The 72,089-nt window shown below is 43.7% G+C and overlaps 2 protein-coding genes across 2 annotated transcripts; both read left to right on the top strand.

The window, feature by feature from the left end:
- Positions 1-17,042: 17,042 nt before the first annotated feature.
- On the top strand, positions 17,043-40,741 carry LOC100384406 (uncharacterized). Its single transcript, NM_001362358.1, has 23 exons — positions 17,043-17,570; positions 18,315-18,438; positions 18,897-18,983; positions 19,087-19,257; positions 19,421-19,527; positions 20,236-20,367; positions 20,498-20,676; positions 21,336-21,497; positions 21,667-21,758; positions 22,056-22,207; positions 22,852-23,025; positions 25,142-25,288; positions 27,265-27,450; positions 28,177-28,248; positions 29,335-29,390; positions 29,482-29,698; positions 35,524-35,715; positions 35,832-36,050; positions 36,289-36,639; positions 36,716-36,814; positions 36,971-37,111; positions 37,200-37,358; positions 40,168-40,741. Exons 1-23 carry the CDS (start codon positions 17,361-17,363, stop codon positions 40,591-40,593), a joined length of 3,855 nt encoding a protein of 1,284 aa, NP_001349287.1. The 5' UTR covers positions 17,043-17,360; the 3' UTR covers positions 40,594-40,741.
- A 4,905-nt stretch (positions 40,742-45,646) lies between these two features.
- LOC100279775 (uncharacterized) lies at positions 45,647-50,429 on the top strand. The gene is made up of 5 exons (NM_001152733.1): positions 45,647-46,213; positions 46,305-46,479; positions 47,485-47,554; positions 49,451-49,560; positions 49,858-50,429. The coding sequence occupies exons 1-5, from the start codon at positions 45,978-45,980 to the stop codon at positions 50,014-50,016; spliced, it is 750 nt and encodes a 249-aa protein (NP_001146205.1). The 5' UTR covers positions 45,647-45,977; the 3' UTR covers positions 50,017-50,429.
- Positions 50,430-72,089: the final 21,660 nt, after the last annotated feature.

The following is a 72,089-nucleotide window of genomic DNA, read 5'->3' as shown; positions in this document are numbered from 1 at the left end:
TCAAGACCTCTGGAGTTACTTCATATGGACCTCTTCGGACCCGTCGCCTATCTAAGTATAGGAGGAAGTAAGTATGGTCTTGTTATAGTTGATGACTTTTCCCGCTTCACTTGGGTATTCTTTTTACAGGATAAATCTGAAACCCAAGGGACCCTCAAGCGCTTCCTAAGGAGAGCTCAAAATGAGTTTGAGCTCAAGGTGAAGAAGATAAGAAGCGACAATGGGTCCGAGTTGAAGAACCTTCAAGTGGAGGAGTATCTTGAGGAGGAAGGAATCAAGCACGAGTTCTCCGCTCCCTACACACCACAGCAAAATGGTGTGGTAGAGAGGAAGAATAGGACGCTACTAGACATGGCAAGAACGATGCTTGGCGAATTCAAGACGCCCGAACAGTTTTGGACGGAAGCCGTGAGCACGGCTTGTCACGCCATAAATCGGGTCTATCTTCATCGCCTCCTCAAGAAGACTTCATACGAGCTTCTAACCGGTAACAAACCCAATGTGTCTTACTTTCGTGTATTTGGGAGCAAATGTTATATTCTAGTGAAGAAAGGTAGAAATTCTAAGTTTGCTCCCAAGGCTGTAGAAGGGTTTTTGTTAGGTTATGACTCAAATACAAAGGCGTATAGGGTCTTCAACAAATCATCGGGTTTGGTTGAAGTCTCTAGCGACGTTGTATTTGATGAGACTAATGGCTCTCCAAGAGAGCAAGTTGTTGATCTGGATGATGTAGATGAAGAAGATGTTCTGACGACCGCAATGCGCACTATGGCGATTGGAGATGTGAGGCCACTGGAACAAAAGGAGCAAGATCAACCTTCTTCCTCAACGATGGTGCATCCCCCAACTCAAGACGATGAACAGGTTCATCAAAAGGAGGCATGTAATCAAGGGGGAGCACAAGATGATCATTTAATGGAGGAAGAAGCACAACCGACACCTCCAACCCAAGTTCGAGCGATAATTCAAAGGAATCATCCCGTCGACCAAATTTTGGGTGACATAAGCAAGGGAGTAACTACTCGTTCTAAATTAGCTAATTTTTGTGAGCATTACTCCTTTGTCTCTTCTATTGAGCCTTTCAGGGTAGAAGAGGCCTTGCTAGATCCGGACTAGGTGTTGGCCATGCAAGAGGAGCTCAACAACTTCAAGAGGAATGAAGTTTGGACACTGGTGTCTCGTCCCAAGCAAAACATTGTGGGAACCAAGTGGGTGTTCCGCAACAAACAAGACGAGCACGGGGTGGTGACAAGGAACAAGGCACGACTTGTGGCAAAAGGTTATGCCTAAGTCGCAGGTTTGGACTTTGAGGAGACTTTTGCTCCTGTGGCTAGGCTAGAGTCAATTTGCATATTGTTAGCCTATGCTACTCACCATTCTTTCAGGTTGTTCCAAATGGATGTGAAGAGCGCTTTCCTCAACGGGCCAATCAAGGAGGAGGTGTACGTGGAGCAACCCCCTAGCTTTGAGGATGAACGGTACCCCGACTACGTGTGTAAGCTCTCTAAGGCGCTCTATGGACTTAAGCAAGCCCCAAGAGCATGGTATGAATGCCTTAGAGACTTTTTAATTGCTAATGCTTTCAAGGTTGGGAAAGCCAATCCAACTCTTTTTACTAAGACTTGTGATGGTGATATTTTTGTGTGCCAAATTTATGTCGATGACATAATATTTGGTTCTACTAACCAAAAGTCTTGTGAAGAGTTTAGCAGGGTGATGACTCAAAAGTTTGAGATGTCGATGATGGGCGAGTTAAGCTATTTCCTTTGGTTCCAAGTGAAGCAACTCAAGGATGGGACCTTCATCTCCCAAACGAAGTACACGCAAGATTTGATTAAGCGGTTTGGGATGAAGGACGCCAAGCCCGCAAAGACTCCAATGGGAACCGATGGACACACCGACCTCAACAAAGGAGGTAAGTCCGTTGATCAAAAGGCATACCGGTCTATGATAGGATCTTTACTTTATTTATGTGCTAGTAGACCGGATATTATGCTTAGCGTATGCATGTGTGCTAGATTTCAATTCGATCCAAGGGAGTGTCACTTAGTGGCTGTGAAGCGAATACTTAGATATTTAGTCGCTACGCCCTGCTTCAGGATCTGGTATCCAAAGGGGTCTACCTTTGACTTGATTGGATATTCAGACTCCGACTATGCTGGATGTAAGGTCGATAGGAAGAGTACATCGGGGACGTGCCAATTCTTAGGAAGGTCCCTAGTGTCGTGGAGTTCTAAGAAACAAACTTTCGTTGCCCTATCCACCGCTGAGGCCGAGTATGTTGCCGCAGGACAGTGTTGCGCGCAACTACTTTGGATGAGGCAAACCCTCAGGGACTTTGGCTACAATCTGAGCAAAGTCCCACTCCTATGTGATAATGAGAGTGCTATCCGCATGGCGGATAATCCTGTTGAGCACAGCCGCACAAAGCACATTGACATCCGGCATCACTTTCTGAGAGACCACCAGCAAAAGTGGATACCGAAGTGTTTTATGTTAGCACCGAGAACCAGCTAGCCGATATCTTTACCAAGCCTCTAGATGAGTCGACCTTTTGCAGGCTGCGTAGTGAGCTAAATGTCTTAGATTCGCGGAACTTGGATTGATTTATAGCATACATGTGTTTTTATGCCTTGATCATGTTCCTTAAGCATTTTTGTTGTTTATTTATGGTGCTCGAGTTGTACAAGCACTCCCCGGACCTCACAAGTCCATTTGCAAGTGATGCACATATTTAGGGGGAGATGTGCTACAACTTGACCCTTTGAGACTAACTGTGTACTTGAGTTTGCTTAATTTAGTCTCAAAGGAGGTTGGTGGTGGACTTGGACCATGCAAGACTTCCACTGCACTCCGATGAATGAGTAACTAATTCCAAGTTCATCTTTGTACTCTTATTGCCTTTTTACTCTTAGTTGAAGATTTTGGTGAGGCAATGGGGTTAAAAGGCCAAGATTGATCCCGTTTTGGTGCTTGATGCCAAAGGGGGAGAAAATAAGGCCAAAGCAACAAATGGATCAGCTACCACTTGAGAATTTTGAAAAAGTAGAGTTAGAGTTTTTGTTTGTCAAAATACTCTTGTTTGTCTCTTATTGTCAAAACATTGATCTCTTGTGGGGAGAAAGCTTGATTATGGGAAAAAGGGGGAGTTTTTGAATCTTTGATCAATTTCTCTTGGAATATCTCTCTTTATGTTTCAACAAGTGTGTTTGACCTAGAGATAGGAAATTGAGATTGATTTGCAAAAACAAACCAAGTGGTGGCAAAGAATGATCCATATATGCCAAATTTGAGTCAAAACAATTTTGAGTTCTCATTTGTATTGATGTTGCACTTCCTTTAGTTGCTTTTTGTTGTGTTGGCATAAATCACCAAAAAGGGGGAGATTGAAAGGGAAATGTGCCCTTGGGCCATTTCTAAGTATTTTGATGAATGAGTGCCAACACAAGTGGACTTATGTTAATCTAGGCAAAGTGGTGGACAAAGTGCAAATCAAGTAAAAAGGTATGTTTCTAAGACTTAGTACATTATTTTGGAGACTAATGTATTGTGTCTAAGTGCTGGAAACAGGAGAAATCAAGTTGGAAAAGAGATGGCTTTGTTCAGTCAAAGTCTGCTCAGTCTGGGTGCGCCAAGCTGGCATCTGCAAACTAGCTGTTCTCAGGACTTCGACGGCGGTGTACGGTTATAAATCACCGGACTGTCCGGTGGTACACCGAACTGTCCGGTGAGCCAACAGCCAGTCGGGCCAACGGTCGGCCGCACAATCCGCGCGCGACGCGTGGCAAGAGCCAACGGTCAAAAGGGGCACCGGACTGTCCGGTGTGCACCGGACAGTGTCCGGTGCGCCAACGGCTCAGAATCTGCAACGGTCGGCTTCGCCAAATAAGGAAAGAGATCCGCACCGGACAGTGTCCGATGGTGCACCGGACTGTCCGGTGCGCCAGGCGACAGAAGTCAAGAATTGCCTTCTTGAAATGCTCTCAACGGCTCCTAGCTGCCTTGGGACTATAAAAGGGACCTCTAGGCGCATGGAGGATGACACCAAGCATTCCTTGAGCATTGTTGATCACTCACACTTCATTCTTGCGCACTTGTTCGACATTCTTAGTGATTTGAGCTCCGTTCTAGTGAGAACCTCGAGATATTGTCTTGAGCTCAAGTCTTGGTCTTGTGTGTGCGTATTTGCTGTGGATTTGAGTGTGTTGCTTCCCTCCCTTACTTTTTGTGCTTCATATTGTTTCTTATTGTAAGGGCGAGAGACTCCAAGTTTTGGAGATTCCTCGCAAACGGGAAAAGAGAAAAGTAAAGAAGAACACCGTGGTATTCAAGTTGATCATTGGATCACTTGAGAGGAGTTGAGTGCAACTCTCGTCCGTTGGGACGCCACAACGTGGAGTAGGCAAGTTTTGTACTTGGCCGAACCACGGGATAAATCCTCATGTCTCTTGTGCTTGTCCTTATTGTGTCTATTGTGCTTCACAAGAGCTCTCCTCTCTAGCCACTTGGCTTTACTGTGCTAACTCCTAACCAAGTTTTGTGGCATTAAAGTTCAAGTTTTACAGGATCACCTATTCACCCCCCCTCTAGGTGCTTTCAGTTACCTCTTGCCCGACAGGATCGCATGGCAAAGGAACATCATCCGGGACCTCTGAACGGACGATGGAACTATCAACCTCAGGGGGCTCTGATAGAAGGTTCTCAGGGATAATCTCTTCTAATGCATGGTCAAAAGCAGACATTGACAACCCCTGGAGGCTGACAAGTTCTGATAAGGCCTGCATTGGGATGCCATTGCTTCTGCTATGGTGGCTGTTTTTGCGAATCAAGGGAATTTCTTCCTCTTCCTCCTCTTCATCTTCATCAAGCACACAACTGCCAACCCTAGCATCATCACAAGCCCTGACATCATCCTCGTGGGTGGTGCTCGTCGGACCATCACTGAGGAGTGATGTTGAGGGACCAACATCTTATTCTAAGCATGATAACCGCCAGAGTCGTTTCTTTCTCATTTTCTCCTCATAGGGCGCGGCTAAATAGCTCGTCCGAAGCGATCGCTTGCGACAAACACCTTCAGGATTCTGAACTTCTTTGTCTTCACCAAGGTTCTGCCCAATCACAACAGCCATCGACTCAGTACGGTCAAAGTCAGACAATTCTCCAGCCAACATGCTGAGAACAACGTCCATCTCAGCCTCATCAGTGTTGGTTGGCATCTGGAAGTGGGTCTGCATCTCTGCCTCAGGAAGACTCCGAAATAAAGCGATGAAAGCCTCAATGTCATCCAATGAGGGTCGCACTCTATGACCCGGACTGCCATCTTGAACAGGAGGGTTGGAAATGAATTCAGAGAAGGGACTCTGCAGAGGTAGATTCCAGGCAAAATAAGATAGGGAGGCACCAGCATTCGAAACCTTGCCCCTCAGCATCAAGTTAATCCAGCTCAACAAGTCCTCGTCAAGAATCCGTATGCTGGTAATTTTGGTAGGATCATTGACCCTAGTATATAGATAAGCTGGGTAAACTATATCCTTCAGGGGCTTGATGTTCTTGAAAACAAAGTCAGCGACCATAGTTTCAGTAGTCAGGCCCTTGTCTTTCATCGTGCATATCTCGGCAAGCAGCACCCTGGACTTGGCTAGCTCTGAACTTGTGGGGGACTCTGTCCAGCTGGGCGTGCGGACGTCGGGCTACCTCCCTGGTCGAGGAGGGAGGGACTTGTTGTGGTTCTCCAAGGTAAACCACTCAAGGCGCCATCCTTTAATGTTGTCCTTCAGGAGGATATCAAGATCCTCTATTTTCCTGCCCCGACGAAGCTACAGGCTGGCACCACCAACAAGTTGATGCTGTCCTCCGGCCATCCCAGGCCGACAATGGTAAAGGTATTTCCAAAGCCCGAAATGAGGAAGAATTCCAAGCAAAGCTTCAAAGAGGTGGACAAAAACAACAATTTAAAGAATAGAATTGGGTTTTAAGTGTGTAAGCTTTAGATCGTAAAAATTGAGGAGGCCACGGAAAAAGGGAGAAGCTGGCAGGGCCAGTCCTCGGGTGAGAAAAGGCATGAAGACGAAAACTTCGTGGGTGTCCTCTGTTGGAACAGTAACCCCGCGCCAGATTCACCAGGAACACAACTCCTTCGGTGGCATAACACCGGTTTCTACGAGGTGCAAGAGGTCAGACTCGGAGACGACGGACATGTGGTTCCAGCAAACAGAAGTTGGCTATTAGGATCGATTGGCGGGATAATTGCAACATCACTCTGTCTCTTCCTCTTGGAAGCCATCACAATCTCTCAAGCAAAGCGGGCGGACTCAAGAACTCAGGAAACAGAGAAGCGGCGGAGGAAAAAGCAAGAATTAGGGTTCGAAACTCAAGGAGATACATCAGCATAAATATGAGTTGGCTCGATAAGTCGGGCGCAAAAGTGCCAGATCATAACTCGGAAAAGCGGAGATCACAAGCATCACTCGGGCATTACCTATAAATTGCCAGCGAGTCGTCAATTGCGCAAACAAAAGCATGCAACTATGAACCAGCAAAGAATTGCATTTTATTTGTAGGGGATATCATCACAAACTTGAGACCGACTCATTATGAGTCGGCCTCCTTCACCCCTTGGTCATTACATTACATACACTACTCTACTATTTACACTACTACCTAATACTACCTTAATCTACTATTATTTACTACTACTTACTACCACTACTACTGCTATCTATACTAATAACTAAACTAGCAGCATTATGCCACCGGCCTTGCCGTCACCGCCGTCGCCTTTGCCGTCGCCGTCGCCCTCGTCGTCGATGTCGCCCTTGCCGCTGTCGATGTCGCCCTCGCCGCCCTCGCCCTCACCATCGCCATCGCCCTTGCCATCACCACTGTCACCTTTGCCCTCGCCGTCACCGTCACCATCGCCCTCGTCGTCGCCACCTTCGCCATTGCTGTCGTCGCCGCCACCGCCCTTGCCGTCGTCGTCGTCGCTGCTGCCGTCGTCCTCGCTGTCATCACCCTCGCCACCGCTCCACTCCTCGGAGGAGTTGGAGGAGTCCACCTCTTCCGAGGAGACCTCCTCCGAGTCATCCGACCCACCGAGCCCCGCACGCTCGATGGAGCGTCAGTATGCTCGGGCCGCAGTGGACAGCCCCATAGAGTCATCCGAGTCCTCGGACGACGCCATGGGGAAGCATGAGCGGGCGATCGATCATACTCGGAAGAAGCTTCCTCCGAGTACTCTGAGTCACCAAAATCCTCCGAGGGAGGACTTGGGGGACACTTGCGCTTGCCGTTGGCACGGCGAGGCCAGCCCTTGCCCCTCTTACCCCTACCCATGGTCATGTGGAAAGTGGAGATGTGAAGAAAAAGAAGAAAGTAAATGATCAAGAACGAGCGAAGAAAACAACTAGGGCAAGCGGGCTATTTAAAGGGGCTGAAGGGTGACCGTCTACTTCATACCCCGCTCGCCGAACAGTCGCGAGAATTCAATAAGCAATTCAAGACGCCTAAAAGTGAGTCAGGCAACTGGCACCGTTTCGCGTAACATGGCACCGGTTGGACCCAAGTCAACTGCTCACGCAAATGATTACACCTCTCCGTCACATCAAGTTACTACTCCAGGACAACGCGATAAACACTCTGCGTACCAAGACACCCCTTGGGCACACCCATTGGGTGTATTGCCTAGAATTTTCAAGATTTTCTGAGGAAGCAATATCCACAAAATATACACAATAAATGTATCACGACAAAAGGAGGAGATCGGCTGAAATGGGAAGAAGCACAATTGTGGTTACTGAAGCGCAAGTGCAATCAACAGAAGCATTGAATCACAGAGCACGGTGTTGTCCGGCTGAAGGCCATCTGTCTCAACCAGCCAGATGTCCAACTGTCACCGATCAAATTGATTTCAGACCTAACAAGGCATGGGCAGATGGTGTTGCCTAGTTACTTTAAAAATGCTGATTTCAAAAGCATAAAATGAAGACCTTTGAATGGATTAATTCTAAAATCCACTCAAAGCTCGGGGGCTACACACATTGGGTGCACCTTCGGTGCACCCAATAGATTCACAATACCTTTAAGCCAAAATGCTGATTTCAAAAGCATAAAATGAAGACCTTTGAATTGATTATTTCTAAAATCCACTTAAAGCTCTGGGGCTACACCCATTAGGTGCACCTTCGGTGCACCCAATAGATTCACAATGCCTTGAAGCCAAAATGCTGATTTCAAAAGCATAAAATGAAGACCTTTGAATGGATTATTTCTAAAATCCACTCAAAGCTCGGGGGCTACACCCATTGGGTGTGCACCCAATAGATTCACAATGCCCTGAAGCCAAAATGTTGATTTCAAAAGCATAAAATGAAGACCTTTGAATAGATTATTTCTAAAATCCACTCAAAGCTCGGGGGCTACACCCAACAACAGTACAAAAATCAGGCCATGCAACAAACCCACAGGCAGGACCAAGAACCTTTGAGTCAATTATTTCAAAATCAACTCAAAGTTTGGGGGCTTGTGGGGGGTAGATATCCTCTGGGACCACTAGGAGGCGAAAGACCCTTGCATGGGGCCACAGTCCAGTTACCCCGCATGGTCGTCTCGTCGTGGGCCGGGCAAAGACCGCAAGTGAAATGGGCTGACCCAAGAAGGCAATGGGCCCGTACTCGAATCGTTCGAGGATTACGCGCAATCTCAATGAACCATTCGACTTTCCCGCGCCCAGCGCCCTCGAACGTCGGGGTAGATCAGGATGGAGTCGGCGGGTTTTCCTTAAGATAAGCTAAGTCGGTTCGCTATTAGTTAGGAGATATACTGGAAGAATGTGATCATCATGTACATAGGGAGTGTCCCACGGTCGTGTATATAAGGCCCAGGGGGAAACCCATCATTTTCATCTCATCAGCCCCTCTCCATTCAGGAGACGCCACTTGTAACACACCACACAGATAGAGCCACCCAGGAAGTAGGGTATTACGCCTCTCAAAGCGGCCTGAACCTGCAGAAAATCGTCTGTCTCTCTCTTACTCTTTCATGCTCCTAGCACGAACCATCGAGCTACGACCAGCAACACCGTCCTACCCAAAAGCACCACAAGGGTATCTCCGGGTGTGCGGTCGGACACTAAACACCGACACATCTGTCAAATTGCAAACTAATTACATTCCTACACTTTACATTTGCTTTGGTTTGTGTTGGCATCAATCACCAAAAAGGGGGAGATTGAAAGGGAAATGGGCTTAATCATTTCCTATAATCGATTTTGGTGTTTGCCGCTCATCACAAACCATATGGACTAACTAGTTTGCCTAGTTGCTATTTTCTCAGGTGCATAAAGTTCACATAAACAAACAAAGAAAGTGATTTGGGAAATTCAACAAAGTTTGGAGCATACAAGACTTGGCATAGTCTGTAACGCACCGGACACTGTCCGGTGCTCCAGGCTGCGGCCCGCGCAAACTGGCCGCTCTCAAGTTTTCTCAGAGGCACTCCACTATAATTCATTGGACTGTTCGGTGAGCCATCAGACTGTCCAGTGAGCCATCAGATTGTCCGGTGCGCCAACGGAGCAGCGGTCAACTTCGCCCAACGGTCGACTGTGCTGACGCAGGAACAGTGAACATGCAGAAGTCAGAACTACAAAGTCAGGATGCATCGGACTGTCTGGTGTGCCACCAGACTGTCCGGTGCTGCAAGAGGACAAAGGACTTCAACGGTCAACAGCTCTAAACCCCAATGGTTGGCTGACATGGCACCCACCGGATAGTGAACAGTGTCATGTCCGATGCACCACCAAACTGTCTGGTGTGCCCATTGACAGCAAAGTCAGCCAACAACTAGGAAGTGGTTGGAGGCTATAAATACCCCCAACCACCACCATTCAAGCCATCCAAGCCTCTTACACTTCTCATTTAATACAAGGGCAAAGAATACACTCTAAAGACAAAATCAAAACATTCAATCCTCTCCAAGTTCCAAAATCAAGCCAAGTGATCAAAAGAGTTTAGTGACTTGAGAGAGGGTGTTTTGTGTTTCATTTGTTGCTCTTGTTGCTTGGATTGGTTTCTTCTTCTCACTCTAATTCTTTCTAAGTGTTTTGTAAAGCTAGCAAGAGACACCTAATTGTGTGGTGATCCTTGCAGGGTCTTAGTGACCCGTGTGATTAAGAACAAGCACTCGACTGGTCTAAGTGACCGATTGAGAGAGGGAAAGGGTTGGAATAGACTCGACCTTTGTGGCCTCCTCAACGGGGACTAGGTTCTTTGGAACCAAACCTCGGGAAACAAATCACCGTGTTTACTTGTGTTGATCTTCACTTGATTTGTTTCTTCCCTCTCTCTAAAGTTCTCTTGCTCATATTGTCTTGAGTCTGCTCTCAAGGATATCCGCATTGATTGAGCAACTCATAGCAAGAGGAACTATCTCCCGCACTCCGAATTATTTCTAACACTAACCCCGGGTATAGTGCGAGTTCAAAGTCTATTTTTTCAGGTTTCGCCTATTTACCCCCTCTAGGCGACTTTCAGACATCGTCCGGTGGCTTATGTTAGGGTTGTCTGGCCATGTGTTATCACCGGACCCCTGCCTAGATAAGGGGCAGGCCTGGGAATAAGCGATGTTGTAGGTTCCCTAGGCTTTCTCTTGACTGTGAGTCCTGACCGCTCTCGAGGGGGCTCGGGCTTTGGTCACTCTTGTTTGGACACGAGGCGACATTGAACCTCACCTGGACTGAGGTCCGGATGGCACTCCACACGCCCCAATTCATTCTGAAGGCTTGGTGTTGTATCTAGAGAGTGGCTTCTTCTCTGAGGCTTTGTGTTCCTTTAGACCCTCTTTGTCCAGGGTTTGACGGCGAGGATTATAAGTTACGTACCCTTTCGCATTAATTAAATCTCAGTCATGAAACTCGGATTGAGCGGTGTGGAGCGTCGGTGGGTTCTTGACCCTAGGATCATGATATGATGGCTTGGCTTACATACTGTTTCAAGCAAGTCTAAATCTAATCTAGACCACGCGTTTTAGATCTAGCGGTCCATATGGGCCGATACCTCTTTGCCTGGTTAGCTTTGCAAAGAGACCCTGAAAGTCGCCTAGAGGGGGGGGGTGAATAGGCGGAATCTGAAAATTATAAACTTAAGCAAATACTACAAGCCGATGTTAGGTTATAGGTGTACATTTGGGCCGGGCCTGATGGGCCGGTCCGACGCACGAAAAAAAGTACAGTCCAGGCACGACACGACATGAAATATTTTAGTGCCGGGCCGGCACTGCTCAATATATCGGGTCGGGTTTGGGCCGAGGTCGCGGCCCATGGGCGGGCACGAGCACGTCCTATTTAAGGCAGGCACGAAATGGCCCATATAGAGGCACGAAAAGACCCATATATTTATTAAAATCACACTTCATTCCACACTTTCATGTACTTGATAAAGAACACAAAGCTAGAGATAATGTTAGTTAGATGTTTTTTGTAGCTTTGAATTAGAGTATGTGATGTAATTTTATTTTTGTTATGAACATTAGATAATGAACTGAACTTACGAACTTTATATAGAGCTGATTATACTCTTTTTCTTCCTAACAAAATGATCTGTAAACGAGATAGTCATTGCAGAGCTCTAGTAACTTAATACAAATATTAAGTTTGCTTTTGGTCAAATTTATTTGTCTTATCTTTTATTTGTTTTATTAAATTTGTTTTGAATTTCGGGCTCTGATGTGAATTTTGGGCCAAAAACTGAATTTCGGGCCTTAATGTGAATTTCGGGCTTTTTATAATTTCGGACCGCCCGAAATGAGCCCGACACGTTTAAGCAATTACGGGCCGGGCCGTGGCCCGGCCCGGCCCGGCCCGAAATTCAAACGGACCGGGCCGGCCCGAAATTCAAATAATACGAGCCTTTTTGGGCTTGGGCCGGGCGGCCCGAATGTACACCTATAGTTAGCGTTAGAAATGAATCCGAGTCCGAAAGAGAGGAAAAACAAATCAACCAAGAAATAAAGCGGATGAACACGGTGATTTGTTTTACCGAGGTTCGGTTCTAAAGAACCTAGTCCCCGTTGAGCTGGTCACAAAGACTGAGTCTCTTTCAACCTTTTCCCTCTCTCTCAAACTATCACCTAGACCGAGTGAGCTTTCTCCTTAATCAAACGGGTCACTTAGACCCCGCAAGGACCAACACACACTTGGTGTCTCTTGCTTTGATTACAATTCACTTGGGAACAAGAATGAGGAAGGAAGAAAGCGATCCAAGCAACAAGAGCATGAAGAACACGAACAAACTCTCTCTCTCAAGTCACTAAGTGGTTGTAGTGGATTTGTCACTTGGAGAGGCTTTGATTCTTTTGATTTGTGTCTAGGAGTGAATGCACTAGCTCTTGTATTGAATGAGAACCTTGGAAAACTTGGATCCTTGGAGTGGTGGTGGTTGGGGGGGTATTTATAGCCCTCAACCACCAAACAACCGTTGGAGCAGGCTGCTGTCGATGGGCGCACCAGACACTGTCCGGTGCGCTAGCCACGTCACCCAACCGTTAGGGTTTGGAGAAGTTGACCGTTGGCGCATTTGTCTTCTTGTGGCACCGGACATGCACTGTTCAATGTTCGGTGCGCTCTGACTCTACCGCGCACTGTTGCGCACTGTAGCATTGCGGTGAGCTGCTGCAGTCGACCGTTGCGCTGGATAGCCGTTACTCCGCTGGTGCACCGGACAGTCCGATGGCACACCGGACAGTCCGGTGAATTATAGTGGAGAGCGCCTGAAGAAACCCGAGAGTGGCCAGTTTAGCCCTGTACGGTCCTGGTGCACCGGACACTGTCCGGTGGCACACCGGACAGTCCGTGCGCCAGACCAGGGCACACTCGGTTTCTTTGCTCCTTTGTATTTGAACCATATCTTCAATCTTTTATTGTTTTGTGTTGAACCTTTATGCACCTGTAGATCATATACTATAGAACAAACTAGTTAGTCCAATGTTATAATCACAACAGGTCAAGAACAGGTACCGCCGGAGGAAGATTGCTACGAAGATGAGTTCAGAGAGGACTAGGTCGTTGTCTCCTAGTCAACTTTGGTTGTGTAGGATCATTGTTGTCACATGATGTATTTTATTTAGCTATTTTGTACGAAACTTTTCTTATATATTAAAGATGTGACATCAATTTCTGTGTACCCGAGTTATCATATGTGTGAGACTTGATCAAGTTACACATGTGAGTTGCATCTGAATTTGCCTTTAAATTCGGGTGTAGATAAGTTTTATCTTTATAAAATTTATTTTACTTTATAATTTTACTTATTTCTCTTTATTAATATTATACTATATAGGTTTATTTAATATTTATAAAACTTTTATAACTTTTTTATTGAGTCTTGCCTAAATAACGTCATGTTTATATTTATTAGTGAAACGGACCGGGCCGACCCGAAATTCAAATAATACGAGCCTTTTTGGGCTTGGGCCGGGACGGGCCGGGCGGCCCGAATGTACACCTATAGTTAGCGTTAGAAATGAATCCGAGTTCGAAAGAGAGGGAAAACAAATCAACCAAGAAATAAAGCGGATGAACACGGTGATTTGTTTTACCGAGGTTCGGTTCTAAAGAACCTATTCCCCGTTGAGCTGGTCACAAAGACTGGGTCTCTTTCAACCTTTTCCCTCTCTCAAACTATCACCTAGACCGAGTGAGCTTTCTCCTTAATCAAACGGGTCACTTAGACCCCGCAAGGACCAACACACACTTGGTGTCTCTTGCTTTGATTACAATTCACTTGGGAACAAGAATGAGGAAGGAAGAAAGCGATCCAAGCAACAAGAGCATGAAGAACACGAACAAACTCTCTCTCAAGTCACTAAGTGGTTGTAGTGGATTTGTCACTTGGAGAGGCTTTGATTCTTTTGATTTATGTCTAGGAGTGAATGCACTAGCTCTTGTATTGAATGAGAACCTTGGAAAACTTGGATCCTTGGAGTGGTGGTGGTTGGGGGGTATTTATAGCCCTCAACCACCAAACAACCGTTGGAGCTAGGGGTGGGCGTTCGGGTTACCCGAAATTTTCGGGTCGGGTAATTCGGGTTTTTAAAATTTCGGGTTTTTAGAATCGATACCCGAAATTACAACGGATTTTTCAATACCCGAAAATTCGGGTACCCGGAATTTCGGGTTCGGGTTCGGGTATTCCCAAACTACCCGAACTATTGTGTTGGCTTCATAAAAACGCATACACCCTATTAAATTAGTATAAAAATATAGTTTGAATAATGATATACATGGACATATAAAACACAAGCAATCTACAATCACAAGTTATGCACACTTACACATAATTATAGATGTACAAATTAATAATTAAGCATGACATGAGTACATGACACATGAAAGTTCGGGTAATTCGGGTATTTCGGGTACCCGATTGTGATACCCGAATTACCCGAAATAATTTCGGGTTTTGCAAGTTGCTACCCGAAATTCCCGAACAAAATTCGGGTTTCGGGTATTTCGGGTTCGGGTTCGGGTATTCCGGGTTCGGGTTTCGGGTTTTTTGCCCAGCCCTAGTTGGAGCAGGCTGCTGTCGATGGGCGCACCAGACACTGTCCGGTGCGCTAGCCACGTCACCCAACCGTTAGGGTTTGGAGAAGTTGACCGTTGGCGCGTTTGTCTTCTTGTGGCACCGGACAGGCACTGTTCAATGTTCGGTGCGCTCTGACTCTACCGCGCACTGTAGCGTTGCAGTGAGCTGCTGCAGTCGACCGTTGCGCTGGATAGCCGTTACTCCGCTGGTGCACCGGACAGTCCGATGGCACACCGGACAGTCCGGTGAATTATAGTGGAGAGCGCCTGAAGAAACCCGAGAGTGGCCAGTTTAGCCCTGTACGGTCCTGGTGCACCGGACACTGTCCGGTGGCACACCGGACAGTCCGTGCGCCAGACCAGGGCACACTCGGTTTCTTTGCTCCTTTGTATTTGAACCATATCTTCAATCTTTTATTGTTTTGTGTTGAACCTTTATGCACCTGTAGATCATATACTATAGAACAAACTAGTTAGTCCAATGTTTGTGTTGGGTATTCAACCACCAAAATTAATACTGAGAAAAGGTTAACCCTATTTACTTTTTGAGACCCTAGGTTTGATTGAATTAAACCTGGGTCCACCACTGTGTAAAGAACATTGCCGAACAATCCTAAATTTTGCAAATTAAACCTTAGGCTTTTGATAAATAGAACCCGACGTCCAATGTTAGATGGTATATATATATATATATATATATATATATATATATATATATATATATATATATATATATATATATATATATATATATATATATATATATATATATATATATATATAACTCCAATAAATATTTGAAGTGTATAATTAGTTCAATAAATCTTAGAAAATTCATATCTTCTTTGTTTTAACTCTGAATTTAGTGGTTCTAGAATCTACGATTTCGTCTTGACGCGTAAAATATTATTATTTAGTTTGTTTTTATGTTTAGTGTAATGTTATTTGTATCCATTGTTTGCTTATTTGTGTACATTACTACAAGTAGAAGCGAGGTTACGAGGAACCCGAAGCCCAACTTTGAGAAGCACTTGAATTCACAAGTAAAAGATAATATTTATGGTTCTGTTAATCACCATGGCACAGTCAGATTAAATTGATGGAACCTGATAGGTTACCTGGTTTTATTTACTCTGCATATTGCATACAAATGAACTATTGGATAGTATTGCTATTGCTCTACCTAGTTTTTGGGTTAATAATACTTATGAATTATGGTCACGTTTCATTATGATATATTGTTGGATTATTTATTATTGTGCATATTAAGATCACAATGGTTAATTGGAACATGGAGCAACCACTCGAGACTACAGTGCTACCACAAGGGGTGGAACATGATGCTCTTGGCCAATCAATTAGGAAAGTTGGTGATAGATTACCTTACCTGAAAGGGGCAAGCGGAGAGTGAATCGCTATAGGGCATAATGCTGGCTGTAATTACTGCGATGGGGTTAAGCCCGTGAAAAAAGGCCTATGGTCCATTTTGCCTGAAACCGTAGCATGTTTTCTCAAGCTAGTGGAACTTTGTAAAGACATTACAGTGGATCTCTAGCTATTCACATTGGAAGTGTCTAAGGGTCCAGCTAACCTAGTCTAAAAGAGAAACATGTCTTGCGGGTAAAGATGTGCAACCTCTGCAGAGTGTAAAACTGATACATTAGTGGTGCTCACGGTTAAGAGCGGCTCGGACCGTCACATGAGTAAATTATGGAATTAAACTTAATCCGTCATGCATTGCATTGTGGGATTTATTATTCATTATGATCCATTATTTAATTTGGTTGGTATACATTTATACTTAGTAAACTGCTAATAACATTTTGACCAACAAAGTTAAAAGAAAATGCCTAACATTAACTATTCTCCTTGGTAAGCCTTACACCACACTTTTCCCACACTTATTGAGCGATGAACGTATGAGAGCTTTGTTATAATCACAACAGGTCAAGAACAGGTACCGCCGGAGGAAGATTGCTACGAAGATGAGTTCAGAGAGGACTAGGTCGTTGTCTCCTAGTCAACTTTGGTTGTGTAGGATCATTGTTGTCACATGATGTATTTTATTTAGCTATTTTGTACGAAACTTTTATTATATATTAAAGATGTGACATCAATTTCTGTGTACCCGAGTTATCATATGTGTGAGACTTGATCAAGTTACACATATGAGTTGCATCTGAATTTGCCTTTAAATTCGGGTGTAGATAAGTTTTATCTTTATAAAATTTATTTTACTTTATAATTTTACTTATTTCTCTTTATTAATATTATACTATATAGGTTTATTTAATATTTATAAAACTTTTATAACTTTTTTATTGAGTCTTGCCTAAATAACGTCATGTTTATATTTATTAGTGAAACGCGGGTACGCCCAGCAGTTACTCCCTTCACGACTTCCCTCTTGCATTGCATGTAGTTGTGTTCCCCACCCGTGGGCCCCTCGATTTCAAACCACACCCGGAAACGAACAGAAACCGATGCCAAAAAGCTTTCCACGGTTCCACCACGACCCCACAGCCGAGGCGGTCCAACGCAACAAGGAGAAGCAACAAACTGAAATGCGAAAGCGGAAAAATTTCTGGCTCCTGTCCTCCGCCCTCTCCCCCTCGAAGCGATAGATAGAATAGGGGCGGGCGCCGGGCGGCTTCCTCCGTCCACAGCCACAGCCATCGCCACCTCCACCACCACCTCCTTCTCCTCCTCCTCCCGCATCTCCTCATTGCAAAACCTCGGTTCATTTTCCTGTCGCGATCTAGGGTTTCCGGTCGCTGCGGCGCCAATGGCGGACTCGCGCCGCACCTGGTCCTGGGACGTGTCGGGGTTCGAGCCGCCGCAGCCGGCGACGACGCAGGCAGCGTCGGCACCGACCGCTATGCCGCGGGCTCCGCCGACGGCCATGATGCCCCGCCCCTCCGCTGGGGCTCCCCGCGCCTCGGCCGGCGCAGTGCCCGTTGCCGACCAGCTGGACCAGCTCGTGGACAGCGTCCAGGTGCTCGTCTCGCCTCTTGAGTTCTGGTTCGGTAACGGTTGATGCCTTTTGTTTTGTCTGGTTGTAGCTCGATTTGTCCTCAGGTGTGCCGCAAGCTGGTATTGTTGGTGCTGGAATGCCGCCATTGATGAAATATTTTGCATAAGTTGAGCGGGAAAATTGGGATGACTTTGTATAGCTCCCTTGACAGGTTTATGAGTTAGCAAAAGTTCATTGACACAGTGACACAGATTGTAAGGATTATTGGTGGCTGTGGTGGTTTGATTGGATACCATTTTGCTCGATCTATTTGGTTGTGGTGGTTCTGTTGCAGATAGATGTTGGGAAAATTGAAATTTGTTGGACGGGAACACCAAAATTAGAATGTGTTAGATTGACACAAATTCAGGTGAAGGGATGTGTTTGCCAGGCCCATGTGCTTTAGTTTCATGTGGTTGGACAGATGATGCTGTTGTAGTGTGGCCTTAATATGTTTTACTTGTTGAATTATTGCAAGTGTCAGAAGTAATATTGCTGATCACTGGGAACGAACGAGTGCAAAGAGTTATAGCCCCGCCTCAGTGCCTGGTCTACCCTTTTATCCATTTTTAGTATCTTTATACCATTTTTTGGCATGATAGTATTGCATCAAATCAGATTTGTTATTGCCCATTATAGTTTATTTATCCACTTCATGCTCCTTGTCTCCCTTTGTTGCCATCAACTCAGTTATTGCCAACTGACATTTTTAAACTCCTTTTGTAGCTTGCTAGAGAGGACTGCTTGGAGCTTAGACAGGAAGCTAGCGACCTCCTTGAGTATTCTAATGCAAAATTGGGCCGTGTCACCCGTTATCTTGGATTTCTTGCCGACAGAACTCGAAAATTAGGTAAGCTCAGCATCTCTTTTTCATGTCTTTCAGTAAATTGAAGCATTTCTTGTTCTGCTACCCTTGGATCATTAAGGGAGCACCCTTGATCATCATTGAACTCAATTTTGTTTTTTCTTCTTCTATGCATTGCTTTGGTTGATCTGATAATGTTAATCATCATAGTGTTTTCTTTCCTAGGATCAGTAACAATGAGCTTGTATGTTTCTTAACATAAGTTATATGCTCTAGTGGTGTTTAGTTGATCAGCACACCATATGGTTGTTGGTGTCTTTGATACCTTGTTCTCTTCTCCCTATTTGTGTACCAATCAATTGTAGAAGTGCCAAGGGTGTTTGCTGGCAAATATCAACTCTTGTGTTCTCAAATCCATGCTCTCATTGAGCTATCATCCTTATGTTTTATATTGTTTAATCTTTTCATTGTCCTCTGAGATTTCTGTCCTTTTTCTGCTATAGATCAAGCTGCCCTTGAGACTGAAGCTAGAATCACCCCTTTGATTCATGAGAAGAAAAGGCTTTTCAATGACCTATTGACCTTGAAAGGTACCCTGCACAATGTTATTGTACTTTCTGGCTTCCAAATATCTTTTAAGTATGAAATATTTTAATTGCCCATAATAATTCAATAAATTTCACCATCTTTCAGGCAATGTCAAAGTGTTTTGTCGTTGTAGACCACTATTTGAAGATGAGGGTCCATCAGTACTAGAGTTTCCGGATGATTTTAGTATCCGTGTAAACACAGGAGATGAATCTTTAACCAATCCTAAGAAGGATTATGAGTTTGATAGGGTATATGGACCCCACATCGGGCAAGGTAAGACTGGTGGAGTGGGTTCTAAACATACTTTCTTGTGAACGTTAGGTGTACAACAATGTAGGATGCGATTTAAAGGAGCTAGATTGCGCATAATCTTGATTGAATACTGTGTTGTCTTATATTGTTCTTACACTTCTTAGCCATCGATTTTTCCTTTCAGGTGAACTTTTCCTTGATGTTCAACCATTTGTGCAATCTGCCCTGGATGGGTACAATATTTCTATATTTGCGTATGGTCAAAGCCGTTCTGGCAAAACACATACACTGGTACATCAAGTCTTTGACACCCTTGCATGTGCCACCGTTTAACTTACAATTTTAGATGAGGTCATGTGCAAGTTGTCTCTTTAACACCATATTAATTTCTTCATATGATAAATACTATCTTGAATACCACTTCATAGCACAGGGCCGCAAAGGGCTGAAACCACAATTGGAGCCCATCTGAGCTTCAATGAAAGAACAAGAATTATGGAATCTGATGCAATCGGACACTTTGCTATCGTAAACAAATACTATTTGTCAAAAGTATATTTTATTGTGTTCAAACAATCATATAGTATATGTTGATTGGCTGTGCTATTCAAGTATTCATAACAATGTAATCCATATTCTCGCAAAAGAAACATACTTTATAAAGTTATATGAATGAAACATGAGTGTCGATAGCTTACACAAAGAAACATAGTAATGTTTGCGACATGACATTCTTATATTGGTTTGGTGGATACATGTAGTATGTCATAGAGCTTTCCTAGGTGATGCTAATATTTTTATTTTTCATGATGCTAACCTTTTAGAATTACTTTGTTTGGTAAAATTTGATTTTTACTCCTTGATTATCACTATCATCTTGAAGCCAGTCAGCATTTACACAAAGTACTTATATTCTTACATGATATCTGAGTTTTTTGCTGGCATGTTTTTTTAACACGTCCGCAACAGTTTGTTTTTTTAATCATGCGCTCTTTCCAGGAAGGATCTAGTCACGATCGTGGTTTATATCTGCGGAGCTTTGAAGAACTGTTTGATCTTTCAAACTCGGATACTACTTCTACAGCACATTTTAACTTTTATTTTACTGCCTGTGAGCTCTACAATGATCAGGTGCCTTTGAGCTCTGTAATCATTTGTCACTGATTTTCTTTATGCTGTTAAGAAAACATGTTGCTCCATGTTACCTTACCCTGTATATGGTATGATGAGGAGGTAAATTTGTGTGTTCTTTCCAACACAGGTTAGGGATTTGCTATCAGAATCTAGTAGCACTGTCCCAAAAGTTCGAATGGGGGTCCAAGAATCCTTTGTGGAGCTTGTTCAAGAGAAGGTTGAAAATCCACTAGAGTTTTCTGCGGCACTAAAGATAGCACTTCAAAACCGATCAGTAAATTCGCCAAAGGCCATGGTTTCTCACCTGTATGCAAAACATCTCCTGTTTTGTTTCTGTAGAATACTATTTTTTTTGGCTGGAACTACAGCGGGCTAGATAGCAGCCTGAACATTTGTATTAGTATGCAAAAGGTGTAGCATGTACAGGTTTCAAGAGTTCATGTGAACGTGATGGGGCAGAGTATACAGCTTGTGTTTAGTTTACATGGTCAAATAACTCAGCTCAATGTCGCAGCAGTACCCTATTACCCTATGCATTGTCTCTTTAGCCCCAAAAGATTAGAGGCTGTGGCATTGTGTAGAGTTTGTCTAGCAGACACCTCTCGGCCATTGTTTCTCGAACACTATCACTGTTTAAAAAGCATCCCTATGTTTTTGAGTAATGGCGTTTAGCTGTTCAACTCTTCGTATAATTGTTTTTAGAATGTTTTTAGAATGTAATGATTCATATAAGTCAGGTGCAGATTACCAGCTCCATCTTTCTTTCTTGAGAATAGATTGCCAGCTCCATTTGTTTGCTGGTTAATTTAAAATGTCACACTTTCTCTTTACTGCTACCTTGTTAGTCATTACACTTTTTTTTGTTCTCAGCATCTGATTATAGGCTATTAATATTTCGTTTTGTAATGTCTGTTTCATCCACCATCATCTTTCTATTTAAATTTGAGTCAGCTTTTCTTTTTCAGGATCATTACCATTCATATACACTACAGAAACTATGTAACAGGGGAGCATCTATACAGTAAGCTTTCTCTAGTGGATTTGCCAGCAAGTGAATGCTTGCTTGAAGAAGATGCCAACAGGGACAATGTAACAGATTTCTTGCATGTCTCAAAGTCACTTTCTGTGTAAGTAGCTTGTTTTGAGATACTATTTCTATCTTTTCTGTTTGTTATAGTCATTGCCTGTTTGATTCCCAGTAAAATGTGCCCTTGTTATGTGGCACACTACGTTCAGTGTTTCCTTCCTTTTTAATGTCCTTATACATAAAGTTGCTCCCATTTATTGTCTGCATAGGTTGGGTGATGCATTTGCCTCTTTAAGCGCAAAGAAGGAGCCTGTTCTATATGGGAATTCAAGAATCACACAAATCTTAGCTGACTCTCTAGGTAAAGCCATTCTGAGGCTAATACTTTGATGTGTTTCTGCTGTAAATATGTTAGAATTTTTTGTTTAATAAATTGGAGGCACACCATCTGACAACGGGAAGGAACAAAATGAATGCTTAGTACTAGAGGTTGTTTAGTTGTTTAGCACTGTTTTAGCTCCTTAGGAAATGCACCTGTGTCATTGAAAACAGTCTTCTTTTGCCTACATGAAGGTATCTGCTCTCTGTGAATCAGAGGCATAACATAAACTTCAGCCTGTGGTAGTGCATGTGTTTTAACATACCTTCATTGGTGCAGGAAGTAGCTCAAAGATCTTGCTGATCGTGCATGTAAGTCCAAGTGCTTCAAATTTGTCAAGAACTTTATCCACACTCAGTTTTTCTGCAAGAGCAAGAAATGCTGAGCTGAGCCTTGGGAATCGTGACACAATAAAGAAATGGAAAGACGTGGTATGATTTGATCTTTTGACTTTTCTCTCATCGTTCCAAGTTTCTTTCTTGTGCATCTATGCACGCTAGATGTAGTTGAATTTCTGTCACATTTTCTTCTAGGGTTCTCATTTTGGTGCACTATAGTAATAGTTATAGTGTTGAGGAGGAAGAAGGTAGGGGAGATGGGTAAAGAGAACCATTGGGAGTTATGCTGGCCATGCAAAACTTTTTATAAGAGATGCCATGCCGAAGAAAATTTCTCACCATGCCTTTTACTTATTTATTTTCTCTTTTCTTGTGAAAGGGTCTCTAGCTGAGTTGTTTAGGTGGTTTGAGTAGCACTCCTTAAGTCACGAGTTAGATTCCTTGTGGGAGCGAATTTCAGGCTGGATTTAAAAAAACCCTCGTCTGTCCCACTCCAAAACACAGTTCTATGATATAATTATTTGTGGCTGTGTTTTGCTAGTTTCAGTATTACATACACATCCATTCTAGCGGGTAGAATTTTTAAAATAGTTTGTACTAATATAAATATATATGTTGTTAAGCAGCTCAATATTTTTGCCCTATTTGTTTGCTGAACCTGGCATCCACATGCAAGTTGGCACCAAGCCAGAATTGTAGTAGAACTACCTGTAACCACTTTTCTGGTTTATTTACAGGCAAATGATTCACGCAAACAATTGCATGACAAAGAAAAGGAGGTTCTAGACCTGCGGCAAGAAGTTATTGGGTTAAAACATTCTCTAAAAGAGGCTAACGACCAGTGCATACTTCTGTTCAATGAAGTTCAAAAAGCCTGGAGAGTTTCATCTTCACTCCAAGCTGATCTCAAGGTTGATATTTAATTATCTGTAGTGTTTGCTTCTGATCTTGCTAAGCCCTGTTTCTTTTAGCTTGGATATTGTCGATCACAGCTTGCAGGTTGTTACAATCTGCAAGCTGAAACAAACAGGTTCTAGACTGTTACAATCTATAGGCCAAATTGTTACAAAAAAAATAGAGGTTAAATTATTAACCAAGACATATAGGTTATTGTTTATTCTGAGCTCCAAGGTTCTTTAAGGGTGTGATTGGTTGCCTAGGCCTGTTTGTTTGGGCTTCCTGAGAGCTTTTGGACCTCCGTTTTTGATCCTTTCAAAAGCCAAAAAGCTCCCGGGAGCTGATTGGCTTTTGGAAAGTCCAAAAGCTAGTAGTCTGAAAGTGGCCAAAAGCTCAAACAAACAGGGCACATTGGGCCTTATGGAGTATAGTCTAAGCCAGCATAAATACAATGCATTGTGCTCGTGGTTTGTTGTCCTTAGATAAATTCATACGATACACTTTGTTTGGTTGCCTGATTCATATGATACTCTTTATTCTTGTGGTGAAATTATATATCGTCTCCTTCTGAACCCCATGGGCATAGCAGCTAGCTGGCTACTCCCTTCGCTTTGCTTTTCCTCCATTAACACCAGCCGCGTCCCTTCTGCCTTCTACTTGAGTCTCTCTTCCACAACAAAAAAGGGGCAGATCCAGTGCTGGCGGCTCCAAAATGAGTAGGATCTGGAAGGAATAACCAAGACAAGCCTTGCCTCTGTATTTTACAGAGAGGCTGCATCAAATCCAGTACCTTTTGCTCAGTGGGAAGGCTTCTTACCACTGCGCCAGACTTATCCTTCAAAGTGCGTCCAAATTCAAATGGACACAGCACAACACAAGCCTCCCATCTATCAAGCAAGCATCGGGTCTGCCACAAGCAAGCAGGAGCTTGGACAAATCTGTCTACACATCCACCAAACTGAAGTCCAGATACACCTAAATGATCTGCAGCTCACTGGTGTTTCTAGTCATGGGAGCTTGAAATGTAGTTCTCTTGCTGCAGTTAGTTGCTGTTGGGCAGTTTGAGGCACATGGATCTCGTGGCCATTGCAAGCAGAACATGTATCTGCATCAGATCCGATAATGTAAGCAGTGGTTGCAGCCTAGATTTTGCGGGTGCCAGCACATGCTCAAAGCTGTTGTCGTGCAGTTCAATTGACCTGCTTCTCCTGGACGTGACAGCAGGAGGCGCAGTGGTCATTTAGTGTGCGGTACATGCTGGTGGTGGCCATGCTCACCCACCTCCACGTGCCTGGGTTGACTATCATCCTGGGCCTCTGATGTGTAGCTCATAGCTGCTGAGGTAGATCTTGAGTGGCGTGCAGTGGATGCGGTATTGACAGCCATGAACTGCAAGATTTGTGCCAGCGCCGTCAACGTTGGGAGCAACATCATCCGCCACGCTCGCCCTCTTCCTCCACTGCATTCCATCACAACCCACCACTGCTTGCCGTCAACAGCCTTGCCTGATCCTCCATGGTGGTGACAGAGTGGTGGCAAGCAACAGGAGGTAAGGGGACACTTTTTGTGCGCTTGGCCGCTGGTGCAAGCTAGCATGGCCGATTTTGCCGTACTCCAAAATGCAGTTGTGGCTACCCCTTTTAAATCTGTAAGCCTGCATAAGACCCAATACGGGCAACCAAACACCAGAATCTTGCATTGGACAACTCTGGATGCCTTAATGCAGACAACCAACCACATCCACGTTAAACTGTTTTTGTTATTTAGGAATGCGAGGCGGATTTTTAAGGGAAATATTTAAACAAGCCATTCTTTTTTGTTGCCTTTCTGTTGGATCCTGTGGATTACTGTAATGTTATTGTCAAGTATATTTAACTAGGTTGCTTGTCTTCCCTGACAAAAAAGGTCTAGTTTGCTTAAGTGAATAGTCACAATTTGTTTCATCTTCCCTCTACAGTCTTACACCTGTTATGATACATCTATTAAGTCTATGTAATATGATGCTTTGGTTCTTGGTTGCATTTTACTTAACTGTACCTGTAGGACTTCGTATAGTATTCCATCCATTTCTTGTGAGTTTTTAAAAGTTAAAAATACGTGACATTTTCGCTGTCTTGTTATTGGTTGCAGTCTGAAAATTTAATGCTTGCCGAGAAGCACAAGACTGAGAAAGAGCAGAATAACCAGCTAAGGGATCAGATTTCTCATCTTTTGAAAGTTGAACAAGAGCAAAACCTAAAGATGCAGGAACGGGATTTAACAATTCAGTCACTACAGGTAAATGTTAACCCATCTCTATATTTTTCCTAACAAGCATTTTCATTGAGTCATGTTTGGCCGCACCTACTTTTTTACTACTGTTTTATTGTCTTTTCTCCTGTCACTTATCTATAAATATTGTACACTTTTGCTATTATTTTTCTTCATGATGATGTCGTGAACATGCACTATTGTCAGTATTATACACGATAATATGAAAGCTAAGCTAACATTACTTTTGTGCTTTATATGTGGGCTGCTCAGTTTATTGTTAATGTATATGTTATGTAATCCACGAGAAAGCTATTAAGTTGCACGCACCAACCAGTCCAACCCAAAAACTTAAGCCGATAGTAAGATGTGAGCAATTCACTTATATTATATTCCAACACTCCCTCTCACGTTGAGCCTTTCATGGGTCTCAGATGTGGAATATGAGCGAGCAACAATTATTTTATTTTAATTGTGTAACCAGGATTCAAATTCGAGACACCTGGCTTTAATGTCATATTAAGTTGCATGCACCAACCAGTGTAACCCAAAAGCTTAAGCTGATAGGAAGAGATGATCAATTCACTTATATTTATATTCCAACAGGCAACAATAGCAACCACTGTTTACAAATTAACCTATTAATGGTGATCACTGTTTAATTACAATTTAGTAAGGTTGGTTCTGTAGTGACAACCGTGAGATGGGATCCCATCATGTCCTGATGAGTGTTTTTGGGATGGAGCCATAAAATATATACCCCCCTTTTCAATAATCTACGCAGTGTACCACATTTAATAATGCTGTGAGAGCCTTTCCGAAAATGTTGGTTTTCACCATGGAAAAATCACCTATTTGTAAGTTAACTTACTGTGCATAGTTGTTAAGGCATCCTTAAAGCGATGCTTAGGCGCTAAGGCGTGCAGCAGCGGCAAGGTGTCCCTCTCGCTTTAGACCAGAGACTAAGGCGTCTGCCTTGGCCAGTAACGCGTCACCATGGCGCCTAGAAGCTTGCTAAGGCATTGCTTTGAAGACGCCTTGAAGGTCCGCAGGGATGGATTAAAGGGCTGCTGCAACCTGAACTGAGCACGAAGCGAGCGGGATCTGTAGCGTTGCCATTGGTCTCCGGCGGATCTGCAGCTGCGGCGGCGTTGGTCTCTGGCGGGATAGAGGGAGGAGGGAAGAGGAGAGGGGAGGGAGGAGGGAAGAGGAGAGGGGGAGGGCGCACACCCATAGCAGATTTGGTTACGGCGGTTGAGTGCTGGTGCGGTGGTGACTTGAGTGTTTGCGGCGGCTGCGGGAAGAGTATGCTGGCAACTAGGGAGGGAAGGGGAACCTAATTTTGATGGGCTATGTGAACTGTTTGCTACTATAATACTATAATCTATATCTATTTGAGACCATATTCCTATATATATATTCTATTTTTATTGTCTATTTTTATATATTACTAAGGTCTCGCCTCACCTTACGCCTTATCGCTTAAAAGTTAAAAAGGGGTCGGTCGCCTTACCTCGCCTTGCCGCCTTAACAACTATGTTATTGTGTCCAATCACACATTTGAGCTCTGCTAAGGTTATGTTTTGCTCAAGTGATCTTACATACATTTACTAGTTGGGCAATAAACCATTGAAACTTGAACATCATATCTTTATAATAGTTCTTTTTTCATTGGAGACACCGAGACAGTAACTAGTGAGACTATTGTCATTGTTAGCCCCTTCCCATCATGTTTACTTATCATGAACGGTTAGTTAAGTTGAGTTTTTCATAGGGAAATATCATTATGATCTAGCCATAGAGATTGCACCCTTAATGCTGCACACTTATGGTCTTCAGAATTGGTTTCGTCTGGTGTTTGCTCCCTATTTTATATTCTTTGTGAATCTGCTTGAGTGGTTGTGGTTCTGCTAATTGTTGTACTATGTCTAAAGCATATATCTTTTACCACGCCATGATATTCCCTTATGCTTTCCATTTATCTTCTTTTATATAATTTGCAGACTAAACTCAAGTCCATTGAGTCTCAGCTTAATGAAGCCCTCAATGCTAGCGATGCTAGATCAACTATTGGGTCTGAATCTGCTTCAGTAATTTCTTCCCCAAAGATAACAGAATCAACTGCTGACTCATCTTCAGTGACGAAAAGGCTTGAGGAGGAATTGGCAAAAAGGGATGCCCTTATTGAGGTAGATACGCAGTGGATCCTTTCATCGCTAACGCTAATTATCACCAGTTCCCCATGAAATGCATGTACTATAATAAGTTAGCTGAAAGTTTAAACAATGGGCATTCTGATTCCAGTGAATTTAAACCCATAGAGTGACCTAAAGTTGTTCATCTTCAGTTGTTTGAAATGATAGTTGCATGATAGAATTGGCAGATGGGATGGGTTCACTGATTGGAGCAATTTGCATTGAACTTATGAGCACATACTTACCATTACCAGGAAACATCACAAGTTCAGTAGTAGAACAAGGTTTCAATGTTGTGGATGATTGGATGTTCTTTTTCATGGTACCATCCTAAATAAAACATACTCCTGATATCTAAATTGAGCAAGTGTGACCTGTTAATTTCTGACTGTTCCATGTTTAACTTTTGTTTTGCTATCTTCAACTACAAGTTTAGAAATCTCCTCACACTGCAGTTTTAGTCTAAAACCTTTTGAATGGGTGTCTGATTAGAAGTTGAATTTTTGCTATCTATGCTGCCACTATTCTTGCCATCCTTGTGTGCTCCACCATGACTGTTGATGCATGATCTGTCTTTTCTGTAAGTTAACACAATTCAAGTTTTCTGTTGACTTCATGTTGAAACTTTGTTTTCTTACAGTTTGATCTAAATATCTTTTGCTCATTTGTTTGATATCATTTTTTCAAACCTTTCCTTTTTTTGTTACAAAATAAATACAGAAATTACATGAAGAGAATGAGAAGCTTTTTGACAGACTTACAGAGAAGTCAGGATTAGGAAGTGCTCCACAGGTTGCTCTCAAGTATTCTTTATGCTTTTTTGTCGTGCTCTGTGTTATGAACTAGTTCATTTTCAATTATTTTGTTGTTTTGTGGGATTGCCTTCCTGCATGTGGAAAGGGCCAAAGATTCATGTCACATTTTGCTGTGTCTACAATGTTTGTAGGATAGCTTGTGGCAATTCTCTGTTAATTATAGGAAACAACAAAATCTCAACTAAAATCTACAGTTGAGACTTTACAAAGAAGTGATTCGATCCATATCATTCATTTCTTATGGTGTCAAGTATCTACGCAAATTGAGTTTATGAGGAATACAAATATGTGTTCTGTCATTTTCTTTGTTCGTTTAACCTGATGGATTTAGTAAACATCTTGCATATATTAAAAATGCTCCTAGTGTGTCTATTGCTGCTTGTTCATTTTTGACAGAATATTTTTTCTGAAACTTTATTGAGCAAAGCCTATCTGCCTCCCTCCGTTCCAAAATGTAGGTCATTTTAGTTTTGTCCTAAGTTAAACTTATCTTTGACCAGTTCTATAGAAAAATATATTGATATGTACTCCCTCTGTTCCAAAATATAAGACGTTTTGACTCTTATAGATACATTGCTTTTGCTATGTATCTAGACATACTGTATATCTAAGTGTATAGCAAAAATTATGTAGCTTGAAAAGCCAAAACATCGAAACGTCTTATAATTTGGATTGGTGGGAGTACAATACAATTAAATACACGATCATGACATTTCTTACTAGTTTAGTTGTGGATCCCATTTAACTAATTTGCTATTGTAGATATTGGTGCATTTTTCTATAAAATTAGTCAAAGTTCGAGAAGTTTGACTTAGGACAAAGCTAAAACAACATACATCTTGGAACGGAGAGATATATATATCATTGGCTTGAGAGCTTTAGTTACTGCTTTCTTTTTCTCCGGCTCCCAAATTTCGTCTTGTATGTCAAAGTAGACAATACATTTTGATTGGTAAAATTTCTTCTTACCATACGTAATTATGTGAACTGTTAGTAAATTACTAAATTTGTCCCTAAAAATTCCCACGAGGTTTTCATGGGTAACTCCTAACTGCTTTCGTAGGCTTCAAGCCCTTCAGCAAACAAGCCAGCTAATGGTCAAGGAAGGGAGATAGGCAGGTAAAATTGACTCCACCTACAATAAGTCAATAATGCTCGGTGTAAAGAAACGCTGAGAAATGGAGTCCAAATTTAACACACTTATCTGCAGGAGTGACAGCAGCAAAAGTCGATCACCAGATGTGTTTGCATCACCAGTGTCTCAGGATAAAACTGGAAACAGTGGAGCTATTGTAAAATCAAGCAATGAGCTAGCAAAAACTACACCTGCTGGGGAGTACCTTACGTCTGCACTAATGGATTTTGATCCTGACCAGTTTGAGGGATTTGCAGCAATAGCTGATGGTGCTAATAAGCTTTTGATGCTGGTAATTAGTACCATCCCAACATATAATATTATTACTGGATTTACTATACCTTTTGTTGTGGCAACTAAGCTAGTTTTGCTTCTTCCCTTATATTGTCCTCGCCTGCCCTTGTACGGTTCATGCACACAGAATGATCAGTGGGTTCAAACCCCGCTTCAAGTTTCCCAGGATCAGAGTGTCCACCGATTTCAAACCCTGCTTCAGTGTTCTTAAGGCGTCGCCTAGGCGTCCAGGCGCCCGGGCAAAACTGGTCGCCTTGCTCGCCATTGTTACTAACCTTGGGATTGATAATAGATGATTAGTCCCTAAGGACTGTAGGTTATATATATAGCCAGTAGGCCTGGGCCTAATGGGCCTTAACACCCCTCCTCAAACTCAAGGTGGAAATGGAGGATCTGAAGCTTTGAGTTTGATCAAGTGAAACTGATGTTGTGCTCTTGTTTGTGCTTTGGTGAAGAAATCTGCCAATTGATATTCTGAGGGCACATATTGAAGATCAATAGTCTTCTGCTGACAATGTGATCGAGTAAAGGATGCATCAACACCTATGTGTTTAGTAAGTTCATGCTTCACTGGATCATGAGCAATCTGTATAGCGCTCAAGTTATCACATAACAGAGGTGTAGAAGTGTCACAAGAGACACCAAGATCAGCCAAGAGCCAGCGCAACCAAATAATTTCAGCAGTGGTAGTAGCAAGTGCCCGAAGTTCGGCTTCAGCACTAGAACGAGATATGGCCGCTTGCTTCTTGGATTTCCATGCAATGGGAGATGACCCAAGGAAAATACAGTAACCCGTAGTAGAACAACGGTCAACAGGATCACTTGCCCAAGTGGCATCTGAATACGCATGAAGCTGAAGTGGGCTATCTGAAGCATAGAGTAAACATCTGGATCTTGTCCCACGTAAATATCGAAGCACACGAAGCAAATGACCATAATGAACTGAAGTAGGTGTTGATACAAATTGGCTCAACATATGAACAGCATGAGCAATATCAGGTCTGGTGATGGTGAGATAAACAAGACTACCCACAATATGACGATACCGAGTTGGATCTGCTAGTGGGGTCCCATCCTTCGGACGAAGTTTTAAATGAATATCCATCGGTGTTGCAACAGTGCGTGTATCAGTAAGTCCAGAGCGATCAAGAAGATCTTGTATATATTTCGACTGAGACAGATAAAAGCCTTTTTGAGTCTGCTGAACTTCAATGCCCAAGAAATAGCTAAGCGGTCCCAAATCAGACATCTGAAATTCCTTACTAAGATGTTGCTTGACATGAGAAATATGTTCTGAGTTGTCACCTGTAATCAGCATATCATCCACATATAATAGAAGTAAGGTACGACCTTGTGGAGATACATGAACAAACAATGCAGGATCATGTTCACTAGAAGAAAAACCAGCAGCTGTGATGACAGAGATGAATCGCTCAAACCAAGCACGAGGAGCTTGTTTCAGCCCATACAATGCGCGACGAAGACGACAAACATGCCCTGAGGGAGTATCAACCCCTGGAGGAGGATGCATATAAACTTCTTCTTGTAGATCGCCATTAAGAAAAGCATTCTTGACATCCATCTGGGATATAGTCCAAGAAGATGAGGCTGCAACTGCAATCAAGGTTCGAACAGTAGTCATATGCGCAACAGGTGCAAAAGTTTCATCATAATCAAGTCCTTGAGTCTGTTGAAAACCACGGGCCACAAGACGAGCTTTATACCTCTCAATGGAACCATCTGATTTTGTCTTAACTTTGAAGACCCATTTACATGTGATAGGAACAGCATGCGAGGGTAAAGGAACAATATCCCAAGTACCAGTGCGTTCAAGAGCAGCCAATTCATCAATCATAGCTAGCTGCCACTCAAGAATCCCAGAAGCTTCCTGATATGTAGTGGGTTCAACAATTGCCACACCAGCCCGTGGAAAACCATAGCGATCTGGAGGTTCAATGGTACCACGGTCACGAAGACGGTATCCCTGATCAAAAACATCATTACACTCATTATTGTTAGTACAAGAATCAGGTACAGGATCAGTATCAGGACCAGCCGTAGGAATAGAGCGGGAACGACGAATGTAGGTTTGGATGATAGGTGGTTTGGAAGAGTAAGAGGTGGATGACGTGGAGGTGGAAGGTGGTGTTATGGGAATGAGAACATCAGTTGTGGATGTAGAAGATGATGGTTCAGATGCAGGAATGGAAGGAAGACACATGAAAGAAGTGGATTCTGTGGGATAATATGTTGAGTGAGTAGACTGGTTGTGAAAGAAGGGGCGATTTTCATTGAAACTTACATCTCTAGAAATTCGAATACGACGAGTGGATGGATCATAACAACGATAACCTTTGTGTTCAGGACTGTATCCAAGGAATACGCACTCTACAGATTGAGCAGTCAATTTAGTCCGCTCACGTGGTGGTAACAAGACATAACATATACATCCAAACACACGAAGATGATCATATCGTGGAGAAGTCCCAAAAAGAACTTCACCCGGTGATTTACCAGAAAGTTTAGATGAAGGTTGTCTATTAATGAGATACACGGCAGTGGAAACGGCTTCACTCCAAAAGTGTGAAGGTACAAAAGAAGATATCAAAAGAGTACGAGCACTCTCAATAATATGACGGTGTTTGCGTTCAGCAACACCATTTTGGGCATGAGCACCAGGACAAGAAAGTTGAGCTAGAGTACCCTCTATGGTCAATATCTGGCGAAAATTATCAGATAGGAATTCACCACCAGAATCTGAACGAAAATTTTTAATAGTAGCAGAAAACTGGGTGTGAACCATGCGAGTAAAGGACTTGTAAATAGAAGGCAATTCCGAGCGGCGTTTCATGAAGTAAATCCAAGTATAACGAGAATGATCATAAAATGACATAATATTTATGACCACCTTTAGAAACAAACGGAGCTGGACCCCAAACATCAGAGTGAATTAGATCAAAAGGTTTAGCAGAATGGGAATTACTAGTAAAATATGGAAGTTGTATTTGTTTTCCAAGATGACAACCTTTACAATGAAAACTAGACTCAACATGAGTAGAGCCTAAACATCCTGACTTTATTAGGGTAGACAGACGAGATCCACATAAGTGACCCAGACGATGATGCCACTGGGCGAATGACGTCGTGGGTCCCGAAGCGGCGAGCACATGAGGTGTAGTGGTAGGAGATGAAGGAAGACGCAAAGTGTCCAAGATGTAGAGGCGAGGTGAAGATTTACGGCGACGGCCAGTCCCAATCACATCCCCTGTTTTGCGATCCTGTACAAAACAAGATGAGTCATCAAATCCAACAAAACAATTATGATCGGTAATTTGACCAACTGATAGAAGATCCATGGATAACTGAGGTACAAAAAATATATTTGGAACAGTAAAAGTTGGATCAGAAAGAGAACCCTTGTGGGTGACATGACATAATGTACCATCAGCAGTCTGAACAGAAGTGCCCTCGGTGACAGGTGTAGTAGACGCCAGCCGTGACTGATCAGATGTCACATGAAAAGAAGCTCCAGAATCAAGAACCCAGGATGATGACAAAGCACCAGCAGATGAAGTAGCAGCAACCGCAACTGAGCCTCTAGGAGATGGTCCTGTACCACGACCACGAGTAGCACGACGAACACGAAAATCAGCCAACTTCTCTGGAAACTTGGCAAAGCAGTTCTCAGACCGATGAGTGGTCTTTTTGCAGTGTTCACAAGGCTGAAATGAGTTGTTTTTAGACCTCTGGGCAGCAGCCAACACACTGTGAGAACTCAGACCAGTAAGAGATGACATAGACTTTAGACGAGTCTCTTCAGCAAGCAATTCGGACAATGCCTGAGCCATGGTAAGAGTATCCGAACTGTGAAGCAGCCTTGCACGAAGGGAATCAAATTCAGGTCGAACTCCCATAACAAATCTGTAGGTAAAGAACTTCTCAATGAACTTGTGGGCTGGACAAGGCACAGTGGTACAAGCAGGCACCATGGAGGTCAATGCACTCATAAGACGATCAAAGGCTGAATAGTATTCATCAATGGACATATCATGTTGCTCAATGACATGAGTCTGTTGCATAAGGGTATGTAAAAGAGCACCGCTGTCCTGAACAAACCGATCCTTCAGATGTGACCAGATAGCCTTAGCAGTGGTGAATTTAGACAGACTCATAATCATAGTTGGTTTAGTGCTATTGACCATAGCAGCCATTACCTTGCCATCATTGATCTGCCAAGTCTTGATTGCAGCAGCATTGCTTCTATCGGCTGCTAGGACTGGTGAATCTTCAGTCAAATGAAATAGTAAACCATGACCTCTTAATGCAGTCTGAACACAAAAAGCCCATTCTGGGTAATTCTGGCCATCAAGCACAATGTTGACAACAATAGCGTTGGCCGACATATTGCAGATTAATAAATCACTGAAGAATAAGAGATCTGAAACAACTGGCTGGAAGGTACCAAAATCCCGATCTTGAGCAGCGGATGAACAGTGATGACAGACACCAAGCGCAGCAGCGCAGCAGCACCGCAGGCCGCGACTGCGCGCAGAGGACGAACGAGGAGGCCGCGACTGCGCCGGGTGGACGAAGACAGCAGCAGCAGAGGGCCGCGATTGCGACTGCAGCAGCCGCGCGGGCGCGCAGAAGGCGCGACAACAGCAGTGCCGGGCGGCCGCAACTGCAGCAGAGGGCGCGCGGATGAAGCGACGGCAGCAGGGGCAGGATCCTCGACGGCGGCTGGGGCAGGGGACGACCGCGACAGCGGCTGGGGACGGCCAGCAGCAGCAGAGGGCCGCGATTGCAACAGCAGCAGCCGCGCAGGCGCGACAGCAGCAGTGTCGGGCGGACGACCGCAACTGCGCAGAGGGCGCGCGGATGAAGCGACGGCAGCAGGGGCAGGATCCTCGACGGCGGCTGGGGCAGGGGACAGCCGCGTGGGAGAAGCCCAATCCGCGGCGACTGGGGTAGGATCCTCGACGGCGGGCGGCGGATCCGCGACGGCGGACGGCCGCGACGGCGTCTAAGGCAGGATCCTCGACGGCGGGCAGCGGATCCGCGACGGCGGCGGCTAGATGAGGAAGAGAACAGCCGCGACGGCGGCTGGGTGGGGAGTGGGAGGACAGCCGCGACGGCGGGAAGAGGAAGAGCCGCGACGGCGGCTGGGTGGGAGGACAGCCGCGACGGCGGCTGGGCGGGAAACAGCCGCGAAGGCGGCAAAAAAGATTAGGGTTTCGTAACCTGCTCTATACCATGTTACTAACCTTGGGATTGATAATAGATGATTAGTCCCTAAGGACTGTAGGTTATATATATAGCCAGTAGGCCTGGGCCTAATGGGCCTTAACAGCCATACCCGCCTAGGCGCCGCCTAGGCGCTAAGGCGGTTTTCTGGTCCACCTGCTCGCCTAGGCGCCTTAAGAACACTGCCCTGCTTCCAGTTTCCCAGACATGACCTGCTCTAAAATCTGCCTGAGGACAAGCTCTACATTAGGGTTAGCTCCAATGCTCCATTGAGCACAATATTGTTGCAGTGCTTCCACACGGTCCAGTTTCCCAGGATCATAGCATTCATTCTCTTGATCCCTTCTACCTTGGGTATTTGATTTTCTAGGTTGAATTGTCATCTTTCTCCTTACAATACACACATATGTAATTGCTATATCAGTGGGGTCTGTGTGTGTTTTGCAACTCTTCTATTAATGCAATGATACACAACTTTGCTGCGTGTTTGAAAAAAAATTGTATGGAGCTTGTACATGTTATTTTTAAAATTTTAATGGTTTCCATGCACAAGCAATAGTGGAAATGTTTTGCGTGCAGGTCTTGGCTGCAGTTATCAAAGCTGGTGCAGCTAGGGAGCATGAGATACTTGCCGAGATCCGTGATGCTGTGTTTTCATTCATTCGAAAGATGGAACCGAAAAAAGTTATGGATACTATGTTAGTTTCAAGAGTCAAGATATTATACATCAGATCTTTGCTTGCTAAATCACCTGAACTACAGTCCATCAAGGTATCATGTTTTCTCTGTTTGGTTTATATTTATTTAAATTAAGGAAAAATATATGCAGTTATCTTATCATTTGGCATTAAGACTAACAGTATACTCTATGACCTTGCTTCGTAAAGGTCTCTCCAGTTGAGCGTTTCTTGGAGAAATCAAATACTGGTCGAAGTAGAAGTTCTAGTAGGGGAAGTAGTCCTGGCAGATCTCCTGTTCACCACCATGGTCATGGTTCCCGAACTGCGCTTGTTGATGAACATGTGCATGGTTTCAAGGTGAACATTAAACAGGAAAAGAAATCAAAATTCTCCTCAATTGTTCTGAAGCTTCGTGGTATCGAGGAGGTAAATTTTTATTCTTTTTAAGTACATAAATGTTCCAAAGTGATCCTGTGCTTAATTGTTTCCAGGTAACCATGTAGTATATGGATTCTAGGTAGTTGTAGTGAAGTTAATGTGTTGAGTTTGGACATGGTATGCTATGCTCTATGCTGATCTATTGATAACATCATCTGATACGAATGACCTGGCATTTATTTTCTTTCTGAACCATTCTGGCGCTAATTTTGCAATAATTGGGCAGGAGACATGGAGACAGCATGTTACTGGAGGGAAGCTCCGGGAAATTACTGAGGAAGCTAAGGCCTTTTCAATTGGAAACAAGGCTTTAGCTGCTCTCTTTGTTCACACGCCAGCTGGTGAATTACAGCGCCAAATTCGTGCATGGCTTGCTGAAAACTTTGAGTTTCTATCTGTAACTGGTGCGGATGCTGCTGGAGGAGCCGCAGGACAGCTTGAACTGCTGTCAACCGCTATTATGGATGGCTGGATGGCTGGTCTTGGTACAGCGCAGCCCCCTACCACTGATGCTTTAGGCCAGCTTTTATCAGAATACACAAAGCGTGTTTACACATCTCAACTACAACACTTGAAGGTTTCATTTCCCAGACTCATCATCCGCTTAACTAAATGTATTAGAGCTCTTTGCCTTATTCTTCACAATTTTGCAGGACATAGCTGGCACATTGGCAACGGAGGAGGCTGATGATCCTGCACATGTCAGTAAACTCCGCTCTGCTCTGGAGTCTGTGGATCACAAAAGGAGAAAGGTGCTTACCTGAATCACTGCATGATTCTGACCATTTTTCATTGTGTTTTGGTGAATCAAATGATTCTTACTCACGTCAAGTTTCTGTAGTTTGTATGCTTTCTTTTCTTGTAATATCTGTACTTGAGTGATCCCAATCGTGCCATACTATTATCAGATCATGCAACAAATGCGAACTGACACTGCCTTGTTAACAAAAGAAGAAGGTGGCTCACCAATTCGCAATCCTCTTACTGCTGCGGAGGATGCACGATTAGCATCTCTCATATCTCTAGATAACATCTTGAAGCAAGTCAAGGTCTGATGCTTTGCCAACGCAGATATAGTTATCTAGCTATTATAATAAGTTTACTAACTTGAGGTGCGTGTTCATTCTTTGACATCAGGAAGTAATTAGACAAAGCTCTACAGGACCTATGAGAAAATCAAAGAGGAAAGCTTTGCTAGAGTTATTGGATGACCTCTTGACACAGATGCCCTCTCTTCTTGATATAGATCATCCATGTGCTCAGAAGCAGATCATGGAGGCACGGAAAGTTGTCGAGGTATGCGGATAGTACCTTGGAATCATTGCTCTGGATTAATAAGAAATACCAGTGTTTAGGCAGAGTAGCTGCCACCCAGTTTTATTAAGAAAGCACCCACCGTAGTATTAAGATGACATGATGGAGTGCTTATTCCCTCATGAGTTTGTTTTTCCTAATCTTTGCCATTCTCATCTCATCTGTATGTAGAGCTAACATTCCTATCTTTCTTCGACTTTTCATTTAACTCATTATTATTCTATTCTGCCTAACTTCACACATACAATGTTCATCGCAATGGCAGTGGGACCAGTTCTAGGTGTTTGCTGTTCAGGCGGTCACTATAGCACATAACAGTACCGTGGATTATATTGGTTTGTTAGAAAAGAGATAGGTTTGTTTCGGTAACGATATTTGCTTAGGGGTAAGCTGTTTTTATAAAAGAGAACCTTGGCAACCTTGTTCAGTTCAGATTGTAAGACAATGAATTGGGAAAAGACGATTGATTAATGAGAGCAAAGGCTCGAGTACATATAGGCAAGGATGTTCACGAGAAAAGGAAACAATCCTATCAGCGAAGATCCTTGCCTATTATAACCAACTCACCAAACCAGGGGGGGGGGGGGGGGGGCGCACAAGGCAACATGCCTGTGCAGCCGCACCATCCTAATATAGCGCACACTAAGATAGATCATGCAATCAGAACCCTAAAAAGTAGCCAGAGCCTTCAAGAGGGATGGAGAGCGACCAGTTCTTTCTGTTATCCCAACCAAATCCACTTCAACAATAACTATCCTTTTTTAACTGTAACATAAACTAGCATTTGACATTACCTATGTATTCTGCATTTCTGCTACACATCTTATGCAGAAAATTTGGCAGTCATGCTGATAGGATTAGAGCTCCTATCAGAGAGACTGCAGATTGTAGGGATGAGGCGTTGCGGGCTGACATAGGGGAGCCGTGGACGGGCGCGCGGCGGACTGGTGCAGGGGTGCTGGGGCTGCGCTGTTCTTCGACGGACACTGGACAACGGCTTTAGGAGAGGAAAACACGCCTGCTTCCTTTGGAGGAAGTAGGCTAATAGTGTTCTGCTTAATTCATATAGAGTGGTGCTTACAAGTATTTATACTCCCTTCTAGTCCTTATCTAAAGAGATCACATCTGAGATCCCCTTTTTTTCTATCTAACAAACCTTATCTCCTTAATCTTCTAATCCTTATCTAACTAATCTGCATGCCTATTGTTGGCCGCCGCCTCTGCTGTTGTCGGGCGCCTGTACTGGTGGCCGGTCATAACATCTCTCCCCGCCTGCGCAAACAACTCGTCCTTGAGCTGGAAGTCGGGGTAGAGGCCCCGAAAGTTGTCGAGCGCCTCCCATGTAGCTTCCTCCGGAGATAGGCCTTGCCACTGTATGAGGACGTGCCAGACACCGCGACGCAATTGCGCTCGCAAAGCTTTGGCCGACGTTGGTAGTAGGTGTCCATCATGTACTTGTGGTAGCGGCACTGGGTCAGCATGCGGTTCCCCCTTGTGATGCTTCAGCAGTCCTACATGGAAGACGTCGTGGAGGCGGGCGCCTGCTGGCAACTGTAGGCGATAGGCGACCTGGCTAATGAGTTCTGGAATGCGTAAAGGCCCGGCGTAGCATGGGCCAAGCTTCCCCTTCGTGTGGGCAGACATGAGCTGCTCTGGTCGGTGCAGCAGGCGCAACCAGACCCAATCTCCCTCTTGTAGCTCCAAGTCCCGGTGTGTGGCGTCGTAGTACTTCTTGGAGGCTGTTGGCGGATTTCAGCCAGCATCTCACTACGGTTGCGCAGGAGTGCGTCCCCTGTCTCCGTGCGTGCCGTCCTCGACTTGTAGGGCAGCATAGGGGGGGGGGGCGCCCGTAGACCACCTCAAATGGAGTGGCGCGTAGAGCCATATGGAAGGAAGTATTATAGCAATACTCCTCCCACGGCAGCCAATCGACCAATGCTCGCGGTCGATCTCCTGTCACAACGTAGATACATGGCAATCACCTTATTAACCACTTCGGATGTTTGCACAAAGTGTTTGGTTTGCACCTGATACGTTCCTTTTCTAGATACATAACTTTTATTATATATCTAGAAATGCCTACATCTACGTGCTTAGCAAAAACAATGTATCTAAAAAAACCAAAACAACTTATAATTAGATAGCCGTGTCCAGTTTGAAATTACATTAAAGTTTGAGAAATTATTTTTTGTGAGATAGGATCTCGCAGCAAGTACCCTATTCATTAATGTTTGTCACAGCATGCAATAGTTTTTTTTTGTTACAATTACGAAACTGTGACTCTAGTCTGTTAAAGTAGAATACATGAGATGTCACAAAGGATTGCGTCATTTCCGTGTCATGTGAGCTTCTGAGATCCAAGGAACATCATTACACAAGAAACAGTCGCACACATCATACCGAGTACAGTTATAAGTGTCTAAAGATTTCTAGTGAGTATTAGTTTAAACAACACCTCTTTATCTCCCACTAGTTCGATGCCCGTGCATTGCTACGGTTTATATATATACCACATGGGTAGGCTTTGTTTTAATAAAACAAATATGTGTTCTGTTAGTTAGATGGGTATAAATGTAGAGCTAACAATCAAGGTTCGAACTGGATGATATTGTGGAACCGTGGAAACTGGTGTTTTATATAGTAAAGATTATGAATGTTGTATGTGTACAAGGCTATAAATATTTATTCTGAGGCTACAAGCATTTATGCTGCGAAGTATACATACTATCTTTTCTTAAACAAGGTGCAAGCCAAACTTATTTTGACACAATGCTGCCATGAATTGGTGCAGTCACTGCAAGAAGACCCTGATGATCCTGCCCCACAGTCTAATGCATTGGGAGAGGGCGAGGTTTCACAGTGGAATGTACTGCAGTTCAACACGGGAACGACTGCGCCTTTCATCATAAAGTGCGGAGCAAATTCCAGTGGTGAACTGGTGATTAAGGCTGATCTGCGAGTCCAGGAGCCTAAAGGTGGCGAGGTGATCCGTGTTGTTCCAAGACCAACAGTTCTTGCGGACTTGAGTTTTGAGGAAATAAAAGGTGTGTTTGAGCAATTGCCAGAGGCAGTTAGCTTGCTTGCCTTGGCACGAACAGCAGATGGTACAAGGGCCAGGTATTCAAGATTGTACAGAACCTTAGCCAGCAAAGTGACGGCCTTGAAAGAGACTGTTGCAGAGATGGAGAGAGGTGGTGTTTTCAAAGATGTACGATAAATGCTGTGTTATTGTAGAGTTATTTATGATATTGATGTTGTATATGGATGCCATTTGTCGGCATCCCTTGTAACTGTATTTGTTTTTACTATGTGGAAACCTATGTTGTAACACTATTCTTTGGCAAGAGATGAGCCTTGCCTGCCCCAACCCGTAATACTATGGTTGTGCAAGGCATTAATGTAAATTGTAGCTGCAGCTGATAAATGTCTGCAGTGCTGCAAGTCTGAACTTTCCAGGTTATGGAACTATTCAATGTTTATTTGTATTAAGCTTTTAAGATGTTAAAATTGTGCTAGTTTTGCTACCTTTTCTTTACAACCTTTACAGGTTAAAACGCTCATACCTTATCAGTAATATGGGTATGCTGGTGAACAATACGAAATAACATATAAAATGCTAGGGTGCTCGCGTGCAATGGTCTACTCAGAAAGTGTTTTATTGATTACTCAGAATTAGAATTAGTCATTTTTCATGTAGCATCCTTTCGCAGATCAGGTGCTGTACCCGCTATGCTAATTGGGCTCATTCATGAGTTATTTTTTTTGAACAGGTAGGTAAAGTGGTATATCATTTCAAGAAAAGGATGAAACGAAGCAAAGGGAAGAAATCCTCACATACTCGACACACAATTCACGAGTTATTGTGATGCACTACATATAAAGGTTGTAATGGATCATGATTCAAATATTCTTTTATGATTTGTTTTTGTTGGATACCTTAATTAATTTTAGTTTAAAAATAAATAGAAATATAGTATGGTCCTAACATGATCTGATATTTAAATTGTATATAGTATAAAATTTGGATTTCATTACCATCTTTAATTGCTCATATAACCAACTAATTAAGGCCCAGTTTGGATCACCTATTTTCTTAGAAACTGGTTTTAAAAATCTGAAAGGTCTCAAAAAGATCATTTTTTCTATTTAGTTTCACCTTACAATCTAAGCATTCTCATTTATCCTCTCTTCTTGTAAGGGCAAATTCAATGACTAGAACTAGTCTCGTGGTTCATCAAACTATCAGAATCTTGGCTGAGGTAGTGAGGTTGCACTTAACCAAGATGATGATCTGCACTAGTGGAGGTTTGACGCTTTTGTACAGTTCTCCACTAGGTCTGCCTACATGCCTTTTTTGTCGGTTGTATATTCTTTGAGTCCTAGAAGTGGCTTTGGAAATGTTAGGCCCTAGGGAAATGCAGATGTTTATTTGGCTAGCCATTTGGAATCCTTGTTGGACTCCTGACTGTTTACAAAAAAGAGGACTTCCTCATCCTAAGAAATGTCCTCTTTGTGACTAGGAAAGGAGAATGCCCAACATAGTTTGACCTCTTGTATTTTTGCTAGACAATTTTGGTACAATATTATGTAACCATTGGATTGGTGGCATAAGTCCTTGAAGAAGGTTTAGAAATAATAGAAAAAGGATTTAACTCTCTGATCATTCTGGGAGCTTGGGTTCTATGAAAGCATCGCAATGCATGTGTTTTTGAAGGCTCTACACCTTCTATCCTAGCTATGGTGCAGGAGGTCAAGAATGAGATCCCTCTTTGGCAACTAGCTAGGACCAAAGGGCTGATGGCCCCGAATCTAGGGAGGTTGTTGGTATAACTTTTATAGATAGCTAGGTCAGGCCCTTTTGTTTTGTTAGCTGTAAGTATTTTCTTCAGTTTCTACATCTCACACTATGATCCATGGTGATATGATGGACCTTTTCTTTCTCTTAATATAAACATGCACATCTCTCCTGTATGTTCGAGAAAAAACATTAATATTATATTATTGACCTATTTTTTTGTAGGTTGACCTCTTTTTTCTTAAAAAACCTTGACCATTAATTAAAAAAATTCAAATAGTTTCACAATATGTATGAACTACATATTATAAAAGTATTTTCTTATAGTAAATTTAAATCATAAATCTTATATTACTAACCTATTTTTTAAAAAATAATATTTAAATTTAAAAATATTTAACTCATAGCAAATCTAATTGTCGGGGACCATAATTAGGGGTACCCTCAAGACTCCTGATTCTCAGCTGGTAACCCCCATCAGCATAAAGCTGCAAAGGCCTGATGGGTGCGATTAAGTCAGAGATCAGTCCATACGAGCGACTCGATCATGCCTCGCCCGAGCCTAGCCTCGGACAAGGGCAGCCGACCCCGAGGGATTTCCGTCTCGCCCGAGGCCCCCCTCCAACGGCGGACACATCTCCGGCTCGCCCGAGGCCTTGCCTTCGCTAAGAAGCAACCCTGACTAAATCGCCGCACCGACCGACCGAATTGCAGGAGCATTTAACGCAAAGGTGGCCTGACACCTTTATCCTGACACGCGCCCCCGGCAGAGCCGAAGTGACCGCCGTCACTTCGCCGCTCCACTGACCGGCCTGACAAAAGGACAGCGTCGCCTGCGCCACTCCGACTGCAGTGCTACTTGACAGAGTGAGACTGATAGGCAGTCAGGCCCTGCCAAAGGCACCATAGGAAGCTCCGCTCCGCCCGACCCAGGGCTCGGACTCGGGCTAAGTCCCGGAAGACGGCGAACTCCGCTCCGCCCGACCCCAGGGCTCGGACTCGGGCTAAGTCCCGGAAGACGGCGAACTCCGCTCCGCCCGACCCCAGGGCTCGGACTCGGGCTAAGTCCCGGAAGACGGCGAACTCCGCTCCGCCCGACCCCAGGGCTCGGACTCGGGCTAAGCCCCAGAAGACGACGAACTCCGCCTCGCCCGACCCCAGGGCTCGGACTCCGCCCTGGCCTCGGCCAAACGACCTCCGCCTCGCCCGGCCCAGGGGCTCGGACTCGGCCTCGGCCATGTAAGACAGACTCTACCTCGGCTTCGGAGGAGCCTCCACGTCGCCCAGCCTAGGGCGCGGGCCAGCCACGTCAACAGGAAGTGCCATCATCACCCTACCCCGAGCTCACTCGGGCCGCAGAGAACAAGACCGGTGTCCCATCTGGCTAGCTCCGCCAGATAGGCAATGATGGCGCCCCGCATGCTCTGTGACGACGGCGGCTCTCAGCTCTCTTACGGAAGCAGGAGGACGTCAGCAAGGACTCGACCGCTCCGACAGCTGTCCCTCCGCCAGGCTCCGCCGCTCCTCCGACGGCCACGACATCACACCAGCTGGGTGCCAAGATCTCTCCGGCTACCACATCGGCATGTACTTAGGGCGCTAGCTCTCCCCTGCTAGACACGTAGCACTCTGCTACATCCCCATTGTACACCTGGATCCTCTCCTTACGCCTATAAAAGGAAGGACCAGGGTCTTCTTAGAGAAGGTTGGCCGCGCGGGGACGAGGACGGGACAGGCGCTCTCTTGGGGCCGCTCGCTTCCCTCACCCGCGTGGACGCTTGTAACCCCCTACTGCAAGCGCACCCGACCTGGGCGCGGGACGAACACGAAGGCCGCGGGATTTCCACCTCTGTCACGCCCATCTCCGGCCACCTCGCTTCCCCCCTTCGCGCTCGCCCACGCGCTCGACCCATCTGGGCTGGGGCACGCGACACATTCACTCGTCAGCTTAGGGACCCCCCGGTCTCGAAACGCCGACACTAATGCAACATGTACAAAAGATAGAAGTATTTATCGAGTTAATAAATGGTGGAGCTCCAGATTACTTCTAGACTAGCATATAACTCGTGCTAACACTACGATCTCGCGTAGGGGGAGGGGTCGACGACAGCAACGCGGGTGAGGGGGAGGGGCGGCGTGGGGTGGCGAGGTCATGGGTGAGAGGAGAGGGAGGGATGATGTATGATGTATAATCTAAATAATATTATCCATTGGATTTGAGTGAATAAGAGAAATGAGGTTATCTAACGATCTAAACCGTTGGTTTTGAATGTGTGCTAAGTCTGGGTGTAACTTGCTTGGTGAATTTAGTGGAGGTTATAAGTGTGGTGATTTGGTTAGTTGAGTTTTGCAAAATTTAAACTGATTGATTATATAGTGATATAGATTTATTGTGGTATTCTTTATCCTGACACCCTCATATTACGAGTAGATATGCTGCAAATGCAAACATATCTCAAATTTATTGTGCTTCTTTTTATCCTGTACCACCATGCCACATTTTTGGGCCAGTTTGGCAACTCGTGTCCCCAGTTCCCCACCAGGATCCCAAGCATTTCCCGTGCCAGCAACCCACGTGAGAAATTTTCACTGGTCATTTCTTTGACTTGTTTAGGAGCATACAATACCCGCACATCCCAACCCAAACCCAAATAACCTACGTAAAATGCCCAACCTATCGACAACGGACAACCTTCCCCATCGATCGTCCCTCTCGCCTCATGTGTTGGAGGCCTCTGTTGTCCGCTCGTTGACCTTCTCGGCCTCTCGCTCCGTAAGCTCCTCCTCCACCATACACTCTGTTGCCGCCTAGGTAAGTTCATGAAAGTTTGTGTGGATGGATAGTTAATTAGCAATGCAAACGGATAACTCGTGAAATGTTAGCCTCCGAGTGGCCATATAAAAATATTCCCAGAGAGGCCTTTCCACATGGGGAAACGAGTTGACATCATAATCACCTAACGAGGTTAACTAGTCCTTATGGATTCACTTCCATATTTTTGCTAAAATCAAACCAGAAGTGTTATTGAATACCATTTCATATTTTCCTGTCTCACCAATCAACAAATAACTACGTGATTGGTTGTGCCGCCAGCCACGCCCAGGCACCGGGTACAGTTGACCATGCAAAATTTATGATTGGTTGGCTGTAGAGGATGACGGCAGCCTGCTCCCGTGCGTACCGTATAACCTTTATTTAGCTCTCTCGTCTACATGCGCGGAGATACAGCTCCGCTGCGTTTCCAGCAACCCAGACTGAAATAGGCAGACGCTCCACACTCAAGGAAAACAATCACGTGGTAAGAGCGGGAGGTCAACTAGGAAAATTTATTTACCAATCAACAAGTAGAAGTCGGAATTCAACAGAGAGAACTGGGAAGGTTAAAAGAAATAAGACGAGACCATGACATATGGGACCCACCTGCCAGTAATTTTTTCATTTTCTCTCTCTTCTATTTCTCTTCTCCGTCACTCGCATCTCGCGGGATCGGACCCCCAGCGCCGCCGACCGCCGTCCTCACTCCCTGCCCCCCCACGCCGCCACACGAACCACCTCAGCTCCCTGCGCCACTACCCTCGGCCTGCCGCCGCACGCCTCCCGCGCTGTCGTTGTCAGCCCTCCGCTCCCCGAGACGCCGCACGCTTCCCGCGCTGTCGTTGTCAGCCCTCCGCTCCCCGCGACGCCGCCCTTGGCTTTCTGCCCACCGACGTATCGACAGCGCCGCGTCCGCCCCACTTTTCCGTTCGATTTGGTGGGCCGAGGTCTCTCGCTCGTGGAGTCGTAGTACAGCGCTTCCCGCACGGCGATGTCGGCGACGCCGCTGCCCCCGCCGGGCCCCGATGGCGCGGTGGCGCTCCTGCCTCCGCCGGGTACGGACATGACTGGGATCTGCTTCCGCGACCAGCTGTGGCTCGACACTTACCCGCTCGATCGCAACCTCGTCTTCGACTACTTCGCGCTCTCCCCCTTCTACGACATCACCTGCAACAACGAGTCCCTCCGATCGCGCCAAATCCACCCCCTCGACATGTCTCATCTGACGTACAACACTTAGCTTGGCTCCCCATCTCCCACCAATTCGTCTGGATTTTTTTGGTTTGGTATTGGTATTCGATTGGTGTTGTGGTCGCAGGAAGATGACCGGGATGGAGTACCTTCTGAGCGAAGTGATGGAGCCGCACCTATTTGTGATCCGGAAGCAGAAGCGGGAGAGCCCCGAGAAATCTAGCCCCATGCTCGCCTACTACATCCTTGACGGCTCCATCTACCAGGCGCCACAGCTCTGCAACGTCTTCGCCTCACGCATAGTATATTCTCGCCTCTTTTCCTTTTATTTTGCAATGGGATTCCTAGCTGTTCATTTTTCTGATTGTCAATGACTCAATGCAATTAAAATGTTCTGCACACATTTTTTGTTAGTTTAGCCTTTCATTCTTTGGACATTTTAATTGGGCTATACTGTTGGAAATAATCCTTTGTCTAGGTGTATGCTAGAGTCTAGATTCATAACATTTACTTTAGCTAAATTTCAGCATTGAGTAGTAGGCTGATGAGTTGGGGTAACATTCTGCATTTATTAGGGATTATCACAGCTTGATTTTTAGCTCACATTGGCTATATTAGGTCCCTGTTTTGGACAACTTTTTTCCGAAGAGCTTCTCTGAGAATATGGATTCCTGAATAATCTAGCTATGACGAGAATTTGGATATCGCGGGGCTTGCGTACGGAGAAAGATGAAGGGGTCTGCACGGTTTAGGGTTTAGGAAGTGGCAAATTCCTCTTATCGTGACGATTGCATATTGTGCATTCACGTTGATTTGGACGATTTTCACCGAAGCGATTCTCACATAAGTGGGCTGAGAAGTGAAGCATTTGGCTGCCAGAAGCTGATTCAGACGACTAGAATCTGGCCAGAAGCCGAAAAAATAGGGCCTAGGACAGATCCAGTGTTGGCAGTGGCAACTTCCAGCCTTCCACATGAGTGGAGTCTGGGAAGGAATAACCGAGGCAAGCCTTACCCCTGCACGGCTGCACTTTTTTAGAGAGAACCCAGGACCTTTGGCTCAGTGGAAGGGGTTCTCACCACTGCGCTAGGCCTGTCCTTCCGCCCTTCTTCACATTGGCTATATTAGTAGGAGAGAAAATAGAAAAAATGGCTATGTCGTTCCAGCCACCAAAATACTTATGCTAGTATGTGTTCTTGTGATCTGTTGGAGTTGGAGGCTTTAGGCCTATCATATACAATGTGATTGTGTATTTTTGGTCGTAGCAACTAGCGAGTTTTACTTGAACTGTTCTTGTAACATTGCAGAGCAGGGCTATGCATCATATATCAAAAGCCTTTACCATAGCATGTTCAAAGTTGGAGAAGATTGGAAACGGTATGATCCTTGTGTGCTACCTGTTTGTACATTTAATTTCTGTTTACCTGTTTCACAGGATTGATTGTAAGGTGCCTCATCCCCATGGTGTTACATGAGTCCTGATTAAAGAATTCCATGTCTTAAATTTCATTGTGATTAAATATTTGGCCAAACTTTGTGTTGAGTTTCTACTTCTAGTGAGATACTCCTGTGAAACAATCAACTGGTCTAATTTTTCATGGCTTGCTATAGTTTACCTGTTGAATCAAACATGCACCACCAACCTGTGACGGATTTATCATATAGAACTATATAAACTTTATGAGTAGGAACATGTGACTTTTTAAAGCATCAGATATTCTGATTTATAGAATGACTCACTAAAATTGCAAAATCGTTAGACTGCTTACAATGAATTGTCGTTCTGAATTCATTTCTGATTTCTGAAGAAACTAGTGTTAGATTAGTTACAGATGCCCAAATCTAAACCCCTGATCTAATTCTCTTTGTAATAATGCCTTACAATATCGTTTCCAAAAAAGGTTACCTGCAAAATTACAACTATTTACCACCACAGCATACCACAGGAAAACTCCAGCAAGGGCTGTGCGAGATCGCTATAGTAATCACCACCACGAAACATTTAGACTTAAACAAGAACTTAAAAGGCCACACAGGATCTGCAACAATTGAACATCGTAAGCTAAATTTCTAGCATGACTAGAGGATAACTCATTGTGTTGTCGCCACTAACTAGAATGACACCAGCTAACTCGCCGTAGGAACTTGTGAACATCTTGTTACTGAGCCAAGTGTTTTCTTTACATTTTCTGATTTTTTGGCTGTCAACCTTCTAATTGTGTATTAATCTTAATCTTATGTTTGATTTGACAATACCGCTTAAACTTCCTAAACTCATTACTTTAGACAATCTGGTACATGAATCAGTAGTTCTGCTTGTTATCACTGGATAGAATAATGGGCACAACACAGTGAATGCTGGCAGTAAAAGTATGCTGGTTGTGAACACTTAGATAGGAGTGGCTATAGTTGTTCCATTCTTTTCTTTTGGTGGTGTGCTTAGAAACTAGCAGCAACCTATGCATATATTAGCAGCAGACAGATCATGGGTTGAGGCAGAACCAGCCCTAAATTGCTTCAGGCTAAAGGTTTTTTTTTTTTGCTGTCCTTCAATCTTTTTATGTGTCATGGTATAATGTTTCATTTGAGGTTAAGGCAGATAACATGTTGTGAAAAAGAGTATTTTGATAGTTTGCTACATGTTTTTGAATCTGTGACAGTAGAGTGTCCTACACTTTCTGTTGGCACAAAAGTGCACATATAATTTATGGTTTTCCAGCAACATGTTTAGTCTCTGAACTATTAACCTAGATCTAGTCGCCAGATTGCTGCTTGGCCTATCCATTTTTTAATAATTCCTCGTGGCTTGGCCACTGGAGCTCAGAAAAGAAACAAAACTGTACTACCTCTATTTTATCATATAACTTGGTGAAACTTGAGATGCTTTGACTCTCGAAGAAAGTTGGAATGGTGTAACCCTCATGCTGCATGAGAGGTCAACTTGTGACCTTTCTGGGTCGAGGCTCCGATTGAGCTTGTTTTAATATAATATCGTGGGAGTGGTCTTTCCCCTACCGGTCGAGTTTTTTTAAGTTGGGATGGAGTAGATGCAACTTAGTTTTGATGGAAAGTTTAGTTTTATCTTGAGCCTTTGGTAATGCTTGATGGTGATAATTGCATAAAAGATCAGATGCATGAAAATAGTTGCTGTGTATATTCACAAATCCCATGTTGCTTCAGCTTTGAGGTAGCTGCATCTGTGTTCTCTGTTCAACTTCCTGATACTCGGAAAAAACTAAGGTGACACCAGGAATGTCTGTCTTTACATTGCAGTGGAAACCGAGCCCGATGCAGTAGCCTCTGAATCAAAGACCCAAAAGGAAGCAATCGACCTGAAGGAACTCAAACGAATTGATCATATCCTGTCATCCTTGAAACGGAAGGTAATATGATTTTTTTCTGGAGTGGTTTGGTGTAGAATTTATACTAAATTATACACAAACCATTTCAACGCACATAGATTGAGGTGAATACATAGGTATCTAAACAAGCCCTTAGGCCTTGTTTGAATTGACTAATGAGGGATTTAATCCATTTCAATCCTCTTCGATCCAGACGCAACCGAATAAGCGGCTAAATTCATCCTCCGCTAACTTGTGACTGTTGATCCCGTTGACCTGCAGTGTGTCTTCCTTTGTTGGTTAATTATAATTTCAAAACTAACACATTTTCTATTTCAGATAGGGGCTGCTCCTCCCCCACCCCCTTACCCCGAGGGCTATGTCCCACCATCAGCAGAACAAGAGAAAGCGCCGGATGATGTGGCAGCATCAGAGGCACCGCCTCAACTTGACCCTATCATTGATCAAGGTCCTTCGAAAAGACCAAGATTCCAATGAAAGATTTGTAGCTTAAACCTGCTGACTCGACAACTTCCTGTATGCTTTAAAGTCGCCGACGTGGACTTTATAAATCCATTCTTGCTGGTTGGTTATTTACAGGCCAAAGACAGAACTAACCTCGTGGCATGATATCTCGTTCTCTGAGTTACTAGCTTGAATCTTGTAGATTGGCCAGTGCCATTTGCTCCGGGCTTGTAATCTTGTAGATAGGCCAGTGTCATTTGATCTGGTCTATCTACTTAGCTATCATAACTTATGAGGTGGTTATAGTTTTGCCTTGGTGCAAATCTGCAAGACTGGACATCTCATACATTATTTACTATGCATACTTACGTGGATTTGTCAAGTCATATGACCTGATACAGACGGTGACGGTCACCAATTGGAACTGCCATTTTCTGTTGGTGTGGATGAAGTTTGACACTATGAAAGTCCCTTGGCTGTGTAATACTAGCCTGTATAGAAGTCTAGGCCTAAGAGGGCTATGCATGTCTTAATAGTATGTACTCAATGAACAAGAGAACACCATTTTATTTTATTTATTAATTTTCTCGTGTTGTTTGGTGAAGGCAAGTTGGCCGCATGGGAGTAACGGGCTCCGTGGTGGCAGCCCAAAACGACATTTTGTTTTCTTTAATCTTTTCGTGTTGTTTGGTGTGGGGCAAGTTGGCCACATGGGAGTAACGGGGCTGCTCGTGAGGATAGTATTGCGGATTGGAGGTGACATCTAGCAGGCAGGCAGGTAGGTTGAGAGTAGAAAGGAGGAGGATTGGAGTTTGGAGCTTGTGATTGAAGGAAGATAGAAGATGAGCAGGAAGTCGGAGCTTGATTCGAATAGCACGGCTGGAGCTGCTCGGGTATGCTGCGTGAAGGCATCGGGTGACAGTAGAAGCAACATTTGAAGCATCTAGACGTCGTTTCGCTGGCTGGATGACATGGGTAGGGGAAGTAGGCTTAACTCTTAAGGCGAGCTTGTGTGTTGGCTAAGTGCTACTGGATGGTTTTGCTTCCTATAATGCTGCTGGCAGTGACGGATCCAGAATTTAATAAGTCTTAGACCGATTTTAATATGACAAAAGTATAATTATAGAACATAACACATCAAACAAAATAAAGCATAGCCTAAAAAGAGAACATATGGATCACCGAGTAATATCTCCATTCTTTATCTACTGTAGCACCAATTCTAGAGACAGAAACTAAAAAAGGAATCATATACTAAAGACATAAAATAGAGCAATAAGATATTATTGAGCAAATTATAAAACAAATATTTTGTCAATACCACTAACAACAAGAGGTAATTTAATATTCTGTATGCTCACAAATTGAAAATGTCTTAATATCTTATCATCTATAATAGTTATAAACATGTCTCTCTCGATACAACATATCGTATGATGATTTAGTCATTCATTAAACATTTTATTTCATAACTTAGTTTTATTGATATTCATAGCTGGAAAAGCACTTTCTATATAGGTAGTTGCCATCGACAATATCAAAGTCAATCCAATAAGACGATATACCAATCGTAGATTCAGCAAGCTTACCAAAGTCACTACGATGAATGTCTCAAGTTGGGTCCCTCAAGGTCTCAAGCCCTCAAGCATATATATAACCAATATTTTAGTCCTTTTGTAGACAGTATGACAAATCATTAGTTTAATCATAAGATGCATAATAAGCATAAATTCAAAACTATCCATTTGTTTCATGTAGTACACGCATGTAGTGCCAAAGGTTGGGGAGTAGGTAAATGACATGGACATCTGATGTTTGGAATTTAGTTGTTGGTGTTAGTGATGCTAGTATGAACTTGCAAGATTGTTGTCAATTCGTCCAATCTATTTAACTATTTCCATGATTTGAGGGCCAAATCATATTGTTCTGCATTTCTATTAGCGTTGTGGTCTTGAAAAATATGGTCATTTTTTCAATGGATACACTATCGACATGATTGGTTGCGTGAGGGACGGGCGCATGGCTCGACGAAGCCTGGCCGACCGTAAACGAGGTTTCTCTGCTTCTCCACGCATGCAATAAAAATGGCTCGATTTGGCCTTAGCTGCACCTGCACATGCAAGCGTGGCCCTGCACATGCAGGTATCCAAACAGAAATTGGAGGCCAGTCAACGTATGGACAGAAGCTGGCTGTGGAGAAGCACCCAACCAATCATAAGGTATAAGCTTGCAGAAACCCTGAAACTAAGGTCGTTTCTGATGGATAGTTTCATGCACTGTTTTCAAGGATGTCATGTGTTGAACACCATATTTGGCGCCTGGGTACGACCGGATAGTCCGGCCCTATGGCCCAGACGGTACGCGCCCCCATGACCAGATAAACACGGGCGAGATTACTTATCTCATGCGTGATTATCCTTACCTATCCATGGGGATCTGTTGGATCTCGCCTAGGAACTCCCCTATAAATATAAAAGGGTACGACCGATTGAGAACCGTCGAACACATTCTAATTGAATCAATCTATTACTTTCTTTATCATTCCTGCCCTAGGAGTAGATACAACATATTTGTAGGTATAGCTCTCCACATATTCACATCCACTCCTATTAACTCTACGTCGTCTAGATCTGCCTTGGGTGGCCTATCAACCCCAAGGCGACCCTAGGATCTTACCCATCCCGGGGGTGAGACCTACTTCATTCAAGATACTCTTCCTTGACTTGATTTCTTAATTTTTAGGCGACTCTACATCATATGGGGACGCCCTAGGTAGCCTGCCGACCCCGGAGTACCCTAAGATCTCCGCCATAGGGGGGGCGAGATCTAGGTTTCTGTGAGGAGGAAGACGACCTTGCACCATCACGAACCATCCAGCCTAGAGCGTGGACCGTCTACAACTACGCAGGGAAGGAGCCGCTCCTACATCGAGGTCGTGGATCGTCTAGTCCAGAGCCATGGACCCTCTATGCCATCGCAGAGGGCACCGCCAGACGTTACAATCCTAGTGTTTGGTGACACATCGGTGCCAACACACTTTTTGGTGACTCCGCTGGGGACAAAGGTTGTAGATATAAAAAATCGGCTTCTATGACCGATTCTAAAGATCTCAACTATGTTTCTCCAGACAATGACATAAGGCTGACTAATTATCTGCCGCTGAGCATGAGGAATTAGAATACTACATGAAGAAGTGGGAAGAGTAGTTCCATCGACAACAAGCTTAGAAACGTGTGTTGATGGAGAAGCGGTACCACTCACACTTCAGGATAGATCGCCACCAGAAGGTCATTCGGGAGAGAGAAATAAACTATGATTCCCTGTCAGCCTTGTTGCAGCAGCTCCCCACTGTAAGTGACGACACATCATTCGATAATTTTCAATATATTAGAATTTATTTTGATAATCAGATTAAAAGTATGATAGAGGATATAAAGAAAATGACGCATGTGTTAGAAAATTCTCATACACCTAACTTTTTATCACCTAAATTGGGAACTGAAACAACTGCGCCAAACACATCGACAACAAATGAATTTTCTTATTCCTAGCCATATTATGGTATGACAATGAACGCGTATCCGGGGCAACCGTTGTCATCATCTTCACTATATGGTGGATCGGCTTTGATCACGGTTGGACAGTCCATACACGATCTAGGACCGTCTGGCCCTCCATCGGACCATTTGACACTTTACATCGGATCTGGAGTCACACAAAGCCCACCACAAGGCTCGCAAGCGATGCCCGACACGACCGGACAGTCTGTGTATAGTACCAGACCATCCAGTCCCTTCGCAAACCGTTTGACCACACATGTCGGACCGTCCGGAATACTGGTAGCCACTTGTGACCGTACTAGTGCAGAAGGCTGGCATAAAGATAGTCGGCCACGTGAGCTCCATGATAAATATCTCGACGATAGTAGCTCAGGGGATGAGTCGAAAAAGTTACATGTCGCTGAGCTTGTTTGGCTTGCTAAGGCCAAATCTTCTGCTCGCTCTCACTTGCACTCGGCACAAAAGGGGAAAGTTAAGTCCACATTTAATGTTGTTAAGTATGATAAACTATTTGATGAGTTACTTAAGAATGGTAACATTAAATTATCGCATACAATTCTTTTGATAGAAGAATTGAAAAGGCGTGTGTATTGTAAATGGCATGACTCCTTTCTTCATAACACAAATGATTGTAATGTCTTTTGTCGACAAATACAATCGGCTATAAATGAAGGCCGGTCGAGATTTCAAGAAATGAAGATTGACAGACCACATGTCCTTGTCAACACATTAAAGCCGACGAGAAAAAATGTCTTGGTTCGGCCATGTGTGACTGATAAAGGCAAAGGTAAAAATATTATTATTGGTGACCCTCGCACGCCAAATATATCACACAGAGTGGTTACTCGAAAGGCTCCGGAAAATAGAAAGACCGGAGGTGCCAGAGGGCAAGCACAATCGAACACCTGATTACGGTCACCTGTTCTGCGTACGCTAGACGGTCCGGGCACTAAGGTCGGGCAGTCTGTGACAAGCCCGAACAGTCTGGCTATGAAGGCCGGATGGTTAGCAAACAACCAGAAGCAGCATCGATCTCAAACCGTCAGACCCCAGCGTCCTAAAATACGTACTAGAAAGCAAAACACTTCCAAGGTATTTGGCTGGCTCCATAGAGTGGGTCCTACTTTTGATCAACTGCTTGTTAAATATATGAAGGAGAAGGTCATTCCACACAACTGACGAATAAAACAAACAAAGTCAAAAAGGTAATCTGTGCAAAAGCGGTGCAACCAAGATCCCCTGGTCATCCTCCTCTAGGGATGTTATGGTGCTCTTCTGTCTACTCATCGTTGATGTGTTGTCCTACTCAAGTGTGGGGTGGTACAACGATGAATCCGTATTACTGGTCCAATCCGTTTGCGTATTTCGACAGGGGGCACCACAAGTTTTTGCCTATTAACATGTTGATTAGATAAATATGGCCGAAGAGGATGCAATCTGAAATAGCCTCTGTGCATTAGAGTTTATCAAATAGTCCTATTATCTTATCACAAGAGTCGGTGACTTACATCGGGCCAGAGTTCATATCTTGATAACAAGGCAAGTTGCAGAATCTATTATTTCCCGAGAGAGTCAGATAGTACCAGGTGCTTTTGGTTCACCAAGCTCTACTAAAAAACACGGACATGTATTAAACACCATATTTGACATATGGACACGTCCAGATGTCTCGGCCCTATGCCCCTATGACCCGAACGGTCCGCACCCCACGACCATGAATCCCTGCGGCCTCCTCATCAAGTGTTGATGAGGTCCAACGAACGGCGGGATGAACTATGCAGGCGACCAAGATAATTAGTTTACAAATTTTGATATATGTGTATGTTAGTTTATAATTTATTATTTTTTAATTTCCATTGAGGTCTAAAATAATTAATGGGAATCATATTTTTATGCGTGCAAAATATATTATATTCCAGATTGGATTGACGACATTGAATATATAAAAAAATAGCTAGACATGGTTTATTTTGCAAAACATCTTAGAAGTTATGTTGCCAAATGGTTTTTGTCATATGGCTTTGGTTGTAAAAAAAACCCATAGCTAAAGTTATTTTTTAGAAAGTTAAAGCCCTGCCAAAGGGTCCTAAATCTCAGTCAGTTTGTTGCCCAACTTTGGACCATCACGCCTAAATGCATATCATCTACTGGCTAGAACTATACTGTTTTTTTAACTCAACTTTAGACGATCTGGCAACTCCCACTCAACACAAAGTATATTATTAGAGCATGTACAACCCATATAAATATTCCATATCTTAAGGGATATTAAGGGGTAATTGCAAAAAACACAAAAGACGATATCTTAATGAAGGAATGTTTTTAGCACGATTCTTTAACAATGCGTTTGGTCTGACGATTTAGCTCATCCATCATGGCCTGGCTCCGGTTCTTGAGGAGTGAGCTGATCCCGCGTGTTAGACCCTGTTTGGTTTGAGGGACTAAAGATTAGTCTCTCCATTTTAGTCCCACTCAGTTACTAAATTGTCAAACGGTAGGACTAAAACATGGACTAAATTGCCAAACGGTAGGACTAAAGCATGGACTAAATTGCTTTAGTCCCTAGTACCTCAAGATGTGGCTAAAAGGGACTAAACCATATTAATTCCACATTTGCCCCTCATTTAGTTCAATTGTACTAATAGCAGGAGAATGTTAAAGGTCATTTTAGTCTTCTTATGAGTCAATTAGTATATTCTTACTAATTTTAGTCCCTAGAACCAAACATGTTAGGGACTAAACTTTAGTCCCCTAACTAAACTTTAGTCCCTATACTAAAGAAACCAAACATGGCCTTAGTCTGCTATTAGAACAACACAGTGACAGACGACATCGTTCCGCAATTCAAACCAAACGATGATGTACGCTTGGATGCAGGTCCGGATGACTCCGGAAGCAGTCCAACCTACAAACCAAACACGCCGTAAGTCTAGATACGGTTGTTTAGTTTAGGGTCAGATATTGGAACATAATTATTCTAGTGTTATTTTAGTTGATTCTCAAAATTGGAGGTATAAGAGAGGACACCGCTGCCCCGCAACCAAACTCATTATAAGTGGCCAGTGGGGAACAACCCGAGATCGTCATAGGCTAAGGCATGGCACCAATAAACAGTGGATTGTATTGTGCTTGTTCATAGACTAAAGTCTAAACCTAAATATTATCTAACTAGTTTTAAACGGATCTCTCGGGCTATCGTATTGGACGGCCCAAGGCCTCCCATAACAAAGAAAGTAAATAGCGAACTAATGAAGACGTTTGCAAAGAAAGTAATAAATAATTATTAAAAACGCAATAGCGAACTAATGAAGACCTTCGCAACTGTAGTACACCCGCAATAAAAAAGATCTCGATTGACTATATTTTTCTAGATTAATTTATCACCCGCACGGTATCCTCTGTCCTCACGGAAGAGCACTTTAAACTGAGTATATTTAATAGCAATTCAACGTTAGGCAGTAATTTTTCACTTATCTCCTGTACCATTGAGATTTGGTGGAAGGAGGCGAGTGAAAATTTACATGACTCATTGAATTTTTCACTTACCTCCCGTGACATCGGCACCAGAGTTAAAATGCTCATGTAGTATGATCAGGGGCGGATATTGGGCCCGGGCCATCTGGACCGCGGCCCGGGTCGTAGCCCAAAAAAGATTTATATATATAGTAGTGATTTTGGCAAAAAAAAACCCTAACGGTCTGTTTTCTGCGTTCCTATACCAAAACCAGCCGGCACTCAGTTCTCTTGCTTCTCTTTTTCTCATATTTTTTAACTAGTAAATAACAAGCTAAATACTAGATTGTTAAATGTTTCTCAAAATTCAGAATCAAAGAATGAAGAGGACAAAAACATTGAGATCGTTTTATTGTCCAGCTTCTACACCTTTGATACGAACTAATTCATCAATACCAAACCAACCTTCCCAAGAAGAACCTGTTATAGAATCAGAAACATTAGGTGTTGAGGAGGGACAAGCATCATTAGAGACAGAAGGTAGCAATGCAAATGAATCGGTGGGTTTAAGAGATAGCAATATCAATAATGTCGATCAAGTTATAGCCGATCCTGGTCTTCGCATGCCAATTGAGCAAATTGATGCAAACATTAGAGATGCTGTCAGAAGAGCATATATTGCGAAGGGTCCATGTCAACCAAAAGGTCATAAGTATCCTAAAAGAATGATAAGCAATCGCAATAGGTCTTTTCATGATGAATGGTATGTAAATAATTCATGGTTGGAGTATAGCATTGCTAAGGATGCGGCTTTTTGTTTTTATTGCTACCTTTTTAAACAACAAAGAGCTGAAAATTATGGTGTTGATACCTTCACGGTTGTTGGGTTTCGTCGATGGAAAGATGGACGTGAAACCATTGGAGCTCATGGTAATGTGAGAGCACCTAGAGGGGGGGGGGTGAATAGGTGATCCTGGAAAACTTAAAACTTAAGCCACAAAACTTGGTTAAGTGTTAGCACAATAATCGCCAAGTGGCTAGAGAGGAGTCTCAACAAAACACAATAACCACAAGATATCAATCACAGAGATGGCACAATGGTTTATCCCGTGGTTCGGCCAAGACCAACGCTTGTCTACTCCACGTTGTGGCGTCCCAACGGACGAGGGTTGCAATCAACCCCTCTCAAGCGGTCCAAAGACCCACTTGAATACCACGGTGTTTTGCTTTGCTTTTCTTAATCCCGTTCGTGAGGAATCTCCACAACTTGGAGCCTCTCGCCCTTACACTTGAAGTTCACAAAGAAGCACGGAGCAAGGGAGGGATTAGCAACTCACACAAGACACAAAGATCACAGCAAATACGCACACACAGAACCCAGACTTAAGCTCGAATGGCTAGCACACTAGAACGGAGCTCAAATCACTAGAATGGCGAACAAGTGCGCAAGAATGATGTGTAAGTGATCAATAGTGCTCAAAGGATGCTTGGTGTTCTCCTCCATGCGCCTAGGGGTCCCTTTTATAGCCCCAAGGCAGCTAGGAGCCGTTGAGAGCAATCTGGGAAGGCAATTCTTGCCTTCTATCGTCTGGCGCACCGGACAGTCCGGTGCCTGATTTCTTTCCTTAAATGGCGAAGCCGACCGTTGGCAGACTTGGAGCCGTTGGCGCACCGGACATGTCCGGTGCACACCGGACAGTCCGGTGCCCCCTTCTAGCCGTTGGCTCGGCCACGTGTCCCGCGCAGATCACGCGGCCGACCGTTGGCTCACCGGACAGTCCGGTGAATTATAACCGTACGTCGCCGGTGAATCCCCGAGAGCGGCCACTTCGCTCGAACCAGCCTGGCGCACCGGACACTGTCCGGTGCACCACCGGACAGTCCGGTGCACCACCGGACAGTCCGGTGCACCACCGGACAGTCCGGTGCTCCCAGACTGAGCAGATTCTTGGCTGCTCGAGTCAAGACATTTTCAATTGGATTTTTCCTGTTTCCAGCACTTAGACACAATACATTAGTCCATAAAACAATGTACTAAGTCTAAGAAACGTACCTTTATCCTTGGTTTGTACTTTGTCCACCATTTTACATTTAAGCACATGTGTTAGACACTAAATCATCAAAAAACTTAGAAATGGCCCAAGGGCACATTTCCCTTTCAATCTCCCCCTTTTTGGTGATTTATGCCAACACAAATTAAAGCAAGTAGAACAAATACAAACTTACTTCAAATAAGAACTCAAATCGTTTTGTTCAGATTTGACATATATGGATCACTCTTTGCCACCACTTGGTTTGTTTTTGCAAATCAAACTCAAATTTCTATCTCTAAGTCAAACACACATGTTAAGACATAAAGAGAGTCATTCCAAGAGAGATTGATTCAAAATTTAAAACTCTCCCCTTTTTCCCATAATCAACATTTCTCCCCACAAGAAGCCAACTTTTGAAAGGAGAGACAGTAAAAGAGTTTTGACAAACCAAAAGCTCTATTCTACTATTTTCAAAATCTCTCAAGTGGTAGCTGATCCATTTATTGCTTTGGCCTTTATTTTCTCCCCCTTTGGAATCAAGCACCAAAACGGGATTAATCTTGGCCCAAGAACCCCATTGCCTCACCAAAATCTTCAATAAGAATACAAAGGCAATAAGAGTACATGAGATGAACTTGGAATAAGTTCCCCTCTCATCGGAGTGCAGTGGAAGTCTTTCATGGTCCAAGTCCACCTTTTCCCTTTCAAACCTCCTTTGAGACTAAAACAAGCGAACTCAAGCACATGGTTAGTCTCAAAGGGTCAAGTTGTAACACATCTCCCCCTAAACATGTGCATCACTTTGCAACGGACTTGTGAGATCCAGGGAGTGTTTGTACAACTTGAGCACCATTATTAAGCAACAAAATGCAGAAGGAACATGATCAAAAGGCATAAACACATGTATGCTACAAATCAATCCAAGTTCCGCGAATCTAGGACATTTAGCTCACTACGCAACCTGCAAAAGGTCTTCTCATCTAGAGGCTTGGTAAAGATATCGGCTAGCTTGTTCTCGGTGCTAACATGAAACACTTCGATATCTCCCTTTTGCTGGTGGTCTCTCAAAAAGTGATGCCGGATGTCTATGTGCTTTGTGCGGCTGTGTTCAACAGGATTTTCCGCCATGCGGATCGCACTCTCATTATCACATAGGAGTGGGACTTTGCTCAGATTGTAGCCAAAGTCCCTGAGGGTTTGCCTCATCCAAAGTAGTTGCGCGCAACACTGTCCTGCGACAACATACTCGGCCTCAGCGGTGGATAGGGCAACGGAAGTTTGTTTCTTAGAGTTCCATGACACCAGGGACCTTCCTAAGAATTGGCACGTCCCCGATGTACTCTTCCTATCGACCTTACATCCAGCATAGTCGGAATCTGAATATCCAATCAAGTCAAAGGTAGACCCCCTTGGATACCAGAGCCCGAAGCAAGGCGTAGCAACTAAATATCTAAGGATTCACTTCACTGCCACTAAGTGACACTCCTTAGGATCGGATTGAAATCTAGCACACATGCATACGCTAAGCATAATATCCGGTCTACTAGCACATAAGTAAAGTAATGACCCTATCATTGACCGGTATGCCTTTTGATCAACGGACTTACCTCCTTTGTTGAGATCAATGTGTCCGTCGGTCCCTATCGGAGTCTTTGCGGGCTTGGCATCCTTCATCCCAAACCGCTTCAGCAAGTCTTGCGTGTACTTCGTTTGAGAGATGAAGGTGCCGTCCTTGAGTTGCTTCACTTGGAACCCAAGGAAGTAGTTCAACTCGCCCATCATCGACATCTCGAATTTCTGCGTCATCACCCTGCTAAACTCTTCACAAGACTTTTTATTAGTAGAACCAAATATTATGTCATCGACATAAATTTGGCACACAAATAGATCACCGTCACAAGTCTTAGTGAAAAGAGTTGGATCGGCTTTCCCAACCTTGAAAGCATTAGCAATTAAGAAATCTCTAAGGCATTCATACCATGCTCTTGGGGCTTGCTTAAGTCCATAGAGCGCCTTAGAGAGCTTACACACGTGGTCGGGGTACCGTTCATCCTCGAAACCAGGGGGTTGCTACACGTACACCTCCTCCTTGATTGGCCCGTTAAGGAAAGCGCTCTTCACATCCATTTGGAACAACCTGAAAGAATGGTGAGCGGCATATGCTAGCAAAATACGAATGGACTCTAGCCTTGCCACAGGAGCAAAAGTCTCCTCAAAGTCCAAACCTGCGACTTGGGCATAACCTTTTGCCACAAGTCGAGCCTTGTTCCTCGTCACCACCCCGTGCTCGTCCTGTTTGTTGTGGAACACCCACTTGGTTCCCACAACATTTTGCTTAGGACGAGGCACCAGCGTCCAAACTTCATTCCTCTTGAAGTTGTTGAGCTCCTCTTGCATGGCCAACACCCAGTCCGGATCTAGCAAGGCCTCTTCTACCCTGAAAGGCTCAATAGAAGAGACAAAGGAGTAATGCTCACAAAAATTAACTAATCGAGATCGAGTAGTTACTCCCTTGCTAATATCACCCAGAATTTGGTCGACGGGATGATCCCTTTGAATCATCGCTCGAACTTGGGTTGGAGGTGCCGGTTGCGCTTCTTCCTCTATGACATGATCATCTTGTGCTCCCCCTTGATCACACGCCTCCTGTTGATGAACCTGTTCATCGTCTTGAGTTGGGGAATGCACCATAGTTGAGGAAGTAGGTTGATCTTGCTCCTTTTGTTCCTGTGGTCGTACATCACCAATCGCCATGGTTCGTATAACGGCCGTCGGAACATCTTCTTCATCTGCATCATCAAGATCAACAACTTGCTCTCTTGGAGAGCCATTAGTATCATCAAATACAACGTTGCTAGAGACTTCAACCAAACCCGATGATTTGTTGAAGACTTTATACGCCTTTGTATTTGAGTCATAACCTAACAAAAACCCTTCTACTGCTTTGGGAGCAAATTTGGAATTCCTACCCTTCTTTACTAGAATGTAGCATTTACTCCCGAATACACGAAAGTACGATACATTGGGTTTGTTACCGGTTAGCATCTCATACGACGTCTTCTTGAGGAGGCGATGAAGGTAGACCCTGTTGATGGCGTGGCAAGCCGTGTTCACGGCTTCTGACCAAAAGCACTCGGGGGTCTTGAACTCTCCAAGCATCATCCTCGCCATATCGATAAGCGTCCTATTCTTCCTCTCTACCACACCATTTTGTTGTGGTGTGTAGGGAGCGGAGAACTCGTGCTTGATCCCTTCCTCCTCAAGAAACTCCTCCACTTGAAGGTTCTTGAATTCGGACCCGTTGTCGCTCCTTATCTTCTTCACCTTGAGCTCAAACTCATTTTGAGCTCTCCTTAGGAAGCGCTTGAGGGTCCCTTGGGTTTCAGACTTATCCTGCAAAAAGAACACCCAAGTGAAGCGGGAAAAGTCATCAACAACAACTAGACCATACTTACTTCCTCCTATGCTTAGATAGGCGACGGGTCCGAAGAGGTCCATATGTAGCAGCTCCAGGGGTCTTGATGTGGTCATCACATTCTTGCTGTGATGCGCTCCTCCCACTTGTTTACCTGCTTGACAAGCTGCACAAGGTCTATCTTTTTCGAAAGTAACATTGGTTAGACCTATCACGTGTTCTCCCTTTAGAAGCTTGTGAAGGTTCTTCATCCCCACATGTGCTAAGCGGCGATGCCACAGCCAGCCCATGCTAGTCTTAGCAATTAAGCATGCATCTAGACCGGCCTCCTCTTTTGCAAAATCGACTAAATAAAGTTTGCCGTCTAATACACCCTTAAAAGCTAGTGAACCATCACTTCTTCTAAAGACAGACACATCTACATTTGTAAATAGACAATTATATCCCATATTGCATAATTGACTAACAGATAGCAAGTTATATCCAAGAGACTCAACTAAAAACACATTAGAGATAGAGTGCTCATTTGAAATAGCAATTTTACCTAATCCTTTTACCTTGCCTTGATTCCCATCACCGAATATTATTGAATCTTGGGAATCCTTGTTTTTGACGTAGGAGGTGAACATCTTCTTCTCCCCCGTCATATGGTTTGTGCATCCGCTGTCAATAATCCAGCTTGAACCCCCGGATGCATAAACCTGCAAGGCAAATTTAGGCTTGGGACTTAGGTACCCAACTCTTGTTGGGTCCTACAAGGTTAGTCACAATTGTCTTAGGGACCCAAATGCAAGTTTTATCACCCTTGCATTTTGCCCCTAATTTCCTAGCAACTATCTTCCTATCCTTTCTACAAATAGCAAAGGAAGCATTTAAAGCATGATAAATTGTAGAAGGACCATCCATAACTTTACTAGCAACATGACCAATATTCTTTCTAGGCACATGATGAATATAACTCCTAGACATATCTCTATCATGCGAATAAGAAGAGCTAGAAGCAAACATAGCATAAGAATCATAGGCATGTGCATCAAAAGCATTATAACTCCTATGAGACTGTCTTCTATCATTGTACATAAAAGCATGGTTCTTTTTAGCATTACTAACCATAGGGGCCTTCCCTTTCTCCTTGGCGGGGATGGAAGCCTTATGGCTTGTTAAGTTCTTGACTTCTCTCTTGAAGCCAAGTCCATCCTTAATTGAGGGGTGTCTACCAACCGTGTAGGCATCCCTAGCAAATTTTAGTTTATCAAAATTACTCTTGCTAGTCTTAAGTTGGGCATTAAGACTAGTCACCTCATCACTTAATTTAGAAATTGAGACTAGATGTTTGCTACAAGCATTAATATCAAAGTCTTTACACCTATTGCAAGTTTCAACAATTTCTACACAAGATGTTGATTTACTAGCTATTTCTAACTTAGCATTCAAATCATCATTAATGCTCCTTAAGCTAGAAATTGTTTCATGGCAAGAAGATAATTCACAAGAAAGCATTTCATTTCTTTTAACTTCTAAAGCATGAGATTTTTGTGCTTCTACAAATTTGTCATGTTCTTCATACAACAAATCCTCTTGCTTTTCTAAAAGCCTATTCTTATCATTCAAGGCATCAATCAATTCATTAATTTTATCTACCTTAGTTCTATCTAGGCCCTTAAATAAACAAGAATAATCTATTTCATCCTCATCACTAGATTCGTCCTCACTTGAAGAAGCATAAGTAGAGTTTCGAGTACATACCTTCTTCTCCCTTGCCATAAGGCATGTGTGACGCTCGTTGGGGAAGAGGGATGACTTGTTGAAGGCGGTGGCGGTGAGTCCTTCATTGTCGGAGTCGGAAGAGGAGCAATCCAAATCCCACTCCTTGCCTAGATGCGCCTCGCCCTTTGCCTTCTTATAGTTCTTCTTCTTTTCCCTCTTGTTCCCTTGATCCTGATCACTATCATTGTCGGGACAGTTAGCAATAAAATGACCAAGCTTACCACATTTGAAGCATGAGCGCTTTCCTTTTGTCTTGGTCTTGCTTGGTTGCCCCTTGCGACCTTTTAGCGCCGTCTTGAATCTCTTGATGATGAGAGCCATCTCTTCATCATTAAGTCCGGCCGCCTCAATTTGTGCCACCTTGCTAGGTAGCATCTCCTTGCTTCTTGTTGCCTTGAGAGCAAGAGGTTGAGGCTCATTGATTGGACCATTCAATGCGTCGTCCACGTATCTTGCTTCTTTGATCATCATTCGCCTGCTCACGAACTTTCCAAGTATCTCCTCGGGCGTCATCTTGGTGTACCTAGGATTCTCACGAATGTTGTTTACAAGATGAGGATCAAGGACAGTAAAAGACCTTAGCATTAGGCGGACGACGTCGTGGTCCGTCCATCGCGTGCTTCCATAGCTTCTTATCTTGTTGACAAGGGTCTTTAGCCGGTTGTACGTTTGAGTTGGCTCTTCTCCCCTTATCATGGCGAATCTCTCGAGTTCGCCTTCCACCAACTCCATCTTGGTGAGCATTGTGACATCATTCCCCTCATGAGAGATCTTGAGGGTGTCCCAAATTTGCTTGGCGTTATCCAAGCCGCTCACTTTGTGGTATTCATCCCTGCACAAGGAAGCTAGAAGAACAGTAGTAGCTTGTGCATTTTTATGAATTTGCTCATTGATAAACATGGGACTATCACTACTATCAAAATGCATTCCATTCTCAATTATCTCCCATATGCTTGGATGGAGAGAGAACAAATGACTACGCATTTTGTGACTCCAAAATCCGTAGTCTTCTCCATCAAAGTGAGGAGGTTTACCAAGTGGAATGGATAATAAATGAGCATTTGTACTATGCGGAATACGAGAGTAGTCAAAAGAAAAGTTTGAATTAACCGGTTTCCTTCTCTCGCAGTCGTTGTCGTCGTTGTCCTTTTGGGAAGAAGTGGACTCATCGCTGTCGTCGTAGTAGACGATCTCCTTGATGCGTCTTGTCTTCTTCTTCTTCCCATCTTTGCGTCTGTGGCCCGAGCCCGAGTCAGTAGGCTTGTCATCCTTCGGCTCGTTGACGAAGGACTCCTTCTCCTTGTCGTTGATCACGATTCCCTTCCCCTTAGGATCCATCTCTTCGGGCTGTTAGTCCCTTTCTTGAAGAGAACGGCTCTGATACCAATTGAGAGCACCTAGAGGGGGGGGTGAATAGGTGATCCTGGAAAACTTAAAACTTAAGCCACAAAACTTGGTTAAGTGTTAGCACAATAATCGCCAAGTGGCTAGAGAGGAGTCTCAACAAAACACAATAACCACAAGATATCAATCACAGAGATGGCACAGTGGTTTATCCCGTGGTTCGGCCAAGACCAACGCTTGCCTACTCCACGTTGTGGCGTCCCAACGGACGAGGGTTGCAATCAACCCCTCTCCAGCGGTCCAAAGACCCACTTGAATACCACGGTGTTTTGCTTTGCTTTTCTTAATCCCGTTCGCGAGGAATCTCCACAACTTGGAGCCTCTCGCCCTTACACTTGAAGTTCACAAAGAAGCACGTGGCAAGGGAGGGATTAGCAACTCACACAAGACACAAAGATCACAGCAAATACGCACACAGAACCCAGACTTAAGCTCGAATGGCTAGCACACTAGAACGGAGCTCAAATCACTAGAATGGCGAACAAGTGCGCAAGAATGATGTGTGAGTGATCAATAGTGCTCAAAGGATGCTTGGTGTTCTCCTCCATGCGCCTAGGGGTCCCTTTTATAGCCCCAAGGCAGCTAGGAGCCGTTGAGAGCAATCTGGGAAGGCAATTCTTGCCTTCTGTTGTCTGGCGCACCAGACAGTCCGGTGCACACCGGACACAGTCCGGTGCCTGATTTCTTTCCTTAAATGGCGAAGCCGACCGTTGGCAGACTTGGAGCCGTTGGCGCACCGGACATGTCCGGTGCACACCGGACAGTCCGGTGCCCCCTTTTAGCCGTTGGCTCGGCCACGTGTCCCGCGCAGATCGCGCGGCCGACCGTTGGCCCGGCCGACCATTGGCTCACCGGACAGTCCGGTGCACACCGGACAGTCCGGTGCACACCGGACAGTCCGGTGAATTATAGTCGTACGTCGCCGGTGAATTCCCGAGAGCGGCCACTTTGCTCGAACCAGCCTGGCGCACCGGACACTGTCCGGTGCACCACCGGACAGTCCGGTGCACCACCGGACAGTCCGGTGCTCCCAGACTGAGTAGATTCTTGGCTGCTCGAGCCAAGACATTTTCAATTGGATTTTTCCTGTTTCCAGCACTTAAACACAATACATTAGTCCATAAAACAATGTACTAAGTCTGAGAAACGTACCTTTATCCTTGGTTTGTACTTTGTCCACTATTTTACATTTAAGCACATGTGTTAGACACTAAATCACCAAAATACTTAGAAATGGCCCAAGGGCACATTTCCCTTTCATAATGGCATAGATCACAATAAGTCTAGAAGGTCCTATGAGGACTGCAAAAATCAGAGGCAAAGTGTGTCTCATGTGATGAATCGAGGGGGTAAAAAGATGGAAGAGGAATATAAAGGTCGTTTGCTTGTCATATTGGGAGTTGTAAGATTTCTTTTATTGCAAGCACTTTACAATCGTCATGTTGTATCTCTCATTTTATACAAATATTTAACTTGCAATGTGTAGGTTCAAATTCACGTGCTAATGTTGATGAAGTTATTAGAGGCGGGGAAGGACCAAATCGTCTCTAATTAGGTATTTTTAAATTTTTTTTACCAAGTTTATTGTATTTTTAGATGCTGAATTGAAGTAAATACTATCTTAGTCTATGTTTGTGGTATATTTTGTTTTAGCGGTATATTTAGCCGCACAATATATTAGAGGTTGTTTAAAATAACCTTAGAGTGGCCCGGGACGTTAATTTTATAGAGCTCCGCCATTGAGTGTGATCTATAATACTTTATAAGGCTATGAAAGTTAGCATTAGGCATCAATAAACAATTAGCCAAAAACACATGAACTTAATCACAAGGAATTACAAAAAGATAGTGTTGGCACCGATCTGACACCAAACACTAGGAAGAACCACTTGGCAATGCTTTTTGTGACAGCACGGACGGTCAGCGGCACGGGATCGGACGGTCCGCGACCTCGGCGCATGAGCTGCTCCTTCCCTGTACGTCTATCGGACGGTCTGCGATGGCGCAGATGGTCTTCTTCTCCACGAATAACCATGATCTCGCCTCCCGAGAGGGACCCCATCGGGGAGAAGAGTTTCAGGGGTTGTCTTGGGTCGATAGGACACCCAAGACGCCTCTAGACGATGCCAGGCCAAAGATAGGTGAAATAATATGTCGAAGAAGAGTAATACTAGGGCTAGGCTAAGGCCAGATTACTCATACTGCTAAGGAATCGAAGGAACATTGCAAATAAGGTAAAATTGATAAGTAGATTTGATTGGATCGATTGTGGGGGCTTCAATCAGTCGTGCCCCTTCATCTATATAAAGAGGGAGGTCTGGACCCGTTACAAGTCGGTTCTCGAGCTTATCCCGTGGGTTTTGCTAACAAATCTCGTAAGAAATCCGGAATCCTAACTGATTATACGCACGCGCGGAACGTCCGTGCCACCACCGCGGACCGTCTGGACTATAAGACCGAACCGTTCGATGGTCAGTTTTGGTGCTCAACATATGCCCCCTTTTGGTGGAGGTTGACGAACCAAAAGCATATATATTCTAGCAGCACCCTTTGGGAAACAATAAATCTTGAGAGTTACTTTGTTCCCGAAGTACAAATTAAGCCTCATGTAAGTCACCAACTTTTCGATTTAATAGGGTAATCATTCAGCGCAAAAAAGTCGTTTAGGATTACATCTTTCTCAGCCATGACTACTTGATCAATAAGTCAATATGTGCAAAATTGTTATGCCCCCAACCTTAATAAGTAAAAGGATTATACATATAATATGGGTTCATCGCCGCACTACCCCATGCTTGAACTAAAAAATATGTCTGTGATGGATAGGCTAGTGGAAAGAACCATGACATCATCAGATGAACGAGCGACACTTGTTGCGTCGCCTTTTGGGCCGTTTTATTCGGTCGTGTTGCCTTTGCGAGTGATCTAGAGGACAAATAATATGAGTTACCTTAATGTTGCTACTTTTTGCTAGCTCGTCAAATATTTTGTCACACTTAGCAACATCCCTTTGTTGGCCAAACAAGCTCGGCGGTATACACATCTGTGGTTTCAATATCCGAAATATCACACCCCACTAGATGCATCTTATGGTTAGCCAGTTTTGATGCCTCTCTACTTCGACTTTCACAAGCCAAAGCCCGCTGGTGCAACTGCACCAATGAAAAGAACTGGGTGCCATTTTTTATATAAGATTGTAACTCATTAAAAGCCAACCCTGATAAATGTTTTTCTGCAACATGGATATGAAAGCATCAGTTTCTAGTGTCCCGGAAACTCCGGATATATTCATTAACCGATTCTTCAGGCCCCTATCGAACTGAAACTAAATCAGCTAATTCTAACTCATGTTCTCCTGAGAAAAAGTGTTCATGAAATTTCTGCTCTAATTCGTGCCAAGATTTAATAGAGTTAGGTGGCAGGGTTGCGTCCATGCGAATGCGGTACCAGTCAGGTATAACAAGAATAAACAGACATGGTAGGCTTACCTATTAGCCAATTCTAATTCTTTCTAACTTTTCTTGATCTTTTCTCATATTACCTAGATAGACATGGACAAACCTTTACCTACGCACCTTTACTTCGATTCTTTCTAACTTTTCTTGATCTTTTCTCATCTTCTACTGCTTTACTCTGATTACTCTTACCTTTTCACTTCTAAAGACAAAAGAGGATTTCACACCTTGGAATCATGTACCTAAAGTGATCCTTAGGAATAGGACACCTCGACTTTATGCTATTTAACCCACGGTCTTGACCAGTGCTAAGAGTGTTACAACTAGGTCCTAAAATTTACAAGTGACCCCCTAAGACCCTAAAGAATAGTGGTCGTAGTCCATGGGACTTTAAAATACCCAAAATAAATCCAGAAAATAGTTTTCAGTGTAAAAATAAATATAAAATATTAGGAAATTCATATCTTTTATGTTCTAACTCTGATTTGACCTGTTCAAATTGTGATAGTTTTGTAATAAAGTTTCCTACGCATTAACAACATCTATTTTGAGAGTTTTCAAAAAAAATGTTTGGTTAAACTCTAGTTATTAGATTAACTTCTAATCCAAGATAAATGTGATATTTTAATTTGATCCATGATTATAGTTTGACTAAAATATGATCTCTACTCAAATTATAACCTAAATTAAAGTTGAGTTAGTTATTTATTTAGAATATCATACTCGCATGCTTTATAAGATCAACACAGAATCTAGTTTTATTATTTAACCACGTAGATCTTCCGAAAACTATATCTTTTCAACCGTAACTCTGATTTTAGTGGTTCTTGAACCTGCGACATGTAGAAGGATAACGTGTAGTTTGTTCTTATGCTTTGGTGTAATGTTACCATATCCATTATTTGCTTGATTGTATGTATTGCTACGAGTAGAGGCGAGGTGACGAGGAATCTGGAGCCCAACTTTTGGATCAGCATCTAGACTACAAGGTTATCACAAGTATAAGGCAAGTTAACTAATAATGTTCTCGATAATCACTGTGACATGCTCAAGTTAACTTGATGGGACCTAATAGGTTACCCTAGTTTTGTTCACCCTACACCTTGCAAACAAATGAACTATTGGGTAGTCTTGCTATTGCTCTACCTGGTTATGGTATTAATGTTACTTATGATTCATTACCATGTTCCATTATGATTTATTATTGTTGGTTATCTATTATTGTTCATGATAAGATTATTTTGTTAACTAGAACATGGAGCTTAACCTGAGATAACAGTGCTAACACAAGGGTGGTATGGGACACCCTTCGCTGACTAATTAGAGAAGCTAGTGGAGGACTACCTTACCCAAAAGGGGCAACCGCGGTGTGAGGAGCTGTCGATATAGGGAGGTTCTCGGGTCGATCATGCTGCGATGGCTTTTCGGACGAGGGATTCCTATATCGCTCTCTTCTTGCAGAAACCGTAGCGGGTTTTCGGAAGCTAGTGAAACTTTGTAAAGGCCTCATCGTGGATCCCTAGCCATTCACCCCAGGAGTGTCTAAGGGCCTTGCAAACCCTAGCTAGATGAGATACACGACTTGTGGATAAACGGCACAACCTCTGCAGAGTGTAAACCTAGTATATCAGTCGTGCTCACGGTCAAGAGCGACTCAGGACTCTCACATGATTAATTTATGGAATTAAATTTAATCTGTCATTTTGCATTGTATTGTGGAAATTTATTATTAATTGCGATCAATTATTTAATTTGATTGGTATCTGCTTATACTTAGTAATGGCTAATAAAATTTTGACCAACTTATTAAAAGCGATGCTCAACCTTAACCATTCTTCTTGGTAAGCCTTACACTTCACATGAGCCCCCACCGTAAGTGAGCTCATGCATATTATTCCCCACAACTTGTTGAGCAATTAACGTATGTGAGCTCACTCTTACTAAACTCACATCAGGTCAAGATTGGGTACCAAGATGAGAGCATGAAGGATGCTACGATGAGTTCGAAGACGTCTAGGTCATCGTCTCCTAGTCAACTTTGGTTGCGGAGGATCGTTGTCGCCATATGATGTATGTTACTTAACTATTTTTGTACAAAATTATATTATATAATAAATATGTGACATTGATTTCTATACCATGAGTCATCATATGTGTGAGACTTGGTCCTAGCACACATTTGAGATGTGCGCAGGTTTGCCCTTAAATCCGGGTGTGACAGAATTGGTATCAGAGGAATGTTGACTGTAGGACGTAACCTAGATATATCTGGACAAACCCTTACCTAGTTACCTTTACTCTGATTCTTTCTAACTTTTCTTGATCTTTTTCTCATCTTCTACTGCTTTACTCTGATTACTCTTACCTTTTCACTTCTTAAGACAAAATATGATTTCACACCTTGGAATATTGTACCTAAAGCGATCCATAGGAATAGGACACCTAATCCTAGGCAAAAAAAACTATTTTTGTAGGTATCTGTACGCTTAACTGCTTGTTTTTATGATACATGTCTAATTTGGTTCTTTGATTGAGTGTGAGATAATTCATATTCACTTGATTGCCCTTTCAAGATATGAAATAGACTAAGATAAATATTACAAGTGAAATTTGGAGAACTAAGATAGAGGAAGAAAAATCACAAAGAAATCATCACACAAGACACAATGATTTTTCCCGTGGTTAGGCCAAGCCTAAAATGCTTGTTACTCCACATTGTCGTGTCCCAACGAACAAGGGTTACACTCAACCCCTCTCAAGTGATCCAATGATCAACTTGAGTGCCACAGTCTTCCTTGTACCAAATATCTCTCTCTCATAAGGAATCTCCACGAATTAGAGTTTCTTGCACCCGTAAACAAGAATCCGAGTTACAACTTAGATCACAACACAAGAGAAGGGAGAGATTACACACACAAGAGCCAAAACCAGCCATACAACAGAAGAACCATATCATAAGAGCGCAAATAGATAGAGTTACATGAATAGCTCAAACTTGCGCTCGGATCTCACTAGAATC

This window comes from Zea mays, chromosome 9 (assembly GCF_902167145.1).
Source record: "Zea mays cultivar B73 chromosome 9, Zm-B73-REFERENCE-NAM-5.0, whole genome shotgun sequence".
NCBI classification, from domain to species: domain Eukaryota; kingdom Viridiplantae; phylum Streptophyta; class Magnoliopsida; order Poales; family Poaceae; genus Zea; species Zea mays.
This window is presented reverse-complemented; position numbering and strand designations above follow the sequence as displayed.

Excerpts from the sequence above, each read along its gene's own strand:
- LOC100384406 (NM_001362358.1), top strand. The coding sequence starts at position 17,361 with ATGGCGGACTCGCGCCGCACCTGGTCCTGGGACGTGTCGGGGTTCGAG. Across the intron at positions 29,699-35,523 it reads CTAATAAGCTTTTGATGCTG|GTCTTGGCTGCAGTTATCAA; the intron begins GTAATTAGTACC and ends TTTTGCGTGCAG. Across the intron at positions 36,815-36,970 it reads TGGATCACAAAAGGAGAAAG|ATCATGCAACAAATGCGAAC; the intron begins GTGCTTACCTGA and ends TACTATTATCAG.
- LOC100279775 (NM_001152733.1), top strand. The coding sequence starts at position 45,978 with ATGTCGGCGACGCCGCTGCCCCCGCCGGGCCCCGATGGCGCGGTGGCG. Across the intron at positions 46,214-46,304 it reads CTCGACATGTCTCATCTGAC|GAAGATGACCGGGATGGAGT; the intron begins GTACAACACTTA and ends TTGTGGTCGCAG. Across the intron at positions 46,480-47,484 it reads ACGTCTTCGCCTCACGCATA|AGCAGGGCTATGCATCATAT; the intron begins GTATATTCTCGC and ends GTAACATTGCAG.